General features: G+C 45.8%; 1 pseudogene; it reads left to right on the top strand.

Annotated features, from left to right (window-relative positions):
• Positions 1 to 26,791: 26,791 nt before the first annotated feature.
• On the top strand, positions 26,792 to 48,496 carry LOC147724826 (uncharacterized; annotated as a pseudogene).
• Positions 48,497 to 72,089: the final 23,593 nt, after the last annotated feature.

Below are 72,089 nucleotides of genomic sequence, written 5' to 3'. Positions count from 1 at the left end.
TCACCATCGACCAGTGATGTTGGCTCATCGCAAGAAAGTAGCAGCAATGTCCCTGAATCAACACAGGTTGTTGTAACTCATCTGACAAGTGTTGAACAACCACAGCCGCAACAACAACACCATGTGCAAGTACACGCCCAAGTACATGTGGAAGGAGAGGCAGCAAAAGGAGATGCGCAAGCAAAGGTGCATGGACGTTCACAAGTGCCCACAATAGTTGTTCCTCCCGAAGTAGGGGCACATTTGGAAATCGACAATGAAGCTGAGGTATCATTGGAAGCCACTCCTCCTGATGATCATTCATTGTCTTCCACATCCCTAGCAAGGAAAAGATCAAGGGGGGTGTCTACATCTTCTTCAAGCCCACCTCGTTCTGGTGCAAGTGATCTGTCTTGGGAACCACAACTGCGGTCTGACAGTGAGGCAGAGGCACACCATGATCTGACACCGTTACCTAAGCGTAAAAGGAAGGTCGTCCAAAAACTCAAACCTATGGAGTGTGATGAGGCTCAACAAGAAGTGACAGATACTGCTGGTGATGAAGCCTCTCACGATGACGACGAGCCAGTCATCACAAAGGTCACTGCAGCCCCACCGGGCATGCAGCAAAGAGACATTTTGACCCTATCCCGAGAAGCTGCTGAGCGTGATGATGATGTCGGCGAGGAGGCAATGGAAATGGAATCATTAGATTTGGAGTTAAGTAGTACACCAAAACCTACCGCTTCCATATTTCTTCGCAAGAAGGTACCCACCTCGTCCTCGACCTCAATTCGTGGTGGTGAAAGTGCAAAACGTACTGAAGTTCGGCAATCCACATCCTCCACTTCATCTGTCATTAGCAGCAGGACCACCACCACCAGTATCGCCGCCTCCTCCGGCCCCCGAAGACATTTCAAGTCTCCAGTTTGGGACTTCTTTAGTGTTTGCCCAAAAAAGGAAAACGTAGCCATTTGTAGCCTTTGTAAGCTTCGATTTAGTCGTGGTAAGCTTGGTTCTAACTATGGTACCGGAGGCCAGAGAGGTCATCTTGAGAGAAGGCACGCTGTCGAATGGTTTCCGCACCTAGAGGCGGTCAAGAAAGCCGGAATTGCACGTAATGAAAACGTTGATTTGTCATCTGCTGATGACGAGGAGGTAGAAGAAGACGATTCAAACACTTCACTTACACCCAGTTCCCATGTCAGCAGCACACCCCATGGGAGCCACACTAAGAGTGTGGGAGAGAGTGAGACATCAATGCGGAAAAGTTCATCAGCGAGCGTAACTGGGTCGAAGAGATCATCATCATCCCGTAAATCATTGGTCCAGGGCAACATTAAAAAGATGTTGTTTACAGAAGCGCAATATGAACGCAACCACCCAATGACCCGTCTGTATAACACTAAGCTGGCTAAAATGCTAGCTCTGGACCTTCTCCCTTTTTCTTTTGTAGAAGGGGTTGGTTTTCTAGAATTAGTGACAGCGCTCTGCCCTAAATGGAAGGTTCCTAGCCGGTTCTATTTTGCCCGAGTTGCGGTTCCAGCACTACATGAAGATGTTCTGAAGGTGATTGGGGCAGCTTTGCAGAAGAGTGCTGTTCACACTATACATCTGACAACAGACATGTGGACCAGTGGCGCAGGCGCTGATTACATGTGCATCACTGCACACTGGGTCTCTTTTTCAGGGGCTAAAGCAAAGCTAAACTCAGGTGTTGACACTAACATTGTTTTTAAAGGTGCTCGGAAACATGCAACACTAGCCATGTTTGATTTGGAGAAACGTCACACAGCAGAAAACATTTTGGATGTCTTTAACACAAAGGTCCTTAACTGTCTGTCCCCACTAAAACGCAAGGTTGGTTATGTTTCCACGGACAATGGCTCCAATATAGTTAAGGCCATGAGGGACGGTTACTATTTCAGAGTGCCGTGTTTGGCGCACTGTATAAACCTGGTTGTCCAAAAATTCTTGGGTAATAAACGCAGTGCAGCGTACAGTGTATTGGAGAACTGCCGAAAAATTTGCAAGCATTTCAGGCATTCTTTTAAGGCCCGCAAGCAGCTGAGGAGCATGCTATATCAATGTCAAATGCCAGTGAAAGCACTCATCCAGGAGGTGGTAACACGTTGGAACTCAACCTTCTACATGCTTGAGCGTCTGTATGAGCAGTATACGCAACTCGATCAATATTTCTTGAAAGAGGGTATAGAGGAGCTGAGGATGGGTGGGCCGCAATGGAACATAGTTGAAAGCCTAACACGCATGCTTCGTCCTTTTGAGGTCTTCACACGTGCAGTCAGCAAGGAGGACTCTAATTTGGGAAAAGCTATCCCATTGTTGTACATGCTGGAGGACCAACTGAAGGAGGTGTGTTCTGTGTTTCGAAAAGATGACAAAAAGAAAGACTCTTTGCTTCTGGCTGAGAAATTATTAGAGCTCCTACAAGGTGATGAACGTCTTCAAAAGATCCACTCAGAACAGCATTACATTTGTGCTACTATTCTGGATCCACGCTACAAAAAGGCGCTGGCAGGCAGAGCATTCTTTCCTTTTGCTGATGAAGATGTTACAAAGTACAAACGTTGGCTAGCCTTGTCAGCCAAGAAGTTTGAAACAGAACGGCTGGAAATTGAAGGAAATGGCAGTACATCAGCAGGCCATCCCCAGTCAAAACAATCCACTTCTGCACCTGTGGCTGTGGCACAAGTGACCTCTCAGCCGTTAAAGACACCGGCAACCGGATCATCTGCACGAAAGACAACAGAAACATTGGAGGCTGAAGAGGATTGGCTAGCTCTGCGTGGGTTTGGTTCTCAAAAGGTCAGAGGCACAGCAAGAGCTACGCAAAGTGGAGGAACCTTGGAGGAGGACCTTGAGTCGATGGTGAAGGACTATCTGAATGACTCCACAGAGGTCTATGTTAATTCTGACCCATTGGCGTATTGGCATGGGAAAAAAGAATTGTGGCCACAGCTCACCAACCTGGCTTTAAACTACTTGTCTTGCCCACTCGCAAGTGTGTCTTCTGAACGGGTTTTCAGTGCGGCTGGTGGGATTGTAACTCCCAAACGGAGCCGCCTCTCGCCCAAAAATGTGGAGAGGTTAACAATGATCAAGATGAATCAGCACCTCATACCACCAGATATAAGAGTACGAGAGAGCGTGCCGGATGAAGAGGAGGTGGCCAGCACCATAGATGAGGGAATTTCTACTCTGTCAGGTGGCACTGACCTCACCCTGGCTGAATTCGCAGAGTATGATGACGAAGCCTTATTCTTATTCCTGGACCGTGATACCGACTTCGAGCCCTGAAAATGAGACAACGAATCAATAACTTTCTTTTTCATCCTTATTCACTTTTATTCCTGTGTGTCTGTCTTTCTTTGTTGTGCACAGTTAATATAATTCAAACTTTAATCAGATAATCACAAAAACAAGCCCATCAGCAGAACTGTCTTCACTTGTTTGCTAATTTATTTGAAGGTGCCGCAGTCTGCATTCCTCAGGTTCACAAGTTCAGAAGAACATGCTCCTCTATCCTCCTCCTCCAGACTCCTATTTCCATCAAAGCAGAGGGCTGGTTTACGCCCAATGAAGAAAGACTCAGCACTTGTGGGGGTGTTGTTCTACCTCTTTGCAGGTGAGTTGACGGGTCTGGGGCCATTGCTGGGAAGCACTAAAAGTGGTTTGTGCCAAATCCGAGGCGGAATTTTTTTTGTGTTTTTGATGACTTGCTTGCCTTTGAGGTGCTCTTAGGGGGGGTTCCGTCTGTTTGTGGGTGAGTTTCGTGGTCTGAGAGCATTGCTGGGACACTCTAATCTTGATTGCATTTGCTTTTCAGGAAATCCGTCGTGCCAACCCCGACTTATGGCCTAGCTACGCAGCGCGTTTGGACCGAAGGCCCAGAAATATTGCAAGTATGAGATTTTGCTTTTGGCCTGTTTGGGGGTGTTATGCTTCTTGGCGGGTGGGTTGCCGGGTCTTGGGGCATTCCTGGGAAGGTCTAATACCGGGTAGAAGTGGTTGGGACAAAATCCAGGCCGATTTTTTTTTGGGCTATTTCTGACATTTTGCTCTATGTAGCGTTTTCGGGGGCCTGTTTGGGGGGCTTCCTGGTGTTTGCGGGTGAGTTTCGTGGTCTGGGAGCACTGCTGGGACACTCTAATCTTGATTGCATTTGCTTTTCAGGAAATCCGTCGTGCCAACCCCGACTTATGGCCTAGCTACGCAGCGCGTTTGGACCGAAGGCCCAGAAATATTGCAAGTATGAGATTTTGCTTTTGGCCTGTTTGGGGGTGTTATGCTTCTTGGCGGGTGGGTTGCCGGGTCTTGGGGCATTCCTGGGAAGGTCTAATACCGGGTAGAAGTGGTTGGGACAAAATCCAGGCCGATTTTTTTTTGGGCTATTTCTGACATTTTGCTCTATGTAGCGTTTTCGGGGGCCTGTTTGGGGGGCTTCCTGGTGTTTGCGGGTGAGTTTCGTGGTCTGGGAGCACTGCTGGGACACTCTAATCTTGATTGCATTTGCTTTTCAGGAAATCCGTCGTGCCAACCCCGACTTATGGCCTAGCTACGCAGCGCGTTTGGACCGAAGGCCCAGAAATATTGCAAGTATGAGATTTTGCTTTTGGCCTGTTTGGGGGTGTTATGCTTCTTGGCGGGTGGGTTGCCGGGTCTTGGGGCATTCCTGGGAAGGTCTAATACCGGGTAGAAGTGGTTGGGACAAAATCCAGGCCGATTTTTTTTTGGGCTATTTCTGACATTTTGCTCTATGTAGCGTTTTCGGGGGCCTGTTTGGGGGGCTTCCTGGTGTTTGTGGGTGAGTTTCGTGGTCTGGGAGCACTGCTGGGACACTGTAATCTTGATTGCATTTGCTTTTCAGGAAATCCGTTGTGCCAACCCCGACTTATGGCCTAGCTACGCAGCGCGTTTGGACCGAAGGCCCAGAAATATTGCAAGTATGAGATTTTGCTTTTGGCCTGTTTGGGGGTGTTATGCTTCTTGGCGGGTGGGTTGCCGGGTCTTGTGGCATTCCTGGGAAGGTCTAATACCGGGTAGAAGTGGTTGGGACAAAATCCAGGCCGATTTTTTTTTGGGCTATTTCAGACATTTTGCTCTATGTAGCGTTTTCGGGGGCCTGTTTGGGGGGCTTCCTGGTGTTTGCGGGTGAGTTTCGTGGTCTGGGAGCACTGCTGGGACACTCTAATCTTGATTGCATTTGCTTTTCAGGAAATCCGTCGTGCCAACCCCGACTTATGGCCTAGCTACGCAGCGCGTTTGGACCGAAGGCCCAGAAATATTGCAAGTATGAGATTTTGCTTTTGGCCTGTTTGGGGGTGTTATGCTTCTTGGCGGGTGGGTTGCCGGGTCTTGTGGCATTCCTGGGAAGGTCTAATACCGGGTAGAAGTGGTTGGGACAAAATCCAGGCCGATTTTTTTTGGGGCTATTTCAGACATTTTGCTCTATGTAGCGTTTTCGGGGGCCTGTTTGGGGGGCTTCCTGGTGTTTGCGGGTGAGTTTCGTGGTCTGGGAGCACTGCTGGGACACTCTAATCTTGATTGCATTTGCTTTTCAGGAAATCCGTCGTGCCAACCCCGACTTATGGCCTAGCTACGCAGCGCGTTTGGACCGAAGGCCCAGAAATATTGCAAGTATGAGATTTTGCTTTTGGCCTGTTTGGGGGTGTTATGCTTCTTGGCGGGTGGGTTGCCGGGTCTTGGGGCATTCCTGGGAAGGTCTAATACCGGGTAGAAGTGGTTGGGACAAAATCCAGGCCGATTTTTTTTTGGGCTATTTCTGACATTTTGCTCTATGTAGCGTTTTCGGGGGCCTGTTTGGGGGGCTTCCTGGTGTTTGTGGGTGAGTTTCGTGGTCTGGGAGCACTGCTGGGACACTCTAATCTTGATTGCATTTGCTTTTCAGGAAATCCGTCGTGCCAACCCCGACTTATGGCCTAGCTACGCAGCGCGTTTGGACCGAAGGCCCAGAAATATTGCAAGTATGAGATTTTGCTTTTGGCCTGTTTGGGGGTGTTATGCTTCTTGGCGGGTGGGTTGCCGGGTCTTGTGGCATTCCTGGGAAGGTCTAATACCGGGTAGAAGTGGTTGGGACAAAATCCAGGCCGATTTTTTTTGGGGCTATTTCTGACATTTTGCTCTATGTAGCGTTTTCGGGGGCCTGTTTGGGGGGCTTCCTGGTGTTTGTGGGTGAGTTTCGTGGTGTGGGAGCACTGCTGGCTATATATACTTTACTTTGCAAGAGGTTTGAAGCAAATCCATGGTGGCTGAGGGGACTTAGGGCCTAGCTGCAGAGCGCGCGCGGAGTGATTTGGGAAATTTGTGAAAAAGTGACTAAGTCCCCATTTTTGTACTTTTGCTCTTTGGCTGTTTGGGGGTCTTCTACTCGTTTTCTCCTGGGTTGACGGCTCTGGGGCCATTGCTGGGAAGCTCTAATACCGGATAAAAGTGTTTTGGACCAAATCCCAGGCGGAATTTTTTTTGTGTTTTTGATGACTTGCTTGCCTTTGAGGTGCTCTTAGGGGGGGTTCCGTCTGTTTGCGGGTGAGTTTCGTGGTCTGGGAGCACTGCTGGGACACTCTAATCTTGATTGCATTTGCTTTTCAGGAAATCCGTCGTGCCAACCCCGACTTATGGCCTAGCTACGCAGCGCGTTTGGACCGAAGGCCCAGAAATATTGCAAGTATGAGATTTTGCTTTTGGCCTGTTTGGGGGTGTTACGCTTCTTGGCGGGTGGGTTGCCGGGTCTTGGGGCATTCCTGGGAAGGTCTAATACCGGGTAGAAGTGGTTGGGACAAAATCCGCGCGGAAAAGCCTTTAGTTTTGGCACTTTTTGTAACTTAGGGTTCGTTAGGGTTAGCCCTAGCAGCAGGATTGCATGTGTTTCGGGGTGTTCTAGATTTTTCAAACTGAGTTCTGGGGTCTTAGAGCACTCGTGAGAATGTGTAATTTTGGTTGCAAGTCATTTGAAGAAAATCCATGGTGGGAAAGGGGGGATTTGGCATAGTTAAAGAAAGCCTTTGCCACTATTCTTAACTTAGGGTTCGTTAGGGTTAGCAGTATTTCTATTGCATGTGTTTGAGTGGGGGGGATTTCGAGTCTTGGAGCGATGCTGGCTATGGCTACTTTTGCTTGGTTGCTTGCAAGTGGTTTGAATGCAATCCACGGTGGGTAATGGGTAATTAGGGTACTTCGGCCTACTTTTACTTTCAAAGTAAGTTTTGTCACCAGTTTTCTGCTAGGCCTCGTTTTTTGAGATTTGATTGGGGGTCTTCTACATTTTTGCGACTGGCTTTAGTAAGGGTCTGGGTGGGAGCACTGCTAGGAAGATCTAATTTTGTTCTAAAACACAGTTTACAGTACACCTAGCTTGAGGGGCAAGATCCGATACATTAATTTGCCCATACTTATTTATCCTTCAAAAGGTGACTCAGAGTACGCACTTTCAAAAACATTGTACTGTCTACTAGGAAAAACAAATTGTGACTTTTTGCACTCCACAGCCTACATACCTTATATTTATTTATCAGTGGTGTTGTAATATTATATCACTTCCTGTTTTTCGTTGAATAATTACAGGCCGGGTTTCAGTCTCTGCAATGGGGAAAAAAGGATGGAGTCAGGCTTCACAGTAGCGAGCCACAATTCAGCATCAGGCAGGCAGTGGACAGGGTGTCTTCTGGTGACCAACATCGATGGACGAAGCGTCGGCTGCAATGGAGGAGTGCCGCTAATAGGAGGATTTTTTTTCTGCGGGCAACTTACTTACCACTTCCAACAGGACCACTACAACCACATAGATACAGTATCCCTTGCCTTTTTCTCTGACTGTGACTGCATTTCTTGGCTCTCTCTCTGCTTCTACATTGATCCCTTAACACATCACTTAGTCCACTCCACTATCACATCTGCACCACACATAGTCATTTGTAAGTGCTCCTACGTAATTCGCAAGTCGCAGCACGCCCCAGGCCGTAGAGGACTGGGATGGCCCCAATGATGAAGCATGTCACCAAGGGGCAACCCTGGTGAGTGAGGGGACACCTAGAAAAAAAGCAATTTCTCCTTTTCTATCTACTATACCTTCTGTCAGGTTACGCAGCCCCTAAGCGCCTACCGTACTATGAAACTACATTTCCCATGAGTAGGCGGGAGACTTGCAGACTATTTAGTGAGACTATATGAGAGTACCCTTGTATGTTAGGACAGCACTTCACTGATGCCTGTCTTGTCTTCTGTTACAGGTATCCTTTCCCTGCTGACCCTACCTTTACCCATCCCACATTTTTTATTTTAGTTTGTTATTTTTCTCCCCCGCCTAATGCCTCGAACACCCTGTGTTTACACTTCTGGGTGTTGGTGACATTTGGAGGTGGAACCATATTTGCATCGACTGGATCACGGGGAGTAAACCTGACACCTTCCAGACCAACCCCATTGAGTGTTGTTGTGAATGGATTTATAGTGACCAGCAAGGCTCTCAGGTATCTGGCTACAGAGACCTTATGTTGAATATAGTTATCAATATTTCCACCCACGCCCTGTACTGTCGCATTCTTTCTTCCACAGTTGTCGAAAGTACTAATTACTTTTAACTGACATGCATGCAGTTACAGTAGTGTATGCACTTTCAAAGATTGATGGATAGGTTTGTACCCAAAGATTTGTTTATGTTCACAATTGTTCGTCCATGCTGTGCTACTTTTTCTTGTCTCCCAAAACCTTTCCCAAAAACCCCCGTACCCATCCATTTTTCAAACCCTAACCCTCTTCCCCCGGGCTGTGTGGTTTTGATTGATGTGTGACTAAATTACAGCAATAAATCCACACACTTGCTGGGGAGGATAAGGTGATAGCAACAGGCTGGTGAAGAAATCCGAGGATATATTCTTACTCTGCTTGACAAAGACCCATGGCTAATGTCAAAGAACTTCAACCGAATTAGTTATACTTTAACATTTGTTAGGCTACAACGTGGCACTGTTCTAGTGTACTTCTGTCACCTGCTATATTCTGTATTGTACCTTTGTATTGCTCAGGAGGACAAACCAGATTTCATTTTCTTTTTTTCATAGGCAAGCAACTGCCACTGTGTCACACCACTAGTACCACCGCTATGAGGAAATTTTATCCGCCCAGGATTGCCAACCTTATTTGCTGTTTCCCGTGGAGCCAGCCCTGGGCCTAGCCCTACTTGCAAACAGAAATTACAGGTAAGATAGGCGTTTGGTTGGAGGTAGTATAATGGAGTATTAGGAGAGACGAGAGATTTGATTGACGGTAGTACTACTAAAGTCCTAGGACTATTCAGGAAAACAAACTTACTGTTATGTTAAACCCCCACCCACCAGACTCAAAAGCAGTAAAAAACAGGTATGGTCAGATAAAGTTTCAAAAAGTATATTTTTATAGCCCTAACAAAAGAATCTCCCGCAAGACCCTCCCTAACCCCAACGAATGTCCTTCAAAAGTCCCCAAAAATCACAACTCCCAATTCCCACCCCCCAAAAGTCTCTAAAAAAGGGGCAAGGGACACTATGGCAGGGTGCTGTTGGAATTAGCAGCCAGGGCATCATGCTCCTTGCGGAGGGTGGCAAGTTCGAAGCGGAGGCCCTCCACCACGTTCTTATAATTATGGACCTCCTGCTCCAGTAAGGACAGTCTGAGGGATAAGCGGCGCCGGTGTGCCTTGCAAATCCTGTGAGGGGCAGCTGCTTTCTTTGCTGCTGGGCGGTGGCGTTTGGCTTTGGTAGCCCGGCTCCGTACCGCTGGAGCACTGCGCTGGCTGGCAGCCCGCACGGAGGAGGAGGCAGCTGTCCCAGTGGACGTTGTTGTTGTTCCAGACTGCGTCTCCTCCTCCTCCAGGGCCACCAGCCGCCGATATTCAGCAACAGCGGCATCCAGCCTCCGTTGCCGGGCCATTCGAGCCTGCTCCTTCCTCCTTGATGGTGTCTTGGATTTGGAAGGAGCAACTACATGAAAAAAGAAAGACATAGTCTGTAACCAATGCTCCTTAAGATTAACACAAAATGATTGAGCAGAAAGTTGTCACAGTACAAGTAGCAAATTGAAAGCACAGTGCATAACTATTGAGGACAGTATCTATGTAACCTCCGACTTCTTCATCCTTGCTCTAACATTAGTGGGAGTTTAAGGAACAAATTCTACGAGCACTATGGACTTCTATTACAGTCGACTATGACAGTACACCACTCTTATTCTTCTTCTTCTCTCTTGTTTAGGAAAATTGGTACGTTATCTTATGCAAGCCGGCATAATGCCAGCGCAGTGAACTTGCACCCGAGAAAAACAGACGCACACCATGGTGAGTGAGACAGACTTGCGTTACTGTACCGGTCCAGTACATGCAGGTGGTGAAGCTCTTACTTTTCTATTACGGGTGGCACTGAGAATACTCTGTTAAAAGGGCTACTGCTTAATTAATTTAGCTTTCACCCTACAGTGCAAATGAGTATTAGAAAAGGAAAATGAAGAAGCTAAATTATCTGATTATCTATCACTTCACATGGGATGTATTTGATGACATATGGGATGACTTTAGGTGCTTTGCTTATTATTGAGTGAACAGTGATACCCCCACACATGAATGACGTACTACTACTAAACTAAAGTTATTAAGGGAGGTAGGGAGTGCCCACCGTAATAACTGGATATATGCTGTGCTTGCAGTTGCAATACAAACTACTGCTACTATTCATGGTAGTCTTTGGACAACGTTACAACTTCTTTTCCTTGCCTTTCCTACACTGGAACGGACGTGCGGGTGCGGTGTTACACGCTCTTCAAAGTAACACTTAGTTCATCCAGTGACCGTCTACTCTCTCTAGATTCACATATGCTATCTAAGAGTCAGATAGTACCATGAATGATCCAGGCATCCATCCATTCAAAGTATATTGCACACATACAGTTTCTGTCTCACCCACCCAGGCTGTTCTCCTTCCACCCATCCTTGCTTCATCATTCACCCAGCCATGCACCATACCATTTTCTTACCTTCCCAGCCACCTCGGGGACCAAGCAAACACATATCATTCTTCTTTGCCAGTCATCATTACATTTCTCGTGCTTCCACACTTACTTACACCCTTCTTTCGCTTTTCGTTCATCCCATCCATCAAGTTCACCTCAGATCTGATTGGGATTCTTCTCGCCAAAAACTTCACAGCTAAGTCGAAGTACATTTAGAGGAGGCTACTACCTGCTTTTTTTATAATACACCCGTGCAGAAAGCACACTCTGCAGTCTTCAATCTCAATGACTAAGGAATGTATAGCTTACCTCTGCCCGCCACCACCGTGTGAACCCTCACAGGCATGTCCTTTTCCGGCACTTGCACCGCCTCCTCCCCAGAGTTGTCCTCCTCGTCCAATGCCACCACCTCCGCGCTGGCCCCGTCTCCAGATGTTCCACCTACAAAGTACATTTAATAATGTTAGAATACACCACTCACTACTATATAATATTTGGTCTAGGAGGAAGAAAGAAATGTGAAAAAAAGTGTACAATTTAATAATTTTTGACTGTGTACTCTAGAGTAAAAATGTCCCTTTTTCCAGGGAAGGCTGTTGTCTTGCTGCACTTTTTGGCACAACTGATGAATGTTTGCTTTTTACTTTTTAACACGCACCACTTTTTCTCCTAACAGACAGAACCTTGACTTCTAAGAACACGAGCAGGATCAAGTTCAAACCAGGTGAGAGCTCGGCTCGACCACAAGAAATGTGTCCAATTAATCGTCAGCACTAAGCACTTTTCCATTTTCAGTTACACGTTCACTTTTATGACAAACTTGAATTTAATAAATGTGTTTACTTTTAATAAAGCTTTTAAACTTAAATAGACTCTGTGGTTTTTGGTCCTCCAGACTAGAGTGGATGAGCTAAAGGTTTTCGAATTTTTGCAAGCATGAGTCCGTGCCTCTGCCATCGGTGACTTTGGGAGCTAAATGACTCTGCCACACTATCTAGTCAGTAAGGAGATTGGGGGTTCAACTACAAAGTCTGTTATCACTGAGGTATGTGGAAAGTCTAACAGTTACAGCACCTATTATAATTGATAAGCTAAGCGATGCATTATTTAGTGTCCATAGTTCTGTTTGTGCAGATTTGTCCCTGCAACAGTAGTAGAATGGATTGTCCTATCCAAACCAAAAGTAAAGTAGTATCTTATTATTTCTTGGTGGTGGTCATTCACCTTTTGATTGTTGGCAATGGTCAAAGCATAAACATTTAGAATACTTGAAAAGACATTATGGACAATCCCAGAGGACTACACTCAGTGCATAGAGCTATTGCTGACTAGAATGGGAGTCCAATGGAAATGCCAAATGTGCAATCTTAGTTAGCTACACAGACAGACTAATAAGAATAATCTAGTAATACCACACGGAGTCATAGGGATAAGAATTTAGATCCTGTCTACAAGAAGATCAAAGACGATTTAGAAAAAATCGAATGAGGAACGCTAGGAAAAAATAAGTACTCTATATTAAAATTAAAACTTACTGGGGCCAGCAAAGGAGCCCTCGACTGCCCGGTCCTGGCCTGCATCGACAACAGCACCCTCCTCCTCCTCCTCCTGTGTCCTCCTCTTGCCCCTGGGGGAAGCTGATGTACAACATGAAAGAAAGAAAAACAGAAAACATGGATGATATTTATTTCTCAACCAAATCAAACATTTAAAAAAGAACTAACAAAGTAACAAAATATTTTTGCGAAATAGCAAATAGGGAACGACTCCACGGGATATATTATTGACCAATCTCATGTGGTCGACTACGTCATTACTTTAGTATTGCTTGATTTGCGGACCGTCGAATTGGAAACTACCCTATGTAACTCACTAAACAAAGTACTAAAAAGGTTTGCCTAGGATTGGCAGGCAGCAGTCCGCAGCACGCAAAGTGACAGCCAAAGTCCATCGTGATTGAAGATCAGCGACAACACTAAAGTTTCCTACTACATTCACCAGTCATTAAAATACTCAAACTATTAATCCACCACCACTATTTCTTCTTATCGCCATGTGTAGAAAGGAAGGACTGGACTTGAGTCTGTAGGGGCTGATTTATAAGGCCCTTGCGGCTCTTTTGCTCCATTGTTGCGTGACTTTTGTGACGCAGCGACAGCACAAAAGAGGCGCAATGGTGCGGCGTATATTAACAACGTGACGCATCTGGGAGATGCATCACGTTGTAAAGCCCTGCGCCAATAGGGGTGTTCCGGCGCAAGGGAGGGCGTTCCTGCGCAGGAACGCATCCTAAAAGTGGCTGAGGGAAATCTACAAGATTTCAATCAGTCACTTTGAGGACAATGATGCGTGACTCAAACCCTGCGCCTGCTTGAAGCAGACGTACGGCTTGACGCAGCATTGGGGAGATAGGGCACCCCAGAGAATTGATGGAGCTGCACCATCGTTGCGACGCAACTCCAGCAATGCGCCACCTTTACGGCACAGATGCGTAACGCTTTGGTGACGTTTTGGGCCCATGGCGCGCCGCATTGTAATACGGCGCACCATGGGTGATGGTGGCGTGACGCACAATTACTGGCGCATCCCTGCAACTTTGCAGGGATGCGCCGGTAATTAAAAATCTGAACCTTAGTGTGTAGCATTGCGCAGTTCTTTCAACTACACTCATACATAATTTCACAGGCCAATGAAATGAACACAAAATCTAAAACAAATAAGCATAGTAGCAACACTACTGAGAAGGAGAGCAGTGTACCTGAAATGCACAGAAGATTTTGAAATAAAATGTACCTACAATGTAATGAGCAGCATTATTGCTCTTGGTAAAAAACAAAAATTTGCAATATAATAACACAGCAGGAGAAAACATAGTAGTAAAGACATAGCTACTACTACTCACCAAGCCCGGGGATCTCAAGGCCAAGGAGGTCGAGCAGATCTCGCTCACGGGTCAGGACATCCGTCCAGCGGTGGGTGGCCTGGTTGTAGGTGCGCCAGACCCGAGAGTGGTGGTAAATGGCCTGGCACACCTTCTCCCACCGCTTCCGGCGCTCCCGGGCCCCGTACCCGGCACTGATCTTGCCGCCTCCCATGATGGTCCTGGGGAGGCGGCGCTGAACATAAAAAATGAGTTGGGCCACCTCCTCCGGGGTAAAGATCTCCCGTGGCATCACTAGCTCCCCCCTCAAACGCCCGCACGGGAGCCGGACACGGGGTGCGGGACCCTTCCCCTTCTCGGGATGCTTCCCGGCTCCCTTCACCATGGTCTGGGCGGAAAGGAATAAAGAAAATAGAATAGGGAAGAGAAGAAAAGAAAAGAGTTTACAAAAGTAGTTTAAAATTAACCAAAAGTAGCAGTAAACACAAAAATATAGGGCTAGAAAAATAGAGGGATAGATAATAAGTAAAATAGATAAAAAAAAACTTCAAACAAGCAAAGGATGGCAGAGATTGACAGAGGATACAAAGACCATGCCCAGAACCATAGCAATGAATGAGAAACAAGATGGCCGCGCCCGTTCACGACCGCGCGGGTAAGTTCGCGCGAGATTTTCCTTGCGAACACGCGCGAGACTGTACTGGCAAACCGCGGACTTTGCGAGATTACACTTCGCGCCCGGAAACGGAAATACGTCAGGCAAACAAGATGGCTGCGCCCTTGAACGACCGCGAGGGTAACTTCGCGTCTTGCGCTACGAGCGGCTCGCAAAAACGCACAAAACCTTGCCAACTAACACGCCGCAAAAAAAACAAATTGCATATTCGCACGAATTTGCGGCTTCCGAATCCGATCTTGCGCGTGTTCGCACCCCGCGAACCCCGCGAAATTGCAGAAAAACGAGTTTTTCAAAAGTGAAAGCACTCGGCAGGGGCAAGAGTTCAAACTCATCATTAGTAACAATTCCCGGTAGTGCTTCCTGACTGGGGCCCCTCCAGAATTCAGTTGCTAGTTGCAACAATTGTATGACCCTGCTCTGACCCTCACAGCAGGCTCATACAATAGCTACAAGTAGGCCACAAAGAAAGTCCTGGGGAAAAAAAATGCACTGCAACAGAAAGCAAAATTACAGACAAGGAAGCAGGTGCCAGACTGGAATTTTAAAACAGTGACACATTAATAAACTAACCCCAAATTAATTCATCTGAGTTGAAGCAGGGATGGTGTGCTTGCTTTTCCCCCCCATAATCTACAGTAATGATGAACCAGAGGGTGGCATTGATGTAACAGAGGGTTGCAGTGGTGAAACAGAGGGTGCTGGGAACCTGTGATGATGAACCAGACGTAGAAACAACATAATTCGCGACCGTTGCGCGACGAAATGTAAGTTCGCAATTGCGAACTGGTACGAAACCCTCGCGAACTGGCAGAAATCCTTGCGAACACAAAAAAAAAAAAATCCGCAAATTCGCAAGAATTCGCGGATTTTGCGGATTGCGAGTTCGCAAATCCGCAAATTCGCGAACGCGAGATCCGCAAAATTCGCCCATGCTTAGATTGGGTACGGCGCACAGTAACTCTGGATTCTGTGCATTGTCTGCGGTGTTATCAAATCGCTACCGATTGGGTGTCTCCATTGACTTGTGCTGTAGGTGAGGTTATGACCGTACCCTCCCCTAATGCAGCTTGGGGACGTTTTTTATAAAGGTCAAGCTAATGGACTTCCTCCACATCGGTTCTTTGATTGCCGAATTGACCTTGTGTCCGGTGCTACGTTGCCTTGTAGCCGCATTTATGCTTTATCTGGACCTGAGGAGCAACATTTAAAAGAATATTTGGATGAAATGTTGGCTAAGGGTTTTATTCGTACCTCTTCAACACCTGTGTCCTCTGCTATTTTTTTTATCCCTAAGAAAGAGGGCACGTTGCGGGCATGTGTGGACTATAGGGCCCTCAATAAAGTAACAGTGAAGAACAAGTACCCCCTGCTGTTGATACCGGTTTTGTTGGATTAACTGAGAAAGGTCACAATATTCACTAAATTGGATTTAAGAGGAGCTTACCATCTCATTCGTGTTCGTGCTGGAGACGAATGGAAGACTCTCTAATAAAAGAGAGAGGGACCCAATACCAAAGGGATAGGGTACAAACAACAGACTTTATGTCAAAATAGGATTTCCCTTTGGGCACATTAATATAAAGACATCAACCAATATAGACAAAATCAACATCAATTATACAAACATAAAGACTTGGAGCAATGCATTAAATAATAAATTTATGTTAAAACAAATGGGTTCAATATGAACATTTTATTAATACATTTAAAAATAATTAAAAATGTTATAAAACTTGGGAACACAGAGAATATAAGAAGGAACAAATCAATTATATAAATTCATCCAATACATTTCCTAAAGCAAGCAAAGGGAAGGTACAATTAAGGTATATTCAGCAACAGTCAGAATACTCCTAAATCAATATATAATGTACTTTTCCCTTAAATTCTAAGTTCGACGCGTTTCGACGGACAATTGACATATAGCCGCCTTCATCAGGAAAGTATTGACTGTCTTCCCAAGAAATCTGAAATTAAATAAAATATGCCTTAGAATCTATACTCACTATGACATAATTAAACATTACCCTGTGCATAAAAGTAAAACCAACTGAAAAAACAGAAGAAATGTCACATAACCATTGGTCCAATTTTAACACATAATAATATCCATTTCATACATTGACATAGAAACTTACACTGACATTTTCTAACATACAGACATAAAGATATATATCTATTTTTCTTTTTCTCTGTTCAAAGCTTATACAAATGTACATAACTCTATACATGTGGTCCACAGGGATAGATCCAATTCACATCGTTCATTGGAACAGGATTTTATGTATGCGCAAAACCTTTTTATACATAGTCCACAGGAATAGATCACATTCACATTTTCCCCTATGGACATTCTGCACATAAATGTGCCACTGATTGCTTGAGCGTAGTAGTCAAGTTGGTATATTAGTTGCTACACTTGGTTTGTCATACAGTCATGGCAACTTATTTGGTATAGAAGCCACCACTAGGCTTTCACGTGACTATATCTCTTCAAATTAAAGTTGTAGCTATACATTGTATCCCACATGAATCAGGATAACATGGTAAACCTTGTGATTCGATATGGTTCATCCTGGCTAGTGGTTAGAAACATAGGACACATCTTCTAGGAATCCCACTAGAGGAGCCTCGTCAGACACTAACCTGATTAAAAGGCTCGCCTTCAAAGTTGTGGAGTAATGCCACCCTCCTCGTACATTCTCAGGTACATTGATATTCTCAGGTATGACGTTGTCTTTTTAAAACCACCGCTAGATCACTGCAATATATAATAAATAATAAAAGGACAGTGATATATATCTCCTTGGTCCCCATACATGTAGGATTAAGATAAAGAGTGTGACGACTATCTACATATTTACCCAGTAGAAATTTAAATGGGAATCTAATCTTTTAGCTTTCTAGACTATGGCATAATACTTGGCTTTATGATTACCAAGCAAAAAGATAGTCCACTAGTGGTTTGTTTTAATGTCATAGATACCACTATTAATAGCATATACAAAGATGTAGTACTTACAACCTGTTCGTTTGTTGACAGCGTTCTAACGGATGGAGTGTAGTTGGCTTTTTTCAAGTAATTAAAAGAGTAAAGCCTGAAAGACAAACATATCTATGTATCTCTCTCTCTTGGCTATTGGCTTACACATTGTTGCCTTATGCCCGTAATGTTTCTCATCACTTGGCACTTAATACTCACTTAAAAGCTGTGATTTCTGATTAAAAGGGGCACGCGGTATTCCGCCGAACTCACTGATATTTGTTAAAAATCCATACAGATATTCAGATACTTGGAATGCACTAAAGAAGAATCAGAAGTAGATGGAACATTCATTAGATTTTTTGCTCTCGAGAGAGAAGCACTCCTCATGCAACTACCTATAGTAGCAGAGACTATACTTACAGATTATTCTGTATTAATGAACCCGAGGCCTGAGAGCTATGTCCAGTCTCTTCAGTCTTTACACTTTACAGCCTCTGTGAAAAGAAATTTCACCGGCTTTAATTTTAAGTAGAGGAGTAAAATAAGCACCTTTCTGGGCTTTCTTCATTTCTACCGTGTAATTGCACACATACCTTAGGTTAAAAAGCGCCTAGCGTCCTGCGTGCCGTTCTGGACGCATTCAGCAAGAAACGAGTACCGGAGCAACCGTGTGACTTATATATACCAAATTTCACGCCATCTCATTCAAACCAACTGGCGTGGTGTTTCATAAACATAAACAATGGACTGCGCTGCTTAGCATAGAAATAAAAGTCGGACCGCGAGTAGTCAAAACCCTTTAAGCGGACTACATGCGGGTCGAAATAGAAATAGGCCCACATATAAATAGAACAAACTGTCCAAATATATTAAGTGTTCATATTACAATGGCAGTGTATCGCCGATAACGTATGATGTCTCAACAAAACGATACAAATAATATAGGCTGTTCGAAATAGAGATAGGCCCGCATCTAAATAGAACGGGCTGCCCAAATATACTGAGTGCCCATATTGTAATGGCAGTGTACTGCTGATATCGTAGGATGTCTCAGCAAACCGATACGAATATTCTAGGCTGTTCCATACAAATTTTTACCCAAATGGGAACATATAAATCTGTGTTTATACTTACGGATAATTTTCTTACTTTTGTCAAATTTCTTAGGTCAAACGCCCACAAATACAGGCATACTTCGTTTTTTCAGACCTATGTTTGGGGAATACTAATAATGTACAAAGCTCACAGATATTATCCCGATATAACCGCCATATCTATTTCATTATTAGATCGTGGGTAAAGTCAGTTCAAACTGAGATCACAACAGTTCTCAAAGGATTACTCTACAATACCCTACATCTATCACATAATCTCATCATAGATATATCTTACGCTACTAGATCATATACAGTGAGATATTGTCAACAGAACGTGTGGTATGAGATCTCTCTCAAGGAAAGATCTACTTACCACCAATTATTCGTTCCCATTCTTCTCTGGAATTAAGTCCATGTCTCACCGTATTGAGGTAAGAAATGTACCACTGCTCTCTAAATTTGCGGACATTGACAATATTGCCACCCCTTTTACCTATCTTTACCCTCTCCAGTATGAACCATTTAAAATCACTTTCACCATTTTGTTTTTCTAAAAAATGTGAAACAATTGGAGCGGTGATCTTTTTAGTTTTAATTGCTGATCTATGTTCCTGGAACCTTACCCTCGCTTCTCTTCCAGTTTCTCCAACATAACAGAGTCCGCAGGGACATTCCAGGAGATAGATCACATGTTTGCTCCTACAATTATTATGAGTCTTACATTTAACAGTTTTATCATTTCACGTGATTTCAGGTGCTACTATACATTGTTCGCAAATATTGCACATTCCACACTTAGAGGTACCCACTACTCTCTTGTTATCTAGTGTTCTTTGATTGTCTCCTGATTCATCTTTGTAGGTGTGCACCAATAAATCTCGCAGGTTTTTGTTCTTTTTAAACGCAAAGAGCGGTTTCTCCAAAGCATTTTCCTCGTCATGGTTCAAAATATGCCAGTGTTTGTTGACCACATTCTTGATTTGATTACTTATATGGCAGAATTTGCTCACAAATACCACTTTGTTCAGGGGACCCTTTTCTGTTTTTGTTTTTTGGATCAGAGCATCACGATCATAAAATCTTGCTCTCTTCATTGAATGGGACAATAATTTCTTGGGGTATCCCCTCTCCTTGAATTTCTTTTTGAGTACGTCAGCATGTTTATAATAGTCGTTAGTATCAGAGCAATTCCTCCGCAACCGGAGGAATTGGCTGAAAGGGATGCTCTCTCTCTCTGTGATTTCGGGTGAAAGCTGGAGAAATGAAGAAGGGTGTTTTTTGCCATAGGTTTGGTGAAACGTTCCACCGATAACACCCCTTCCGAATTCCTGATTGAAATATCTAGAAAGTCCACTTTTGTGGTACTATATGTGGAAGTAAATCTGAGATTCGGATCGCCCAAATTAATCCAACTCAGAAACTCCTCTAACAATTCTGTGGACCCCTCCCAAATAAAAAAGATATCATCAATGTAGCGGTACCAGCCCGCTACATTCTCAAAGAAAGGGGCCATCTTGTTGTCAATGTGTTTAGTCTCGAAGTTCCCTACATAGAGACAGGCCAGACTGGGGGCACATGTGGCCCCCATACTGGTCCCTTTCAGTTATCTGAAGTATTCCTTTTTAAATAGAAAGACATTGTTAGTCAAAATGAGTCGTACACAGTCCACAATGAAGTCTTTGTTAGCACCTCCCAAATCCTGCTTAGATAAGAGATCATCAATTGCCTCCACTGTATCTGCCTGAGGAATGTTGGTGTGAGAGACTCAATGTCTAATGTGACTAGACACTGAGTCTCTTCACAGAACGGCAGCCCTTCAACAAGTGAAATAATATGAGCAGAATCCCTTACATATGACTTGAGGTTGTTCACCAAAGGCCTCAGGAAGTGGTCAACGTATTTGCTCATCGGCTCAAGCAAGGAGCCAATGCTGCTTACGATGGGTCTCATTGGGGGTCTTGCCTGTGTTTATGGACTTTTGGAAGTCTATAAATGGCTGGGGTTTTAGGTTCTGTATTGTTGAGGAATTTAAACTCATCCTCACAGATGTAGCCATCGTCTCTTGCATTGGTTAGAAGAGTCAGGCATTCACGTGAAATCCTTGTAAGGCTGCTAGCATTAGTGCGAGCAAAATGTTCCTTAACCTCCAACATCCTAAGCATCCTCTCTTCATAATTTGTAGTATCAAAGACTACTACTCCTCCCCCCTTATCTGCAGGTTTAACTGTAAGGGAGTTGTCATTCTTGAGTTTCTCTAATGCTTCTCTCTCAGCTTTAGATATATTGAAAGAGAGAGGTTTCTTATTATTATCTATAAGTTTATGTATTCCACTCTCAACTGCCATCTCAAAAGCCTCGATGTTTTTACTCACCATGCCCAGTGTGGGTGTAAAGGTAGATTTGGGTTTTAGTCCAGAAATGTTTTCACGGACCCTACTCTCTCTATTTTCAAAGAAGCGTTTGTATGATATGATCTAGTAGCGTAAGATATATCTATGATGAGATTATGTGATAGATGTAGGGTATTGTAGGGTAATCCTTTGAGAACTGTTGTGATCTCAGTTTGAACTGACTTTACCCACGATCTAATAATGAAATAGATATGGCGGATATATCGGGATAATATCTGTGAGCTTTGTACATTATTAGTATTCCCCAAACATAGGTCTGAAAAAACGAAGTATGACTGTATTTGTGGGCGTTTGACCTAAGAAATTTGACAAAAGTAAGAAAATTATCCGTAAGTATAAACACATATTTATATGTTCCCATTTGGGTAAAAATTTGAATGGAACAGCCTAGAATATTCGTATCGGTTTGCTGAGACATCATACGATATCGACGGTACACTGCCATTACAATATGGGCACTCAGTATATTTGGGCAGCCCGTTCTATTTAGATGCAGGCCTATCTCTATTTCGAACAGCCTATATTATTTGTATCGTTTTGTTGAGACATCATACGTTATCGGCGATACACTGCCATTGTAATATGAACACTTAATATATTTGGACAGTTCGTTCTATTTATATGTGGGCCTATTTCTATTTCGACCCGCATTGTAGTCCGCTTAAAGGGTTTTGACTACTCGCGGTCCTACTTTTATTTCTATGCTAAGCAGCGCGGTCCATCGTTTATGTTTATGAAACACCACGCCAGTTGGTTTGAATGAGATGGCGTGAAATTTGGTATATATAAGTCACACGGTTGCTCCGGTACTCGTTTCTTGCTGAATACGTCTAGAACGGCACGCGGGACGCTAGGCGCTTTTTAACCTAAGGTATGTGTGCAATTACACGGTAGAAATGAAGAAAGCCCAGAAATGTGCTTATCTTACTCCTCTACTTAAAATTAAAGCCTGTGAATTTTTGTTTCACAGAGGCTGTAAAGTGTAAAGACTGAAGAGACTGGACATAGCTCTCAGGCCTCGGGTTCATTAATACAGAATAATCTGTAAGTATAGTCTCTGCTACTATAGGTAGTTGCATGAGGAGTGCTTCTCTCTCGAGAGCAAAAAATCTAATGAATGTTCCATCTACTTCTGATTCTTCTTTAGTGCATTCCAAGTATCTGAATATCTGTATGGACTCTTAACAAATATCAGTGAGTTCGGCGGAATACCGCGTGCCCCTTTTAATCAGAAATCAAGGCTTTTAAGTGAGTATTAAGTGCCAAGTGATGAGAAACATTACGGGCATAATGCAACAATGTGTAAGCCAATAGCCAAGAGAGAGAGATACATAGATATGTTTGTCTTTCAGGCTTTACTCTTTTAATTACTTGAATAGAGCCAACTACACTCCATACGTTAGAACGCTGTCAACAAACGAACAGGGTGTAAGTACTACATCTTTGTACATGCTATTAATAGTGGTATCTATGACATTAAAACAAACCACTAGTGGACTATCTTTTTGCTTGGTAATCATAAAGCCAAGTATTATGCCATAGAAAGCTAAAAGATTAGATTCCCATTTAAATTTCTACTGGGTAAATATGTAGATAGTCGTCACACTCTTTATCTTAATCCTACATGTATGGGGACCAAGGAGATATATATCACTGTCCTTTTATTATTTATTATATATTACAGTGATCTAGCGGTGGTTTTAAAAAGACATCGTAATACTTGAGAATATCAATTCCATGTACGAGGAGGGTGGCATTACTCCACAACTTTGAAGGCGAGCCTTTTAATCAGGTTAGTGTCTGACGAGGCTCCTCTAGTCGGATTCCTAGAAGATGTGTCCTATGTTTCTAACCACTAGCCAAGATGAACCATATCGAATCACAAGGTTTACCATGTTATCCTCAATCGTGTGGGATACAATGTATAGCTACAACTTTAATTTGAAGAGATATAGTCACGTGAAAGCCCAGTGGTGGCTTCTATACCAAATAAGTTGCCATGACTGTATGACAAACCAAGTGTAGCAACTAATATACCAACTTGACTACTACGCTCAAGCAATCAGTGGCACATTTATGTGCAGTATGTCCATAGGGGAAAATGTGAATGTGATCTATTCCTGTGGACTATGTATAAAAAGGTTTTGCGCATACATAAAATCCTGTTCCAATGAACGATGTGAATTGGATCTATCCCTGTGGACCACATGTATAGAGTTATGTACATTTGTATAAGCTTCGAACAGAGAAAAATAAAATATATATATATATCTTTATGTCTGTATGTTAGAAAATGTCAGTGTAAGTTTCTATATCAATGTATGAAATGGACATTATTATGTGTTAAATTGGACCAATGGTTATGTGACATTTATTCAGTTTTTTCAGTTGGTTTTACTTTTATGCACAGGGTAAAGTTTAATTATGTCATAGTGAGTATAGATTCTAAGGCATATTTTATTTAATTTCAGATTTCTTGGGAAGACAGTCAATACTTTCCTGATGAAGGCGGCTATATGTCAATTGTCCGTCGAAACGCGTCGAACTTAGAATTTAAGGGAAAAGTACATTATATATTGATTTAGGAGTATTCTGACTGTTGCTGAATATACCTTAATTGTACCTTCCCTTTGTTTCCTTTAGGAAATGGATTGGATGAATTTATATAATTGATTTGTTCCTTCTTATATTCTCTGTGTTCCAAAGTTTTATATAATTTTTAATTATTTTTAAATGTATTAATAAAATGTGCATATTGAACCCATTTGCTTTAACATAAATTTGTTCTTCAATGCATTGCTCCAAGTCTTTATGTTTGTATAATTGATGTTGATTTTGTCTATATTAGTTGATGTCTTTATATTAATGTGCCCAAAGGGAAATCCGATTTTGACATAAAGACGAATGGAAGACTGCTTTTAAAACTAAGTTTGGTTTGTTTGAGTATCGTGTTATGCCTTATGGTTTATGTAATGCTCCGGCAGCCTTTCAGTTTTTCATTAACGGGGTTTTGAGAGAGTTTTTGGATTTAAGTGTCATAGTTTATATCGATGACATTTTGATTTTCTCTGAGACCAGTATGGAGCATGATTCACATGTCACCCAGGTTTTGCAGAAATTAAACACCAGCTATATGTGAAGCTAGAGAAGTGTAAATTTCATTCCTCAAGCGTGGAGTTTTTGGGCTTCATTGTTTCTGCAGAAGGGATTCAGATGAATCCATGTAAAATTGAATCCATTGTTACTTGGCCGATGCCATCAAGCGTCAAGGATATACAGGTCCTCTTAGATTTCGCCAATTTCTATAGGCGGTTCAAAATACGACGGATCAAGATAAGGATGAGTCTTCCTCGCAGGGGCCTGCAGCAGACATTGATTTTGGGGCACTAATGATGGAGGTCAGATCGAGCCTGAAAAGCATAGACACCAAATTGGATGCCATGTCCTCACAGCTGGCATCTGTTAAAACCAAGGTGGACGCTCACGAAACTAGATTGGACTGCCTGGAGAATAGAAACACTGAGTGCTGTGAGTTTCAACAACACACCAAACAGCATATCACCAACATTGAGAGGGAACTAGAGTCCCTGCGTGCCAAGGCAGATGATTTGGAGGCACGCTCCCGAAGATCGAACATTCGCATCACAGGAATTCCGGAAACGGCGAACACTGGCAAAATGGAGGTATATGTGACAGACCTCCTGCACAAACTCTTTGATCCGGACCTTTCCCAGGTTTTCACGGTCGAAAGGGCGCATAGAGCACTTGGTAAGAAGCCGCCGTTGGGCACATCTTCACGTCCTATCCTCGCCAAGCTTCTGAATTTCCAGGACAAGGACCTCATTCTGCGACTCGCCAGGGAGAAGGGTAAGATCACCCACAAAGGCAATCATATCTCCTTTTACCCTGACTTTACCCCCCTGGTTCAGGCTGCCAGGAAAGAATTCATGCCGGCCAAGAAACTGTTACTACAGGCCGGGGTCCAATACTCGCTCCTGTATCCGGCGAAACTTAAGGTAATGCATGAGAGCACCGCGCATTTTTTTGCGGATGCGCAATCGGCACTGAAATTCGCTAAGCACGTTTGCGGTCCTGGGGCGAGACGAAAGTCGCCGAGATTGGGGGATGATTCTGGTCAACTCAGTGATAATGATTGAGCATGTTTTGGTTACGAACTCTGAGGTGCCATCTGGTCGGAACTCTCTCATCTGGCTCACATGATCTGCTTCCCCCTGCGCTTCCACATGTATTGCCTACCCTGATTTGAACTGGACTTGGATACTGAGGGGAGGCACTCGTTTGTAGACGAGGCTGCTGATTCATGTTACCAACCCTATGCTCTGCTGGGACGCCTGTGTCCGCCCCTGGGGCGGGACACCCTTTGAGTTGTGGAAGTTCACATTCATGTGCAGCCACCCTGTGCAAACAGGGGTGTATGCTGGGAGCACCACGCCCCCATGGGGTATCTCCCACTGTTTCTGTTTCTAGTTTGCCAACGCACTATGCGTGACTTTGGGAGGGATTTATCACAACCTGATTGGGGGGTTGGTGAGGGCGGGGGGTGGTGGGGAGTGTTGGGACGTTTACTAGTTGCTGCTAATTGGTGCGTAAGAGGATACCATATGACAACTGCTATGTACGGGGCATTTCTGTGCTTACTCCGGGTGGGAATGCTGGGGGACGCTGTGGCAGGCACTGGACTGGACCTTGTGGATTTGGAGGAATCTGGCAATGGGGGATGTTAAATTTTGGACATGGAACATTCGGGTTCTTGGGGACTACAAAAAAGCTAGGCTGATGCATGGGATGCTTGCTAGACATAATGTGGACATTTGTTTCATACAGGAGACGCACATCAACTCCACTCCTTCGCCAAGGTTGAAGCACTCTAGGTGGTCGCAAGTGTATTCTGCTATCTACTCTAATTATGCTAGGGGTGTGGCGATACTTATCCGTAGGGGTTTGGACTGGAGGGAACATGCAAGTATACTGGATAAGGAGGGGAGATATGTCATTGTGCACGGCTCATTGCAGGGCAGGCCGCTGGTGCTAGCAGCCATTTACGGCCCGAATGTAGATGACCCGGACTTTTTTCGAAGTGTTTGGGCTCAGATAGTATTGCTGGATTGCTCACAGGTTGTTTTGGGGTGCGATTTCAATGTGGTACTTAATGATGAGCTGGACCGCAGAGGAGCGGGGAGACCCACGCATGCTAGAGCGCGCCAGGCGATTCTTGATGTGATGGATGAGGGTTTGCTGTCTGATGTGTGGAGATCTAGTCATCCTGAGGAAATGGTGGGGACATGCATTACGAACCATCATGCAGCCTGGTCCCGCCTGGACTACTGGCTTGTGTCTCCGGATGTGGCGTCCTGGGCGGTGGTGGTGGATATACAGGCCAGATCACTCTCAGACCACGCCCCCTGCCTGCTGGAGTTGAGGGTACCCGATGCTCCTAAGAGAGCGTTTTCATGGCGCCTGACCCCCCATGCACTCACAGATTCTGCCTTCACTGAAGAAAGTAGGACAGATATTATAAAATATTTTGAGGAGAATGAGGGCTCGGCATCATCAGAAGCTATAGTGTGGGACGTATTCAAGGCGGTGATTCGAGGCTAATGTATCGCTAGACAGGCAGGGGTGCTGCGGGCTATCCGTCATACATTGGCCCAGCTTGAACGAGAGTTAAAAGAGCTGGACCTAGCCTTCTGCCGGGACCCCTCACCGGAGTTAGCAGGCCAGATGAAATCCAAACTGATAGCCTTTAATGAGGAAGCTCAACGAGAGGTTAAATTCCTGGGGAAGCAGGCGGAGGCCCGCAGATATGGGGAAGAGGACAGGCCGAGCAGGACACTGGCACGACTGATTGCCCCTTGCTCACAAGCACATTACATACACGCCATCAAGAATAATGCAGGGACACTTATCGTTGGTCAGGAGGCGGTGTTAGACACATTTGCCGAGTTTTACAAATCCCTATACACTACTAGACAGCCCACGGTCCCAGCTTCCCTAGAAAGCTTCCTAGATTCCATGGCTATTGTCTGGTTTAATGACCTCCACCGCCGTTATATGGATGTCCCTGTCACTGTCCAGGATATAGCCCAGGTGATTAAGAGCATGCCTGCGAATAAAGCCCCGGGCCCGGATGGTCTGACGACAGCCTTTTATAAGGCGTACGCCGAAGAACTTCATTCTGTGTTTGCTGAAGCCCTGGAGTTGGAGTCCCTACCGGACTCGATGCGCGAAGCCTTAATCATAACATTGCTGAAACCAGACAAGGACTGCCAGGTCCTCGACTCATATCGCCCTCTCTCCCTAATAAACGTTGATGTTAAGATTTATGCCAAGATCATTGCGGACAGACTTCAGCCCCTGTTACCGATGGTGGCACTACCGGATCAGTCTGGGTTTGTCCCTGGTCGAGCTACCTCACATAATCTCAGGACGATCTTTTCCATTTTGCATTACCTACATCCCTCTATACAGGCAGCAGTGATTTTCCTAGATGCCACTAAAGCGTTTGATTCGCTCGAATGGCCCTATTTGTTCAGGATTCTGGCCAGGATGGGATTTAGCCACAACTTCGTAACTCTGATTAAGTTGTTATACGACGCACCCAGAGCACGGGTCAGCGTGAATGGGCTCATCTCTCAGCCTTTTGCCATATCTCGAGGCACCAGGCAGGGTTGTCCCTTATCCCCACTGCTCTTTGCCATAGCAATGGAGCCCCTTGTGGCCAGAGTCCGACAACATCATACTGCAAGAGGGATAGGCTTCAGTTCCCGAAGTCTGCTGATCTCCCTGTATGCAGACGACGTCACGCTATACGTTATCAACCCTGCTGAGAACTTGAACCCCCTGCTGCGAGAATTTGTCCGTTTTGAGGGCTTAGCTGGTGTGTCCATTAACTGGTCCAAATCTGTCGTGTTTCCATTAACTGATACCACCAGGGAATCACCATCTGACTATCCCCTGCGCTGGGAGACGGACGCAGTTAAGTACCTAGGGATTTGGATCAGCCGTGACATCCAGGAGTTGTGGACCCTGAATTTTGGCAGAGCAGTAGACTGGCTGGAAGGGAAGGTGGAAATCTGGAGTAAACTCCCCCTGTCTCTGGTCGCGAGAATAGCACTGGCAAAGATGGTGGTCCTCCCCAAATGTTTATATTTATTTGTAAATATTCTGATACCCTTGACAGCGCACTTCCATGCGCGTGTGCGGTCGCTGCTGCTGACGCTTGTATAGGCTGGTGGCCAAGCGAGAACATCTTGGGCGTTACTCACGCTCCCGCTGCGCCAAGGCGGCCTGGGGGCTCCTGACATGAAATTGTACTCGTTGTGTGCGCAAGCACAATTCCTGCACTTTTGGGCCTTTCCAACCCCCTACCAACCGCATGTTGCGGTGGAGCTGGCTGTGGCGGCCCCATCGCCACTGAGCGTGGCACTATATGGCAAGATCTCCCGCCCGTCGAAAGACGTGGACACTGTGGACATGCTCCGCTGGTCATGGCGCGAGCTGCGCAACAGGGCGAAGCTCCCCCTGCTATACGCACCGGCCATTCCGCTACGTGGTAACCCAATGATGCCATGTTTGCATGATGGGGGCGGCGTCCTCACACTTCGAGGGCAGAGCCTGCACACTTTTGCTGACCTGTACCCAAACGGGACCTTCAGGGACCTGGGCTTGTGCACGGAAGGTCAACCCGAGTCATTCTCGGACTTATTCCTGTATCATTCCCTCAAGGAATCCTGCAAGGCATTGTGGCCCCACTTCCCAGAGGCGCCGCCGCAGCTCCTTGCCCTTCGAAACTTACTTTCGAGACCCTCTCCTAAAAAGCTTGTCTCTCGATTATACAACTGCATGCAAGAGCAATTCCCGGTCACTGTGCCTTCTTCTATGCAGGCCTGGAGCGCTGACCTGGAGACACCCCTAACGGAAGAGCAATGGGAATACTGCTGCAGACAACTTACTGCATTATCGCCCAATTACAGATTGAGATTGGTGCACTTCAAATTTCTACACAGGTACTATCGCACGCCGTTGTCACTGCACCGCATGGGCATCAGAGATTACGCTACATGCTGGAAGTGTGGCTGCGCAGATGCATCCTTCTTGCATGTGGCATGGAGCTGCCCTAAACTTGAGGAGTATTGGTCCAGCACTTTCACTGCCATTAATCAAATCCTGCACAGAACTGATGAGCCATCCCCGCTTCTGGGACTGCTGGGATATGTTCAGGACACCTTACCCAAACATAGGAAGTTACATGCGTTATTGTTCCTTTATGCCAAGAGACAGGTGGCGGTGCACTGGGGTCGTAAGGTGCTGCCTACATTTGCCTCGTGGGTACGGGATGTCACATATGGCAACGCTCAGCTTGAGCATTATTGGGAGACGATGCCCACCGCTTCTCGGCCTAAGGACATATGGGAGCCCTTCGTGCAGTGGTCGCGAGAGCGTGCAGATTCCCCCACTTCTGGGCACTCGCCTGCAGTAGAGATCTCTGATGATATGAGTTGACATCTCTGGTACTGTAATTAAGACCTCCTGTGAGGGTGACGTAAATAATTAATTTACTCTCTTAATTTCTATGCAGGTAAGTACTTAATCAATAATAACTCAGATCGGAAAGAAAAAAACCAGAGTCCGTGGTGTTAGAGTTCTTAGGGGTTTTATTCCTTAAAAAGGAATGGTCATGACCAGGATATCGGATTCTGACCACCACAGGGGTGTCAGAAGGGATAGAGCGCTCCATTTTATTAACAATACATAGCTTATATACTTAATTCATATCATAAGCAACAGTGCAAGAGGCGTAACAGCTGAGAGAAGACAAGATAACAGTATACACGTGGTACTAGTACGTAATCAAGAGGCGTGAACTAGGCGTGAACTGGAGGTGGGTGCTAGAAACGTCACAAAATAGGTGTCACAAAGGGGTGGCACTAACAGAATTGTTGCAATGTCAGCAGAAATCGGAAGCTTGGATGCGTGCGCAGCTGCATGACGTGTGATTGGAGGGGTGCAGGGGACTTGACATTTACACTGACGGAAAGAGACAGAAGTCTGGCATGTCAGATCAACTTGTACTTCTATCATATCTGATATCTGATGTTTAGGAACCATATTATCTGGGCGGAAAGGTCTCTAGGGCAGAAGCTATTCTATGCTAACTGTAGATGCGTGTATAAGCGCCTAAGTGTCTGCATGAGAAGCGTGGGGGCACGGGGCCTTCCATGGAAGCATGGTAACAGAGGCTATGAATTACTTGCATTGGGACGGGTCGGCCCTTTGGCTCTGCAGCTGGAGAGGATGTTTACTGAAGCTAGTAGGCAGGAATGCATTTTCGAGGAGCGGAACAGATAACTCGAAGGTTATAGTCAGTCTCGGCAGAAAGCAGGCTGAGCTGAGCGCGAGGGGCCGCGCTAGAAGTAAGTCAGAGTTCACGGGTACAGAGGTAGCCTGGGCAGAGGCTGTCAGAGTCAAAAAGCCAGAGAAGAGGCTCGATGGCAGAAATTCAGGGCCTACTCTGCCAGAGGAGAAAAACATGTAAAGTACACTACAAAAAGACGGTGGCATAGCATACTTAGGAACGGACTATATAATCCATTCAGGGTGGATCTGAAAGAGGACAAGTTAACGTTGGACGCAAATGTATTTGCGTCTTCATAGCTGACACAGGAGGGAAGTTACATGCACTTTAAGCTGGTACATGGAGTCGGTGGGGTACGCGCTAGGGAACATAACATGACCAAAAAATTTATATTTCCTCATTCCCTCCTTGTTCCCTACGGACCCTTCATGATATATCGATCCTCATGAATCGATCAGTTTGTTCTTGTAACATCATTTGTTCTTCTTTCTTTCGTTTACGTTTTGAGAGAAAACTGGAATGTTCAATACAAGAGGTGGCACATAGTCCACAAATCGCTGGCCCACACTGCAGGCACAGGCAGCAACTGAATAGTAGGACTAGGCCAATGCCTAGGAAGGATAGGATCTTCCATCCCCAAGCTGTTAACGTTGTCCAGAACCAACCGGACCAAGTCCAGGTGCCTGGATTCTGATGTATCTGATTTGCAATTTTATGGAGACGTGTGATAGCTTGATATACTGATGGTGCGTTTTGTGGTATGAAAACACAGCAACTTGACCCGATGACCTTACAAGCTCCACCTCTATCTGCCAAGATGACGTCAATAACAAGACGATTCTGAAGGACAACAACCCGCATGGCGGACTGCTCTTCTGTTAAGTTACCTAAGGCGGAGGCAGTTTCATTCACTACTGCTTCAAGTGTTCTAGTTAATCTACGTATTAATTTACTATTCTGAACAGGTCCTAAAAAGAAAAAGAATCCTTTATTAAAATCGGTGTACTGTTCCCATGCCGTTTCTGTGTAGTCGACAAGTGGGATATCTCTTCTGGGTCTATTCTTTACTAGATTGGAATTTCTATGGTAATCAGGGGGAGCTAGGAAAACAGGTGGCAGAAGGAATGCAATGTAACAGGTACCATCCCAATCTGGAGGTAGACGTATGTATGCGGTATGACCACAAACAAAGTAAGAATGACGAATAGCTTTAAAGGACGATTTTCCATGATCACTGAATTCGATCACAGTAGTGCATTTACTATGACCTAAGTGTACTGAACCTTTCTTCCTGATACATAATTCACCAGTGACTGGCAATACTGACATAATGGGTAGAACTGGTGCGGCTTCGGATTCAACAGTAAGAATCATAAGGCTAATTGTATAATTACCTAATCCATATACTTCATTTTCTAGATCAGTTCCTATTCTAGTGGGTAGTCCCTCCTTATCAGGGTAACAGACGTCGAGCAGGACCAAGTTCAGGTTTCCCCAAACCCAGCCCCCATCGAAAACAGCAATATCAGGATCTAAGGAATTTATTATTTTAAACCATGCTCCGCAAGAGCCATTGTGAGTGAATGGGTACGGAAAGAGGGGCAGAGCTCCCTTGTAATTCTGGTAGGGAGGGAGTCGGCCACATATCCAGCAATCTGTAGCATTGTTAGTTTGATGAGAATGGTGTAGCATACTAATAAAAGTGTTGTTGCGCAGCGCAAGTCTGTAGGAAAGTTCGTGTGGAGGTAACTCACTAAAAGCGTGTTCAGCAGATATATTGTAAACAGATTGTTCACGCTTGAAAATAGGACAATAGATAGGTAAAAGGATGCTAGCAACAATAATTAAAATACTCAGAATAAACATGATTAATAGTGTCACTATACAGTGACTACGAAGTGATTTACAGTATGTACGTTTCTTGGCTTCTCTCTCTCTCTCTATCTCGATCTAGGGGATACATGTCAGAAACTATTTAACCGATTCACCTAGGGGAGGACTTAAACAATTAAACTGTCTGACTTGCTAGATCGGAGTTTCATACGGTACTTTTCTTGGGGAGTTTTTTCTCGTTCAGATTCTGTAAAGTCTTTTGGCTCGACACAGTCTTTGGTGGGGGTGGACGAGTCTCGATCAGGTTTCAGTCCAAAATTTTTTTTCACATGACTCGTGTGAACCCACCCCTTTCTCCCTTCGATCTTCACGGCGGTCCTCGTGGTGAGAAGGACGGTCTTCGGCGATTTCCAGCGGGGCTCCAACGGACTCTTTCTATCAAAATTTCGCACTAATACGATGTCCCCAGGACGGACGTCGTGTGGCTTTACATCAGTGTTGTCAGGGAAGGCTGCGGCAACCTGTGAACGACATGATTGGAGTGCAGACATCAAGGAGGCAAGGTAATCTGTCAACATGTTACAATCAACATCAGTAATCTTTTTCGGAATGGGCGTCCCCCACATATTCGGTGGTCTGCCAAAGACCACCTCGTACGGGGATAGCCCTGATCTCGAATGGGCAACCATTCTCATGTAGAATAGTGCCACTGGCAGGGCGACTATCCAGTCGACCCCTTTCTCCTGACATATTTTTGCAAGGCGTATCTTTAGTGTCTGGTTATGCCTTTCTACCAGGCCTGCGGCTTCAGGATGTCGGACACAATGGAATTTCCACTGGTATCCCAGTAATAAAGAAACTTCTTTCATTAATGCAGATGAGAATGGCTGACCGTTATCTGAGTACACGACACGAGGCAAGCCGTATCGTGGGAAGAATTCACGAACCAGCTGTTTGGCAGTGGTCGGAGCAGTGTAATCTGGGACTGGATATGCTTCGGTCCAGCGGGACAGAGCACAAACAACTACGAGGACATATTTAAATCCTCGACAACGGTCCATCTGGATATAATCCATCTGGAGGACTTCAAAAGGGTGATCGGGAGGATGAAATCCACCTTGCTCTACAGGGACGCTTTTACCTGGATTGAACTGACAACAGATCATGCAAGTACGCACTTTCTGTTTCGCTGCTGCTCGTAAGTGTTTATTGTTCCAAAGATTTTGTAAACTGTCTAACATCACTTTCTCTCCTAGGTGTGCTGGACTATGTGCTGTATTTATCATGACTTGAACCATAGAGTCAGGGAGAAACCATGTAGATTTTCCCTTCGTCACCCAACCTTGATCTGTTTGGATCCCTCCTTGTTCAATCCATTTCTGTATTTCTTCTGGAGTAGCATGTGTCTGAATGTCGATAACATCTAGTGTGGGATCCCTGACTGTCATACAGTGTGTTGGTCCTGTCGTCTTTGTTATATCAGTTGTCTGAGTGTGAGTCAGTGCTGTATGTTTTGCTGTCTGGTCTGCCAGGTCGTTACCCTGGGAAACAGAATCTGTGACTTTAGTATGTGCTTTACACTTCATGACGGATATGCCTGATGGCAGATGTATTGCTTCTAACAGTGCTTGAATGAGGGGGCCATGTTGGATCTTGGCACCATGAGAGGTCAGGAAACCTCGTTCTTGCCATAACATGCCGAAGTCGTGTACAACTCCGAACGCATAACGGGAATCAGTGTATATGTTGACATTTCTGTTCTTGGCTAGAATACAGGCTCGGGTCAGAGCGATGAGCTCTGCCGCTTGAGCGGACAGTGTATCAATACGATGTGTTTCTTTAACTTCAGTTTCAGTGGTCACGGCATACGCGGCCACTAATTCTCCTGTACTTGTTCTCATACATGAACCATCCACATAAAGTGTCAGGTCAGGATTTGTCAATGGAACATCTGTTAAGTCTCGTCGGGGCTTTGTTACTGCATTAATGATCTCTATGCAATCATGCGGGGCTGGATCTGTCATAATGGTAGGTAACAGTGTTGCTGGGTTCAGGATGCTGCAGCGTCTGATTTCTATGTGTGGCTGGAATAGTGTTAATTCGTAACCTGTCAGTCGTGCTATAGTCAAGTGCTGAGTTTGGGTTCTGTTTAAAAGAACCTCTACAGAGTGTGGCACTTGAACTGTTAACTGATGTCCTAAAACAATTGAATCGCTTTGTCTTATTGCTAACGCTGTTGCTGCTACTGACTTTAAGCATGCAGGGAGTGCCTGTGCTACGGAATCCAATGTACTTGAAAAATAAGCGCAAGGCTTATGTGAACCTGCCTGATCTTGAGTGAGGACAGACAATGCTGTACCGTCACGTTCTGTAACAAAAAGTGTAAACGGTTTGCTGTAACATGGTGTCGCTAAAACTGGTGCTTGGCATAATGCTTTCTTTAATTCCTCAAAGGCTTGTGTGTGTTCCTGAGTCCAAGGGAGGGCAATCGAAGTTGCTGCCTCCTGCGTCGTTAACTGGATGAGTGGTTTAGCTAGAAATGCATATTGAGGAATCCATTGTCTGCAGTACGAGGTGAGGCCTATAAAGGCCCGCACTTCCTTTTGTGTCTGGGGTCGTGGCATGTTTACAATTAACTGAATACGATCGGGAGTGAGCTGTCTCCCCACTTTGGACAGCAAGTGACCCAAGTATACAACTTGCTGAACACAGAATTGTAGCTTCGAAGGAGACACCTTGTGTCCCTTGTCGGCCAGGAAATGTAAAACTGTCAGTGATGCTTGTTCACATTCGGGTTCACTTCGTGCGGTGATCAGTAGATCATCGACGTATTGCAGTAAAGCGGTGTTAGCTGGCATTTGAACACAATCCAGTTGTCTTTTCAGTGCTTGACTATAGATGCTGGGGCTTTCTGTGAATCCTTGAGGTGCGCGGGAAAATTTGAAGCTTCGTCCATTTAAACTGAATCCGAAGAGATATTGGCTCTCCGGATCAATAGGTACACTGAAGAAAGCGTTCTTGAGATCAATTACAGTAAAGAACGTTGCTTCTGAATCAATGGCAGTCAATAGGGAAGAGATATCGGGGACCACAGGGTACTGTGGTACAATACATTTATTCAGTTCTCGAAGATCAATCACCAGCCGATATGCTGGCGGTGCATTGGGGTCTGTACGTTTAAGAATTGGAATGATGGGTGAATTACAGATATTGGAGTCGGTCTCTACGACCACTCCCTGGGCAATGAGCTCTTCAATGATTTTCAGTAAAGCCACTACAGCATCGGGTGGTAACTTGTATTGTCTGATTCTGGGTAGAACAACTCCTGTCTTGAGTGTAACACGGTATGGGGTGATATGCATACAACCTACGTCAGCTGGGCCTTTTGCCCATAGGTGATCTGGTACATTTTTCAATCTGACATCAAATTCTCGTAAAACATAATGACCCTTGAAATCCCGTAGAAAGAGTCTAACTCCCTCCGGGGAACAACATATTATAGCTCCTAGAGCCTTCAGAGTTTTAATTCCTAGCAAGTTCTCTGGGCATGAGTTCGTAAGTAATAAATCTGTAACTCGTGACAATGGACCCACAGCCAAGGGTACTGGTTCCGATACTTCATTTACAATAGGCTGTCCTGAAAATCCAAGGGAAACATTCTGTGAGCCTGAGAGGGGTGCCCCTGGGACTTCATTATGACTGATTGTGGTGCGGCTTGCCCCTGTGTCAATTAAAAACTTTCTGTCTTTTCCCAATACGTGACTGTGTACATAAGGACCTTCTTGATCTACAGGAATTTCAATAAGAGGCAAACCACCTTCCCTCTCTAGGCTGTTTCATGTATATCGGGGGTAATCTGGATATGCAGATTGGGCATACTGGTACATCTGTTGTGAAACTTGCTGAGTCGCGGCAATGGGCTGTGGTCCTGCTACTGTCTGTGCTGTATGAGATGGAGCATGCATAGGCTGTGTATTCTGCATTGGCTGTACATTTTGTGAGGTCTGTTGCTGGACCTGATCTTGTCTAGGCGGATGCGGTCTTTCTTTAGTTTTACCTGTGAAATGTTATGTTTCAGGACTGGGCATTCATGTACGTAATGACCTGGCTGTTTACAATAATTACATGTCCCTTTAACGGGAGCTGTAGTGTGACTTGTCTGGGTCCCACCTTTTCTCTGGCCGTCGGCTGGGACCGTCTGAGCTACTAACATTTTCATCTTGGTGTCTTTCATACGTTTCTGTTCCTGATCTTGTTCTTCTCTAATTCTGTTCTGATGATATTGTAACATTTGTAACATCTGGGATGGCGTATTTGCCTGCCAAGTACTTTCAACTTTGTACACTCTGTTTTTAACTAATGGTAGGGAGTTCTCGACTAGTTTTGATACAAAAAGGTGTGGATATGACTCGCTGCTTGGTTGTAGGCCACTATTTATAATGAAACATTTCTCAAATCGGGAATAGAAGTCACTAGTATCTTCATCATGTTTCTGTTTACAGGACGAGATGGCGTCCCAATCTTCCTTTCTAGTTGTCAATAATCTTGGCAGAACCTGTACTATTAATCCGGGTAATGCTTTAGTCCTGTCCCCAAGGCCTACCCCTGGGACCCGTTTGCTTTCTTCGTCTTCTATTTCTGCCCATGCAATCTTTGTGTCCCCCACCTCCCATTCTTTTTCCTTTAATTTCTCGTAAATGCCCGTGGGCAACAGCACCTTCAACATTTTCATGATATCATCATACGTGTAATCCCCCATTAGTAACATGTCTTTAAGCTCTCTGTGAAAACCTGCAGGGTCTTTATCATGACACGGAACTAGTTTCTTCATTTCTAACAGTTCTAACTTAGTCAGTGGCGTGTGCACATATACACGTTTCAAGGTGTGATCCGTACCCATAACTGGGTGTACTTCTCGTAAGGGGTTCTGACTTTCAATGCCACTACCGCATTGCATGTGGTACGTTTTCCTTTCTAGAGGTGGGGCGGGAACATATTCAGAGCTTATGAAGGTGTTATATTTATGTCGTTGTTCTAGAATTATTTGTATTAACTTGGTACTGAAACCTCTCCATCTATCCATGAGTAGTGCTTCTAATGTTTCGTGTAAGGGACCTGGATCGGAATTTTTATTTCTATATTTCGTGAGGAGGTGCTGAATCATGTATACACCTGCTAATTTCTGTTCGTCTGGGGAAAGGTTTAGAAACGTCTGTGCTAAGGTATCATCATTATATATGTCTGGATTTTCGGCCCATAAGATGGCTGACCGGGCTAGTTCTTGTTCATCCATCGAATTGAGTACATGGTACCCCATTCTTTCTCGTAGTCTTTTATCGGTCTCCTGGAACTGGTGTTCAGAAGAATTCGGGTTTGTTAAAGCAGAGAGAAAAACTCTCTTGTTTTCCGGACGGATGCCTTTCCTAAGGTAAGCTCCCTTACCTACATACGCTATAGTATCTGTAGTTCTTTCTGGTTCTTCAAGTTCTTCTTCCTCCTCGGAGGAAGCTTTGTCATTCCCTTTCTGGTGTACCGTTATCACTGCTTTTCTAATTTTCTTGTACATACTGGCTATGCAAGCCCCCCTGTCATGTTTTCCATCGGCTATATTTTGACCCCACTTGTTCAGTGCATCTAATTCACTTTGATCTGTTCCGGGCCTGTCTCGTTCTCTTATTAAACAATTTATGAAAAATCGTAGTATCTGTGCTTGAATGTCAACCTTCTGTTTCTCCATTGCATCCTTGATACTGTCAGGGTCTTTCCCTGTCTGAACAAACTCATATATTCTATCTAGACGGTCCTTCATTCCTACATAGCATAACAAGATATCAGTGGCAGATCTTAACCGTAGTGATGCCAATATCATTAGATCGTTTTTACCGGGTACTGGATCATATCTACAAACGGAAATGTTTTCTCTGAGTGCGTCAAGACGGGGTGACTTGAACGTGAGAGGACTCTGCATGTCCCTGAGATTGAATCTGGGTGTTAATGGCGGGGTCCGAAGACCCGCGGTCGCACCTCCTGAAGCGGATGCTTGGGCATTATCTCCCTGCGGAGTCTGGATCTGAACTTGAATTTGTCGTTTAGTAGGATCAGGTAGGCCTTGCTTCGGTAGGTCAATTTTGGGTGCGGGAAGTGGCGGGGCTGGCGGAGCGGGGGAGGTCTGTCGCGGTACCGGCGGAACATGATCTGGGGGCGGAGTGCCACCCCCGTCCCTGTCAGGAGGCAGGGCACGAACAGGCAGATTGGTGTAACCTGGTGCTACATCCTCTAGATAAGAATTTAGGAATATGTCTTTAGTAGTCTTATGCATTACTTTAGTTGGAACTAATGGTGGCGGTAAGCTTTTCGGTATTTCTGATAGGGCCTCAGGTGAACCCTCAGCCGCAAGATACATACCGTTTACGAGATTGTTTCGGGCACGGTCTATTTGTTCTGTTTTTACTCGGATCCCTTCAATAACTAATTCGTTTTCTTGGGCTTTTCCTGATTCTTTAAGTCTGTCTTCTCTACGGAGTGCTTTCTCAGCACGCTTATGGGATTCTTTACGCCAAAATTCTATGGCGTCTTTCTGAGATTGTCTAGCTTTCTTTTTCCATAATGCTTCTTCTACCTTCATGATGCACTCGGCATCCCATGTTCCGGTAGTGGGCCATCTGTGTCTTTCGTCTAGATGCTTGGTATAGTCGGCCCATAAGTCTAGATACAATATGGCATCTATGCCATGTTTATGATACATAAAATTACCTGGAGTGTCCCTAGGGGGGATAGGAATTTCTTCCTCCAGTATCCCTTTCCTAGTTCCTATCTGCTTTAACTTGTTGAAAAACGGCATTTTTGCTTACTTATTACTGAATACTCAATCCTTACTCCTTAATACTGGTTACAGCTAGTTTATACGAGAAACACAATAATGCACATTAAACGGTCACATTCATACCACGACATTAATCACATAAGAAGACATTTGAGACATAGATGACTACCCCCTATACTGGATGTACTGCTCAACAGTACAGATACACTGGTGTAACAGTGCAGAAATTCAGAATACTGGATATACTGCTAAACAGTACAGATACACTGCCTAAAAACAGTGCAGACCGGACTTGTGTACCCAAACCCGTCTAGATACGTCCCAGCAATGGTACTCACCGGGAAGCACGGAAACAGAAGGCCTCGGAAAACTCGACTGGACTGGACTCAACTCGACACTTCGGAAAACTTCGGAAAATTTCGGAAAACTTCGGAAACCTGGTGGGCCTCTTGACACCTCGGACCTTGCTTCTTTCGGCTAGGCTCTGGTCGGGATCCTCCGCACTCCTCACCGCCTCGTCTGGGCACTGATCGCAGTCTTCGTCACCTCCGTGGGCCAGAGGGAGATGCAGGAAATCCTGCCGGTACGCGTAGGTTCCGTCTAACTGATGGCAGGGGACAGAGCTTGCAATGCGCCAACCGGCGCGTGAGGTGGGGGAGGGGTCCCTATTCGGGCGCCAAAATGACGTAAATAATTAATTTACTCTCTTAATTTCTATGCAGGTAAGTACTTAATCAATAATAACTCAGATCGGAAAGAAAAAAACCAGAGTCCGTGGTGTTAGAGTTCTTAGGGGTTTTATTCCTTAAAAAGGAATGGTCATGACCAGGATATCGGATTCTGACCACCACAGGGGTGTCAGAAGGGATAGAGCGCTCCATTTTATTAACAATACATAGCTTATATACTTAATTCATATCATAAGCAACAGTGCAAGAGGCGTAACAGCTGAGAGAAGACAAGATAACAGTATACACGTGGTACTAGTACGTAATCAAGAGGCGTGAACTAGGCGTGAACTGGAGGTGGGTGCTAGAAACGTCACAAAATAGGTGTCACAAAGGGGTGGCACTAACAGAATTGTTGCAATGTCAGCAGAAATCGGAAGCTTGGATGCGCGCGCAGCTGCATGACGTGTGATTGGAGGGGTGCAGGGGACTTGACATTTACACTGACGGAAAGAGACAGAAGTCTGGCATGTCAGATCAACTTGTACTTCTATCATATCTGATATCTGATGTTTAGGAACCATATTATCTGGGCGGAAAGGTCTCTAGGGCAGAAGCTATTCTATGCTAACTGTAGATGCGTGTATAAGCGCCTAAGTGTCTGCATGAGAAGCGTGGGGGCACGGGGCCTTCCATGGAAGCATGGTAACAGAGGCTATGAATTACTTGCATTGGGACGGGTGGGCCCTTTGGCTCTGCAGCTGGAGAGGATGTTTACTGAAGCTAGTAGGCAGGAATGCATTTTCGAGGAGCGGAACAGATAACTCGAAGGTTATAGTCAGTCTTGGCAGAAAGCAGGCTGAGCTGAGCGCGAGGGGCCGCGCTAGAAGTAAGTCAGAGTTCACGGGTACAGAGGTAGCCTGGGCAGAGGCTGTCAGAGTCAAAAAGCCAGAAAAGAGGCTCGATGGCAGAAATTCAGGGCCTACTCTGCCAGAGGAGAAAAACATGTAAAGTACACTACAAAAAGACGGTGGCATAGCATACTTAGGAACGGACTATATAATCCATTCAGGGTGGATCTGAAAGAGGACACGTTAACGTTGGACGCAAATGTATTTGCGTCTTCATAGCTGACACAGGAGGGAAGTTACATGCACTTTAAGCTGGTACATGGAGTCGGTGGGGTACGCGCTAGGGAACATAACATGACCAAAAAATTTATATTTCCTCAAGGGTGCGACCTGCGTATGACTGCACCCCACTGGGGCGAGTTGTGATTGACGTTGCTCTGTCTGGGCCTTCATGCTGATGTATCTCCGTGTTTTGCTGTATCCCTCCCCTGGCCAGGTGTCCCCATGTGTGAGTCTGCTCCCCCCATCATTCCCCACACAGTTGTGTATTGCCTGCCCGATGTATTCCCTGCTGCTGACTGCACATCCGCATTGGGACGTCTTGCCCGGATGCACAGATCCTTCCACACTAGCCCTGGTATGCCCGTTCGATATTCCTCCTCTGCACCTGAGTTGGTTTTGTTGTTGTTTTTTGGGGGGGGGAGAAAAGGATCTACAGATATTGCCTGATCCGCACTGGTGGCTTCCCACATCGTAATGCCTGTACACATGTACTGTTACCTTGCCACTACCTCTCCTTAGATGGCACACTGTATGTCTATAGACCCCAAATATGTAAGATAAATTGCTTTGCTACTGTTACACATACTTACGTCACGCTGATCTATGCCATATATAATGCTGCATTGTACATTGAACGTTACGTCACTTTGCTCAAGATACACCTCATTCTAATAGCGGCCAGCCTCCGGGTTGTTGGCGTGACGCTGTGTAACCTTATCGATCTCTAATAAAAGTCTTACACAAAAAAAAAAAATTCTATAGGCGGTTCATTTCACATTTTTCAGATGTGGCGGTTCCGATGACGTCATTGTTGAAAAAGGGAGTTGCTTTTGTCTGGTCATCTGAGGCACAATCCGCTTTTCAGCAACTGATTGATAAATTTACTTCTGCACCCGTGTTGGTGCATCCTGATCCTGCCCTGCCATTTTACGTTGAGACAGACACTTCCTTATGTGCGGTAGGAGAGGTCCTTTCACAGAGGGACGCTGAGACCGGATTTATGCATCCAATTGCGTTCTTCTCGAAGACATTGTTACCTGCTGAACGCAATTACACGGTGGCTGAAAGGGAGTTGCTCGCTATCAAGCTATCATTTGAGGAATGGAGACATTATTTATGGGGGGCTCGGCATTCGGTAACAACATACACGGACCATAAAAATCCAGAGTTTTTTCGCTCTGCTAGAGCTTTGACCCCGAGACAGATGCGCTGGGTTCTGTTTTTTAACGGATATGATTTTGTTATTACTTACAGACCTGCAGCCCAGCAAGTAAAATCAGACGCTCTGTCTCGTATTCATGTGGGTCAGATGGAAATGGGATATGAGAAAGAAATAAGACCTATGATTGCAAGTGAGAAGATTGTAGGGGTCGCTTCTGCAGATGACTTTATGGCCTCTGTGAAGAGTAGGTTGAGCAATATAGATCTTGTTCCCTGGTTATCACAATCATTATTTGTAATTCAGGATGGGTTATTATACCGCGAAGGTCGGTTGTTTATCCCTCCTGAACTAAGGGAGTCAGTCCTTCAGTGGTGCCATTCTTCTGCTTTGGTGGCACATCCTGGAATTCACAAGACCAAGGAGTTATGTCTGCGATGGTTTTGATGGGATACCTTGGCACGTGACGTTCAGGGGTTTGTCATCTCTTGCCCTGTCTGTGCGACTAGTAAACCCTCACATTCCAAGCCTTATGGGTTGTTGCAGCCCTTGGCAGTTCCGCCGGCCCCGTGGCATACCATAAGCATGGATTTTGTTTCAGATCTTCCTCCTATGTCTGGGTATACGGCTATTTTGGTAGTAGTGGATTTATTCACTAAAATGGCACATTTCATTCCATTACCTAAGATCCCTACAGCTAAGGAGATGGCAACTGTGTTTATGGGTTCAGTGGAAGGATACACAGGTTGCCGTCAGCCATAGTAACAGATAGAGGCGCTCAATTTGTGTCACACTTTTGGACAGAACTGTGTTCATTGTTACATATGGAGATACAGATGTCATCTGCGTATCATCCGCAGTCTGATGGACAGACGGAATGCACAAACCAAACAATGGAACAGTACCTTAGATGTCTTGTGACATCTTTGTCCTGTGATTGGGTTACTGCTCTTCCTTTAGCGGAATTTGCGTATAACAACAGCACGCATTCTGCTTTAGGGATGACTCCTTTCTATTGTTCTATGGGATACCATCTTAAAGCTATTTCCCTTTAGCCTACAGGACACGTACCGGCTATAGATGCTATGAGTAAGTCATTGAGTCACATTTGGACAACAGCCCATGAACAGTTACAGAAAGCTAAGGACACAATGAAAACACAGGCTGATAAGCATAGAGTGCCAGCTCCCTCCTATGTAGTGGGAGATCAGGTGTGGTTGGCCACCAAGAACCTTAGGATTCAGGGATCCAGGAAGTTACAATCTCGTTGCATGGGTCCCTTTCCTATTGCTAAGGTGATAAATCCATTGGCAGTGAAACTTGAGTTGCCCGAGGATTATAAGGTACATCCTGTGTTTCATACTTCTCTGTTAAAACCATACGTTAGATCCACACAGAAGCTGCCACCGCCACCCCCCCTCATGGTTGAAGGTCAGGAGGAGTTTGAAGTAAATTCCATTTTAGACTCACGGCCAGTGGCGGTTTCTCCATATGGGCGTCGGGGCTCCGCCCCCGTTACAATCAACAAAAGAAGTGCTCAATGAATGCTCATATTTTTTTAAATAAAAAAGTACCCGATTTTAGTAGTCTTCTAAATTATACTCTGCCAGTAGTGAACACAGGGCACTGTCTGCCCCACTCATCGATAAAGCTGCGGTGACGGTGGCTGTTTTGAAGTCTGGATCACGTGACAGTCTCCTTGCATGCTCCCTGGGTGGGCCTAAAGAAGCCTAAGTGTTTGCTGGCTGACAACCTCACAGCCCTGAAGGCTGTGATGTCATCAGCTCGGCAAAGACCTAGCTTCATGGTCCAGTCTCCACCCCCTAATGGCGTGGAGGTAAAGTTAGCCACAGGCGTTTTAATACCAAGCCCGATATCGCTAACCCTCCACGTCAATCAGGGAGTGGAGAGTTTGTCACCACACCCCTTTCCCAACTCATTACAGGGCGTGCTGGGACTCACCCTGTAACGAGTTGGTAAAGGGGTGTGGCAGGCGGGAAGCTAAGGAATCGAGTCTGTGCAGACTCGTCCTCAGACTGCTTTGGGCACGTGAGTCTACACTGTCCACTGTGGCGGAACTCACTGGAAGCCATTTTTAACTGTGTTAAGAGCCATAGTTTGACTCCAGCAAGACGGACACGGACTGCATTTAGAACTTACTCCGTCTCCGAGAGTCCCGAGACAGTCCAGCATTACTGCAGTGCACCCCTGGCAGCAGCTAGTCCCAATGTTTGCTGCTTGCTGCTGCCACAGCACTGATTGGACTGCGGGTGTCGGGACAAAAGTGAACTCAGGAGTCAGCAGTTCACCAGCGCAGGTAAGGCCCAGGCGGGCTTTTTTTTAAGTTATATTATTTTGGCTTTTTTTTGGTTTGTCCTGCTCCGGGAATTTGCTCTTAGTTTTAAACATTTTAGGCCTCTCTCTATCCACCATCTACAGCCCTCCAATTGGGTCCATCAATGGGCTACGTGGCGTGTGCTGACTTTGAGCTTTATTAATGTATTTTGTATCCCAAAGGTCAAGCTATTAAGATGCACAGATTATGACGCCGTTGCCTGGCTCGCTCCGCTTCGAAACCAGCTTTAAGGCAGACAAAGGAGGCGGGGGGGGAGCTCTTTTCTGCTTCCAGGGGTCACGGACACACGACAGTCTGCCAGGTGCCCTCTAAGTTAACGTTCTACATGAATATGAGTGCAATTCGAAGAAAAGTGCCATGAGGAGAAAAGCATCGGATCACATAAAACTGGGTCAAATTAACCCGAATTGTGGCAAGTAAGGGGGAAACAACATTATCACGACTAAAGACAAATAGATGAGCATGAAATATTGTTTGTGTGTGTTTCGGTTAGTGTGGAAATACTTGAGTCTGTTGTGTACCTGTGTATGTGAAGTAGTGTGCATATTGTGTATTTAGTTGGTATTGATGCACAAAGTGTTTGTGTGGTTGCGATAGATGTGTGCGTGTGTGGTGTATTGATGCCTATTCCTCTATTGTTTATTTTGCTCTTTATTTCTCCCATCACTCTCTCCTATAGATGCATGGCACTCTTACAAACAAGCTGTTTGCTGGTGTAGGTAGTGCTGCTACAGCCTGTGTTGAGAAACGTTGGGTAGGAGAGGGGCTAAGGGGGGTTGTGGTGATTTTGTTGAGCAGCTCCTGTCAGAAGGAAGGGGGGGGGGGGTTTAATGACATGATTGCTGCTCCCCCGCACACATGCCAACAATAGGGGTTGCGTTACCTGCAATGAGCAGGCTCCAAGCCTAGAACTCCATCATCGTGTTGTTCACCTTCTGACTTAGGAGCTAAGCATCTTTCCCGGGTATCCCAGGGTATCTGCACTGTCACACCATCCTTGTGTGGATAGCTGTCTTGACACTGCACGAGAATGGCATATTAATGATAGCACTAAGGTGACACTAAACATTGCTTAAACTACACTATAGTGATACATTGGGAGGGATAGACTATGTGATGGTGACAACAGGTTGGTACATTGCACGATGGTGACACTGCACAGTAGTGACAGAACAGGGATAGCACTACATGTTGGTGACACTGCATGGTAGTGACAGCAGAGTGGACAACATTGCACCAGGGTAAAATTTGCTTGAAAATGCAACATTTGCACACTGTTATAAAAAAAAGTTCTCCCCCCCCTCCTGAATATCCATCCCTTATGACGGGCGGGCTCGCCACAGTGCACTCACCACAACTTATACGCCTCACCACTTTCAAATGTCACCAGCCGCCACCGCTCACGGCGTAGGAGAGGGAGGCTGTATTACTTAGTGGATTGGAAGGGATATAACCCTGAAGAACGGACCTGGGAACCAGCTAGTGGTGTGCATGCCCCTAGGTTGGTGCGTTTGTTGCGCCGTCCTACGAAACCTCGCCCGGTGGGAAGGCCTTTGGTGGGGGTGGGGGGGATACTGTTAAGAAATAGGCTGAGTCTCTGTCCGCTTTCTGTGGCTTTCTGTGGCCATGCATGACTGGTCACATGACTGACTTCGTTCCGGAGCTGTTTAAAGGCGGGCTCTATTCTATGTCAGGAAGCGGAGGCGAGGATTTTGCTAGTCCTTTCTCCATTTTATTGGACAGCACGTTTAAAGATATAAGAAATAACATAACATGAAGCTACCCTAACCAACATGGCAGCGGTAGTCATGGAAACATATAGCCAATCACAGTCCACACAACAGCATATAGGGATCCCACGTCGGTAGTCCTTCCTCTTTTTTCATTGCTACTGCGTCAAGATATGTCCAGTTTTCCTTATTCTTGTGGCGTGGCATTATTAGGGAGTTATTGTGACAGCGCTTATATTTATACGCTACTTGTTTTAGACCTTGCCTTGCTTTATAGGCTTTAATTCTTCTGTTGGTCTGACGCAGTAGGCTTTCAGCCCGAGCGTCTTAATTGCGCGTGTGCGCAGGTCTGAGGTGTCGGCTTTGACGCCGACCGGCTTTTTCTCCACAGCGCTTTTCGCGCTTGTGGCGGACACGCGCTGAGGCACAGCGCTTCAGTTTTTAGTCATTTGCGTCTCTTCCCCACACCGACGCCATTAGTTACGGCAAGATTACATTTTGTGACTAAAATTCTTTTATCACAAAAAATATTGTTTTTCTTTTACTGTCGACTTCTGTGGGTGCCTGTGTTGGGGAAAAACCCCTATTATCTAGTTTGGGGTGTACTTCTGGTGGCCCATCCCTCTGCACAAATGCAAACTCGTCAAGACCATGATTATTTGGCAGAAGATTCTGACCAGCCTAATCAGCCCCTATTGCACCCTCCTGCAGAGGTGGACAGACTCCTGTCTTCGGCAATTGCCCAGGCGCTGGCCTCTCTGCAGGACAGTGTCAATAAGCTGTCTGCACATGTATTCAAAGGTACTAACTTTTTAGGCGACAGCCGGGCTGGGCCCAGTGGTGTGCCTTCCCAGCCATCACACACGGCCAGAAAGCGTAGCGCGGGGCACCTGGAAGGCTTCAGCAGACTTGCAGAAGTTTTTCATAAGAGTGCGCGCACGCTGAGAAGCGCACCCTACTGGGGGGACGACTCACCCGGAAATATTGGTGATGAGACCACCCAGGACCTCATCATCTTCTCCCTAGAGGGAGAAGATGATGAGGAGGGTTTCAATGATGATGACGAGGATGAGTCCTCTGAAGACATGGCAGATGTTGGTAGGTCTTGGCGCCCTAAATCCAATATCTCAGAGTATGGTGATAGTGAACTGGTTTCACCTGACATGTTTGATCCCACCACTATTTATAGACCCCGTTCTTCGGAATGGATTCCAGAAAGGTCTACTGCTGATTATGTTGCCGCCAAACTACGTCAACCTCTTTCCCAAGATGTGCGCTTACGTCTACGCTCTGAGTGTCCACGGCCTAATCTTCCAAATAGAGTGGCGGCTACACCCGAGATAGACCCTAAGCTTTGCACTTTTTTCGCCAAGTACATTAAGGAACCCAAAAAGGGCATAGACTAATCCTGGAAGGCTTGCCAGGACAAGTTACTGGACGTTGTTGGACCTTTAACTAAAATAATAGAGCTTGCACATCGTTCTAAGGAGACAGGTATGCCTCTTCCTGTAGAGGATGTAGCGGGTTAGGCTCAAAGAGCGATTTGCCTTCTTGGCAATGCCAATTGTGCTCTTTCCGCGGAACGTCGCCGTTCCCTTTTGCTAAAAATTTACCCCAAGTTGGGAAGAGTTATCTTCTCTGAAGCGGGTGCAGTGGCGCAAGGTGCCTTATTTGGAGATCCCTTTGTCAAAGAACTGGGGAAATTTGTAGCAACCTTCTTGGCATTAGACAAGGCTCAAGCCTCAATGAAGAAAATGTTCCCGAAGAAGGTTTTTGGCGGGGCCGGCAGAGGCAGGGGTCGCTCTTCCGGCCGCCAGTTCCAGCAAGGCTCTAACAGAGGCCAACCAAGAAGGAACAACGGATGGAATGATGGACGACAGGGTTCCTTCTACCCCTCCCGAGATGGCAGGGGCCAAGGCAGAGGACGTGGTGGCAACCAGTCCAATTCCAAAGGATTTAACAGTAAGCTTTACCATCATTTCTCCAGTTCGTCTGGGGGGGAGAATTACCTTGTTTCTTCAGGCCTGGTCAGATCTAACATCGGACTCTTGGATTCTAGAAACAGTTCAAGGATTTCACATAGAGTTTTACGGTTCCCCCGTCCAAGAGTCTCGTCCTCGTCCACTGACTTTTTCTCATGCAGAACAGGAACTCATAGATCTAGAGGTTCAGGCTATGCTGATGAAGGGCGCAATAATTCCCGCGTCTCTCCATCCGCACGGTTTTCTCAGCAACATTTTTTTAGTCGAGAAAAAAGGCAAAGGTTTCAGACCAGTCATCAACCTACGTTCCTTCAACGAATGGTTGATTTACAGACACTTCAAGATGGAGGGTATCCATCTACTAAGAGACCTCTGACTTCAGAATGACTGGTTGGTTCGTTTGGACCTGAAGGATGCGTATCTTTCGGTTCCAATCTTCCCTCCGCATTGTTGTTTCCTCCAGTTTCTATGGAAGAATCAAGTCTACGAATTTCGTACCCTTTGCTTTGGTCTGTCATCAGCACCATGGTGCTTTACCAAACTCCTTCGACCGGTTGTCGAACACCTCCAAACCATGGGGTTCCATCTAATAATTTACTTGGACGACATTCTCTTAATGAATCAGTCCAAGGAGCTCCTTCTGCGACATCTTCAGGTGACCATATCTCTTCTTCAGTCTCTGGGGTTTATCATCAATTCCCAGAAGTCGGACTTGGTCCCCCATCAGGAATTGACTTTCCTAGGATTTCTGATAAAAAGACGGACGCAACGCTACATCTTCCTTCTCAGAAGATTTCCAAAATCAAGAAGGAGATTCGCAAGGTCCTCCGTCGGGACCCCATTTCCCTCCGTCAATTGGCCAGGATTGTGGGCTTACTGTCTTCATCGATTCAGGCCATTTTTCCAGGCCCGCTTCATTACAGGGCTCTCCAGAGACTAAAAGCATTCCATCTTCGCAATGGCCTCACGTACTCGGAACTCATTTCCTTGTCCACGGAGGCCAGGTCGGAACTCGCATGGTGGTTGGACTACATGGATGCTTGGAACGGGAAAGCGATATTCGGCTCCCGTCCGGATCTGGTGATCGAATCGGATGCCAGTCGCCAAGGTTGGGGAGCCCGGTGCGGCTCCCTCTCGGTGGGAGGCAGATGGACGGAGGAGGAACTTCATCTCCACATAAATTGCTTGGAACTCCTTGCGGGTTCGTTCGCCATCCGCTCATTCACCACGAACAAAGTCTCTTGTGTTCTTCTACGGATGGACAATACGACTGCGGTTCGTTACATCAATCGAATGGGGGGCACTCACTCCAAAGTCCTAGCGGATCTCGCGAAGGATTTTTGGAGCTATTGCCTTCTACGTCAGATTTCTGTCATGGCGGAGTATCTCCCCGGAGATCTGAACATTGTGGCGGATTGGCACTCCAGGAACTTCCGGGATGTCAGCGATTGGAAGCTGGATCATTCGGTGTTTCAAATGATTTCGGATCTTTGGGGTCTTCCAGTGATGGATTTGTTTGCGTCCAGGTGGAACGCCCAACTTCCCCGATTTTACAGCTGGAAACCGGACCCGGTGCGGAAGCAGTAGATGCCTTCCTGCAGGATTGTTCCCGGTTTCCAGCGTATGCATTTCCCCCGTTTCTGTTCATTCAGAGAGTTGCAGCCCAGGTCCGCAGACAGCGGGCCTCTCTGATCTTGATCACTCCGATCTGGAAGGCTCAATGTTGGTTTCCGTCCTTTCTGGAGTTATCCTGGGACAAACCTCTACGCTTACCGTTTTTTCACAACATTCTGACGGATCCATTGGGTCATCCGCATACCCTGGTTCTCCAAGGCCATCTACGTCTCATGGCCTGGAGGATTTCAGGGGACGTTGGTCAAACGACACTCTTTCGAGAGATGCTGAACTCCTCATTCAGCGAGCCTGGGCGTCCTAGTACCACTAAACGATACAGATCAGCCTGGAACAGATGGGCTCGTTGGTGTGTGGCAAAACACCTGGATCCCGTGGGCTCCTCTGTTACAGAGGTGATTAATTTTCTGGCCGAACTTTACAACAAGAAACTTGCATACTGTACCATCAATTCTTTCCGTTCAGCTATTTCTGCTGGTCATGCCTTTGTGGATGGTTCTCCGGTGGGAGAGCACCCTTGGATTTGCAAACTCCTCAAGGGTATTCGTCTTTCACGTCCCCCAGAACCTCGTTATTCTGGTTTATGGGATGTTAATGTGGTGTTACGTTTCCTACGTTCCTGGCAGGATAATGAATATCTTTCACGGGAGGAGCTTTCAGCTAAATTAGCTATCCTCCTCTGTCTAATATCTTGCAAAAGGGCTTCTGATGTTCGTGCCCTTGATATTTCAACAAGTCTTTACTCCCGATGGAGTTTCTTTTACCGTATCCAGAAGAACTAAATGCAATACCAGGTCAGTATCTTATCCAGCCTTTCCAGATTCACCTAAACTATGTGTGGTTCGCTGCCTTAAGACGTATGAGGATGTAACTTTGGAAGTGCGCCCTCTGGGCGAAAGACAACTGCTGATTGCAATTAAGAAACGTTTCAAGGCGGTTTCTTCTCCAACCATTGCCAGATGGGTCAGGTGGATTATGTCTGAGGCTGGTATTAACATCTCGAACTTTGACGCTCACTCCACTAGAGGCGCAATGGCATCCAAGGCTATTCAGATTGGTGGCAGATTGGAGGACATTATGAACGCAGCGAATTGGTCTTCAGATTCAACTTTCAAAAAGTTTTATTTTAAGCCAATCCATGAGGCTGCTTCTTTGGTGGTGAGTAAGCTTTAAACAAGCAAAATCCTCGCCTCCGCTTCCTGACATAGAATGAGAAATTTCCTAGTTCACACAAAGGAAAGTTTCAATTCTATTAAGGACGCGGAGGCGAGGATTTTCCCACCCTGGCTTATCTAGCCTTCCCTCCCTGAATTGTGGATTCCAGTATTTATTTCTTGATTTGAGAGAAGTAATTTTTTTCCTGTATCTTGATATTTACATTGAATGATATGTATTTACATGATATTCTTTGCCTTTTACTGCAATTATATTTGTTTTTTCCCATTGCAATGTGTTTTGATTGATTTCAACATTGTACTAGAATGGCTATTATTACTGTTTCTCTTCCCTAGGCTCCGATCAGAAGACGGACTAGTGGATAAGAGGACTTCTTTCCAGCAGCAGCAACGAAAAGAGGAAGGACTACCGACGTGGGATCCCTATATGCTGTTGTGTGGACTGTGATTGGCTATATGTTTCCATGACTACCGCTGCCATGTTGGTTAGGGTAGCTTCATGTTATGTTTTTTCTTATATCTTTAAACGTGCTGTCCAATAAAATGGAGAAAGGACTAGCAAAATCCTCGCCTCCGCGTCCTTAATAGAATTGGAACTTTCCTTTGTGTGAACTAGGAAATTTCTCATTCGTCCTACCTTTGCTTGGTTTCTTACCTTGTTGGCGTTTATCCTTGCAGTGGAGTGTTCCTTGTTGGCTGGCCTTTGCTTCTTTCTGCCATGCTTGCAGGATCGCGGGAGATACAGGAGCCTTGCCGGTGCTGTTGAATTCCCTTGTGGCATTTGTTGGCTCTTTGGGACATTGTTGGGTCTGTTTTCTTGGCTCGAGTGCTGGGGGCATTCCGCTTTGGAGGTATTGTGAACCTCTGCCTTTGTGCTGTGTCCCCGACTTTCAATATGCGGCTGCGTGTTGAATTGAAGCCACTTCCTGGATATTGTGTACGTTTTCCACATCGTTGTGTGTATTGAGTGCATTTACGAACGCTGTGTTGTCTCGGCGTTTTTGTGGTTCCCATCACCGTTTTTGGGCACTTTAATACCATATTATTGGGTATACCCTAATTATATTTTGTTTAGGGGGGTTTTTAATGTCATCCTATGACTTTTTCCCCCTTATGACACATTCTAGTTGGGAGAGGATTTTTAGTTATTTCCTAAATCGTATTTTTTGCACCAAGACGGCTTGAGGACAGAAGAAAGCAACTTTGGAGTACGGCTGTTGGAGAATCGGCGCTGTTGCTGGATTGGTGTCCATAGAACAAACGAAAGCTCCTGCTACCCCCTTGTGTCATTCTTTTTTTTTTGAAGAATAAAAAAAATACAGATGTACATGTCACATAGCCTGCAATCCGCAGGAACAGCTGCTGAGTGAAGATAATAAAGAACATTCAAGAAAGCCATTGCTAAGTTAACACAGCCATTTAGCCGGCAACCCTGGGGTCCAGCAGCGCAGTTCAAGAAAAGAAAGAAAAACATGGATGTAACATTAAACATGCTGTATAATGACAATCTGGCCTGTGGTTTTTGTGTGTTTTTTTATGTTCCTCATCTTAAACATATCGTCGCATTATTAATAGCTGCATCATAGAAGCTGTAAGGTAAGTCCACATTACAATTCAATCAAAAGGTGGCAATAGTTCCCAGGTAAGGTGTGGACTCAGAATAGAGACCCTAAGGTTTTTGTGTTTGTGATGCCATCATGTCGTCGGCAGGTGTGCAATGGTATAGCTCACTAATGCAAGGTAGTAGGCGCTTGTGGTCGACGACACTAGGTTGCGGCTGCCTCAGCGGGGTCCCAGGCAACTGTTGGCCCAGTATGGGCTGAGCCCTCCAGCGTTTACAGTCCATATATGGATGCTAGAGGTGGGGGTTCGTATGAGGGTGTGTTCACCCGGCGCTGCATGGCAGTCATTCCGAGCATGGTCCGCATCATTCGTGTGTGGTGCGCTGCGGCCTGTTGTGGCAACATAGAAATAGTGTGTCTAAAGGTATATAGCATTCTGCGACTTGTCACGGCTTGTAGGCCGACTCTGTTAGTAACAATATCGGACGTGGTCAAAGAAACGTGACCGGTAAATAAACAATAACAAGCATCAACGCGATAGTGAAAGAAATAGGGAAGGGAGGGGAAAGAGTTTGCACGTCCAATGGCATGTTAGAATAGGGGTGTTAGCAGTTCCGACGAAGGGTCATCAACCCTGGGGCGGGGCATGGCGGGACGATATCTTATGCGTGGGGGAGGTCCGGGTGGAGGCGTACATGTTATATCCCCTGATTATAGCTATCTGAGGGATTTTTTTCTCTAAAAAGACATGGTCCGGAACGTTCATGTGGGAGATATCATGCGGTATGTCAGATATGGTAAACAGTCAAAATATCGAGTTTTTAATTTCGACCTACACTTATATCGAGTTGCTAATATCAATGGGACAGAATATCGATGTCCAGAATATCGATGGCCAGAATATCGACCCTAAGGTAAGTAATATCGAAATTACTAATATCGATAGCATATATATCGATGTAAGTAATTTCGATTTACTAATATGTGTTAGAAATATAAGTTAAGTATTTAAATAAATTGTTATAATATGTGTTTAATATGTTTTTATAATTTAAAAATATATAAGAGTAAATAATATGTTTTACTACCACAGCGGGTTGTGGGTTTATAGGGGAATAGGGTGGGAAGTAATTTATTTGTAATTAAATAATTAATTTTTCAATGATTAATTTATTTTGCAATTAAATATTAATTGGCAATTATTTATTTAAATTGATTAATTGATTAATTAATTGATAATTTATGTATATTTTTAACTAAATTATGTTTTACTACCACAGCGGGTTGTGGGTTTATAGGGGAATAGGGTGGGAAGTAATTTATTTGTAATTAAATAATTATTTTTCAATTATTAATTTATTTTGCAATTAAATATTAATTGGCAATGATTTATTTTAATTGATTAATTGATTAATTAATTGATAATTTATGTGTATTTTTAACTAAATTATATGTTTTACTACTGGAGCGGGTTGTGGGTTTATAGGGGAATAGGGTGGGAAGTAATTTATTTGTAATATTAATTAATTTTGGGTAAAGGGGTATTTTTAGGGTTCAGGGTCAGTTTTCAGTTTTTGGGTAAAGGGGTATTTTTAGGTTTCAGGGTCAGTTTTCAGTTTTTGGGTAAAGGGGAATTTTTAGGGTTCAGGGTCAGTTTTCAGTTTTTGGGTAAAGGGGTATTTTTAGGGTTCAGGGTCAGTTTTCAGTTCTTTGGTAAAGGGGTATTTTTAGGGTTCAGGGTCAGTTTTCAGTTTTTGGGTAAAGGGGTATTTTTAGGGTTCAGGGTCAGTTTTCAGTTTTTGGGTAAAGGGGTATTTTTAGGGTTCAGGGTCAGTTTTCAGTTTTTGGGTAAAGGGGTATTTTTAGGGTTCAGGGTCAGTTTTCAGTTTTTGGGTAAAGGGGTATTTTTAGGGTTCAGGGTCAGTTTTCAGTTTTTGGGTAAAGGGGTATTTTTTGGGTTCAGGGTCAGTTTTCAGTTCTTTGGTAAAGGGGTATTTTTTGGGTTCAGGGTCAGTTTTCAGTTCTTTGGTAAAGGGGTATTTTTAGGGTTCAGGGTCAGTTTTCAGTTTATGGGTAAAGGGGTATTTTTAGGGTTCAGGGTCAGTTTTAGGTTTTTGGGTAAAGGGGTATTTTTAGTGTTCAGGGTCAGTTTTCCCTACTGTTGCACCCACTGGAGTGGGAATAGTAATTATTGTTAAGTAATTATATATTATATATGATTTTTTTTTTTTTTATTAAATATGTATTATTATTTTTTTTAAACAATTATTACATATATTTAAATATGTTTAAGTAATTATTATGTATTATTTACAGTTTTTTTTAAGTTATTTTAAATAAATAAAAAATCGATATATTTAACAACGATATTTTTTACATCGATATTAAATTTTCGATATTTTGGTACTTACCATGTTGTACATAGGGCGTCGATATTTTTGCTATCGATATAATTACGCCGATATTTGTGTAGGTCGAAATTCTGTCTGTCGAAATTCTGTCATAGATCCGTCAGATATGTCCGTTTGTCGACTGCAGCGGGGCATGTGCCGCGAACGGGTGGGAACGTGTGCGTGAAAGCAGTTTGGTGTTGCATAGGCTTGTTCAGGTTATTCCTTGTTCTTGACAGGCTTGTTGGAAGGATGCAAGGAGGTCGCTCCAGAGCTGCGCGATTGGGAATTTTCGAAGTCCAGCTGTTTCCTCCCGGAGGAGCACTGTGCCCTCCGCCCACGCCCAATAAATAAAGGATGTATGCCAATTTCGGGTGTGGGGTGGGGCGCTGGCCTTCCAATGTTTGGTGAATAAGCGTTTAGCTGTGATGAGGCCCATGTCCCAGAATCTTGTTTGTACCTTGTTGTGCTTCGTGCGCTTGTAAAGTCCCAAAATACAGGCTTCCCATGTCTTCGGTACTTGTTCATCAGTGCACTGTGTGAGTAGTGTCGTGACCTCATCCCAGTATGTCTGTATGACAGGGCAGCGCCAGAGCATATGCAGGAGATCCGCCCCTATCAGAGAGCATCTTTGGCAGTGTCAGTGGCAGCAAAGTATCTGTTTATCTTGTCGGGTGTGAGGTAGGCCCGGTGTAAAATGTAGAATTGGATAAGTTTGAAACGGGGGTTGCGTGGGATATTAGTAGGCCCAGCTAGTATCATCGCCCTCTCCTTGTCAGTCCAATCCCTCCCTGTCAGTCGCCCATTTTTCTCTGAGTGGTAGTGTGGGAGGCTGCGTGTGCAATAGTAGGGCCTGCGCTAGCCAATGTATAATGTGTGAACCGTTGCCCATGACATGTAAGTACTGCACAAAATGGTGCATCGGCAGTTCCTCCGACACATCGCCCCAGGAGGCAGTCAGTGCGTGGGTAAGGGATGCGTATAGTAGAAACTGCCCAGCAGGAAGATCCGTGCTGGCGGCGAGATCCGCAAAAGAGAGCAGCGCCCCATCCGCATAGAGATCGCCCAGCGTTTCCACCCCTGCGCATGTCCAGCTAGTCAAATGGGCCTCCGTCAGTGTTCCTGCCGTTCCAGGGGTGCCTAAGAGCGGGAGTATCGGGGCATATGGCTTCGTGGCACGGGTAATCCGCAGGCAACGCAAAAAACATTTTCGTGCCACCGCCAGATGTATTTGTGAAGGACAGAGGGTACGGGCCATAGAGTGAAAGAGTGTGCATATTTGTGTCTGGGTGCAGATAGTCGTGTCCGAGGCAGTGTCCCCCAGGTTATTGTCGCAGAGCCATCCCGATACCCATTGCAGCTGTGCTGCTAAGTAATATAGTTCCATGTTGGGGACCGCTAGGCCTCCCGACTCAGTGGTCATGTACAGCTTCGTCAGTGCCACTCGGGGTCGGCCTTTATTCCAGATTAGGTCACGAATCAGGACCTCTAGTTCCCGAAATATTTTGGTAGGCACATATGTCGGGATGTTGGCGAAGTAATATAGGAGTCTCGGCAGGACAATCATCTTGGTCAGCGCCACCCGGCTAGGCACATTCAGGGGTAGGGTCTTCCAGAAACCAATTTGGGCGCGGATGGAGGCTATCGCTCTTAGCAAGTTTCCCTCTAGGATGTCTGCCGGTAAATATGAATTCCCAGATACCGAAACGTGGTGGAGTACCACTGTAGCCTCTCCCCGCCGATGTGGATGTCACTTTCAGGCGTATCTGGACTAAAAGAATAGGCTCCCGATTTGGAACAATTGACCCGCAATCCCGACATGTTTTCGAAGGTCTGGAAGATTTCCGTAAGGGATTCCGGTACGTTAGTCAGGTCTTTGACATATAATCGCAGGTCGTCGTATTCCATCAGCCATCGGGATTCCCCATTCCTGTCCCCTGTCCCTGAGGATCATGGCCAGGGGTTCCATGGCTAATGAAAACAGCAGGGGTTACAGGGGTTACAGGGGGCAACCCTGTCTGGTGCCCCTCCGCAAACGGATGGCGTCAGATAGTAATGGACCGGTACGGACTCGGACTGTGGGTCCGCAGTATAGCAAGTTGACCATAGTCTCGTAGCCATCGCCCAGGCGGTATTTCTCCATCACAGCCGTCAGATACGGCCACTCAACCGAGTCGAATGCCTTCTCAAGGTCTAGTACCAGGCACCCCGCTCGTGGCCAGCGTTGGACAGCATATTCCTGCATCCGAAACAGCTGACGGATGTTGTACGAGGTGTGGCGCGCTGGTACAAAGCCATTCTGGTTATGGTGCACCAGGTGGGGAACCAGAGGGGCCAGCCTCCAAGCCAGAGTGGAGGCCAGTATTTTATAATCTGTATTCAGAAGGACTAGGGGGCGAGAAGAGCCCACTCGTGTGGCATCTCTGCCGGGTTTAGGGATGAAGATCATATTGGCTTTGTTTAGAGTGGGAGGGAGAGAGGAGTCTTCTGTAGCCGCAGTGTAAATTTTTAGAAGTTCCGGAATGAGGATGTCCGAACCAGCCTTGTAAAATTCGGCCGGTAGGTCATCCGGGCCAGGGGATTTACCGTTGGATAGATTGAATATGGCATCACGTAGCTCCTCCGGCGTGAGCAAGGCTCCCAGATCATCTTGTTGCGCAACGGTAAGTTGCGGCATCTGGAGGGGGGATAGGTATTCCAGTACGTCAGGGCGGGGATCGTGAAGTCGGGAGCGATAAAGAGCATCATAGTGGGATGGGAACGCTTCATGGATTTGGCGTTGTGAGTGTATCAGCCCCTTCCCATCAACATGCAACGCCGCCACCGGAGCCGCTCGGTCCTCTTGTGAAATCAACCAAGCCAATAGTTTGCCGGGCCTATCGCTTAGGTGATGCGTTCGCGCCGAGTGTGCAGCGTAGTTGAGGTTGCGCAGCCTCTCTAGGAGGCGCACATGTTCCGCACGTGCCTCCGTTAGTGGGTCGTCAGTGCCACCTACCGCCTCCCGTTCTCGATTAAGTAGATCAGTCTCCAGTCGTGTTAAGTCGCCCTCCAGTTGACGCCTCATGTGTCCCGGTGTTCCTAAGCAATGGCCCCGTAACACAACTTTAAAGGCATCCCATTCAACCTGGGGAGAGGATGCCGTGCCAGAATTCTCTTCAAACTATTGGGCAGTTTGTGCGAAAACGAGTCGCGAAAAGCCGCATCCAGTAGCAGCGCCGGTTGGAGTCGCCACGTGGGGATGGGCGGGTTAGGGCGCTCCCAGGCTATAGTTAAGAAGTGCGGGTTGTGGTCTGAGTGTGTGCGTACCATGTATCTTGTGTCCGTAACAATTGGGAGGAGTTCTGCGGACACCATAAATCTGTCCAAGCGCACGTGTAGGTTATGTGCACCCGAGTAATAAGAATACACTTGTGTTGCAGGGTTGTGCGATTGCCACGCATCATGTAGGTCCCATTGTGTAGCCCATCCGATCAGTGCTTTCATGGCGCCGTATGTTGGTGCACCCGGTGGAGGTGGGAAAGAACGGTCCAGTGATGTGTCTAATACACAATTGTAGTCGCCCCCCAGTAACCAAGGGACAGCATGCCAGGTCGCCATCGTCATCGAGAGGCGCACCAGGAAAACGCCCTGGTCATTGTTTGGTGAGTAAAGGGAGGTCAATACCACTTGTTGCCCATCTAATCGGCCCTGCGCTGCCACGAATCTACCCTCCGGGTCTATATGTGTATCTGTGGCTTTCCAGGGGGTCCCAGGGCGAACCCATATCAGTGCGCCGCGCGCATATGAGGAATAATCTGTGGCGTAAAGCTGCCCGTGCCATTTGCGATGAAGTGCTTGCACCTCTGTTCTGTTCAGGTGTGTCTCTTGAAGCAGCGCTACATACATCTTATGGCGTTTTAAATACGAGTATATCTGGTACCGCCGAGTCGGTGTGTGCATACCTCTAACATTCCAAGTACATATCTGAATTTCAGCCATAATCTTTGTCCATGAATGTCCTGCCCATGTTCACCAGGGCCCGTTCCCCAGCCCTGGTTCCCTGCCAGTTCCTCAATTCCATACCCGCCTTCAGGCTATTCGTAGCTGCTAATACATTATGCAATAATTCCCCTTGAAATAAGGTGGTGGGAAAAGAGGGGAGCTGAATAAACCAAAAAAGAGTAACAAGGTCGGCTGCGCAACATGTCGCCGTCCAAACACTCAAGTGAGCTATAGTAAACTATACAGTTCTATGGGGAGATAAGTGGCTTATGCAACAAGAGTCTGTGTGTCAGTCTTATTGATGAAAAGAGGTATCACCTCTCCCGGGCGGCAGGGAGCAGCCGTGTGTGGCTGGCAGGCCCGCCAGTCCGCCCGCCCTATGCAGTCTAGGTGCTGCCCTCCGGTGTCAAAGAATGAGGAGAAGAGTTCTCACAGGATCCCTGCTGCTGGTAAGTCCAGCACAGGGGCTACTGGTAGGTCTATGGTAACAGTCTAAGGGTCGAATCCAGCAGTGTGGCAGACAGCTTCATGTGTGTATAAGAAAAGGTTACTCACTGCGTCTTGATAGGTCTTGACTCCTCAGGCCAGGGGGACCCCCGCACCAAACAGTTCTGCAGTTCGCTCACCTGGGGGTAAGTCCGGGGACAGTTGCGTAAGCATATCCGCCCCGTATCACAAAGGAGCAAATTTTTCAGGGCCCCGTCAGCCAAGAAGATCCACTGTTTGCGGTGTGACATCAGGGATGTCTGCAGAGCGCTCATCATCACTCGGGAGAGTGGTCGGGCTGGTATTCAGAACGGAGGATGGGGTCCAAGAGCTGCTGATCTCTGTGACCCTGCGGAGCGCATTTTGTTGTTCCTGTAGGATCAGATTCGCGGGCAGGGAGCGGTGCGGCGTGTCCTGGGCGCGGGTGGGCGTGGGTGTTCTGCGCCTGCGGCGTCTCCTCGGCCCACGCATGCGAGAGGACGTCGTGGTTCCATGTGCTTTTCTAGGTGTCTCAGATACTCCTCCATCCAGCCAGGCCTCCACTTCTTCAGAGCTGGTGAAAAAATGTGTTTTGTCCTGCGCCACCACCCTCGATTTTGCGGGGAAGAGTAATGAGTATTTAAGATTCGCCTGCCGCAGCCTCTTCTTCACTGCCAGGAAGGAATGGCGTTGTCTCTGCACCTGTATAGTGTAATGCGGGAAGAACATCACTGTGGCGTTGTCTATTTGGATGTCACAAGCTTCCTGGCTTCTCGCAGGATCGTGTCGCGGTCTCTGTAGTTCAGGACTCGGAAGATGAGAGGTCTGGGGCTAGAGCCAGGGGCAAGGGGCCTTGTTGGCACCCGGGGAGCACGTTCCACCACAAAGTGAGGCGACAGTGCGTCTTCAGGCAGCAGTTGGCGTAACCACTCTTCCACTCGCCTAGTAGGGTCCATCCCTTCCCATTTCTCCGGTATACCCACGAGTCGAATGTTGTTCCTTCGTGCCCTCCCTTCTGCATCCTCCGCATGTTCTTCTAAAAATTCCACTCTATTAAGCAGATCTCGGATGTGTTTGTCCGCTTGGGTCACTGTGGGTTCCAGCATCGCCACCGCCCCCTCCAATGCCGTAGTGCGATCTTGAAGTTTTTTGTGGTCGGCTTTGATATGTGTCAGGTCGATCGCTACGCTGTCTATCTTTGTCTCAAGGGAGGTGCGAGTCTGTTGCATTGATTCCTCTAGGCGTTCCATGACAGCTAGCACATGATCGAGCTTGGAGGTCACCAGTTCCGCATCTATCTTGGACGTCGTTTTGGAGAGCTTCCCTTTCGGTATCGTGCCTCCGGTTGCGTTCCGTGTCTTCACCCCTCCAGACATGGGCCAGGTGTGGCAACTATGTTCGGCTTGCACGCCAGCGGGATTGCCCCAAGTCTCTCTTCGTTTGGTATTTGTGCAGTTTACCTGGAAGTCAGCGGTTCTCTACAGTCCCGGCTGGGAGGGGGGGCAACTGTAATAGTACCACTAAGCCTGTGTAGTGTCGCGGCAGCGTAGTCCTCCCAGGCCTCAGCAGGCACCCGTAGACGGGCTGGTGAGCGGGGTCGGCGGTGAGGGTGCCCCGGTGTGGCCACAAGAGGGTCCAGGCAGCAGGTCCAATAGCAGCCGATAGCAATAGGGCGCACAGTCAGGCAGGGCAGTCGTTGAGGGGCACCCCCTGGCACGGGCAGTGGTAGGCGGGTGTTCCAGAGAGTGGCAGCCGTTTCGTCGCAGCAACTCGCAGGGCTGCAGCCTGCGTTAGGGCCTCAGATCGCAGAGCAGTGCCCACCCTCCGGAGGGGGGGGTCCACATGCCGCCTCCCAATGTTCCCACCAGTCCACCGCTACATCTGCTCCTCCGGGCACCTCTCGGCGCAATGCTTTCGCAAGGGTGGGGCAGCAAGGGCGTCAGTTCCTCACAACGCTATCTTGTGATTGCAGAATTTGGGCAGGAAACTCCTGCATGGCCTCGGTTCTCCTCGTGCCCCAGGTCACCGTAGCAAGTGCTGCCTGCTTTGGCTTGTTTCTAGTGGTGAAGATAGGGACACGCCGCAGCCCCCCGCAGAGATTGCCTGGTGCGGGTAGCCCCCCGATGTCGGGGCACACTGGATGTCGCTGTTGGTGCCTCGTGGTGGTCGTAGTTAAGGCCCAGCACCCTCACAGCGTCTCAGGAGGGAAGTGCCACAGCAGGCGTGATTCAGCAGAGGTGGAGGGGGGTATCTCACACAGTCCCGGCCCCCAAGTCGTATGGGCCCGGCTAGGATGCACGTGGCCGTGTCTCTAGGCGTCCTAAGCAGCTGCTCCCAGGTGGCAGTATTTGCGTGGGGATCGCGCCCCTTCTCTGTCACTTACCGGCAAAGTCTCGGTGTTGCCCCGGTGCAGCCAGGCACTATCCCCAGGGGGCCGCCAATGTGGCCGTGTCGCTCTTCGTCCGATGTAGCGCCTCCGCGCTCAGTTCCCCAGGCCGCGGTCTCTTCCGGGCCCCCAGTCTCCTCCGGTCCCCCCCCTCAGCTGCCGGTGGGGGTGCAGGCAGGGAGGGCTCAGCGGTGCGATGGTGCTCAGGCAGCGGCGCAGGTGTTCTCACTACCGCCACTCGAGGGTTCCGTCAGGTCCGGCCAGGCCGCACACAGGCCGCAAGGCCAGGCCTATCTCCGGCGCCCGAGCCCCGGCCTCGCGTAGTTAGGGATCCCAGGTGGGCGCCGCATCAGCGCCGGCTACCGCTGCTCTGTGTGCCCCGCTGCGGGCCCCGGCATCCGATCCACTCTGCAGCCAGTTCGTGGGTGGGTGGGGGTCTTGTACGGGTCCGCCAGCAGTCTGCAGCCGGTAGGGATAATTTTACCGGAGAAGCGGTCCGGGAGTGGGGAGCGCAAGCAGGAGCTCTACCCGTGCACGTCCTCTCTCATCGCGCTTCAAGCCACACCCCCCCTGGTGTCATGCTTGGAGGCATTTTCCTTGTTTTTATTTTCTCCCACCCTCTCCCTGTGCCCACGCGATTTGTGCACTGTGTATAGTATAGTGTACGTTACTTGGGTGTGGGTAGGGGATTGGGAACATCCTCGTTCCTGCAGTGTTGGGCGAAGTGAGGTGGTGAAAGCTAACAGATGCCACCCAAATACTAAATTTAGGGTTGTTAAAGGGAGTTACAGGTAGTAGCCAAAGTGCTACCTACCTTTAGGGTGTCTACACAGTCGAAGTGACCACTTCCTGGGGGAAGGGGTACTACCCTAGCCCCGATAGGTTTAATTCCTGCCATCCCAAGATGGAGGAATTGGAAAAGTCATGTCTGCATCACCTGCCCCACCTTAGGGGTGGTTGTGGCTGAATATGGGTACACCTCCTCATCTAACACATTTTCCTGCCTGTCCTCCCACCAAATGTGGAGCAGGAAGGGGGCTTGGCACTCTCCAGTATCTGAGGATGCCTGGGTCGCCTTTGAAGCTACCCCCTCGGGAAGGCCACCCGGGCCTGGGAGAGGTGTGAAGCACCTCCACCCAGAGCAGGCTTTGTTCCTGGCATCTGAAAGTGCTGACCTTCACCCCATGAGGTCAGACACATGTCTGGTGGTGGCAGGCTGGCTAAGAGTAGTCAGAGACCACACCAGTGCTCCAAAGGGTCTCCTGTGTGCATTTCTTAATAAATCCAACACTGGTATCAGTAAGGATTTATTAGGACAAGATGTTTGGTAACAAACATCTTAGGGTACAGTGAAGCCATCATGGAGCTAGGAAACCTATAATGACACATATCCAGCCCATGCACTCTATGGATTTCTTGTGCACTTACAATATCCAAGAATGGACTTGAATAGGGTCACATCTACTCAGGCAGATATGTCCACACATGCGTTATAGCGCACGCTGCCTTAGGGCTATAAGGTCTGCAGTAGGGGTGACTTACCTATATCTCATTTTGTGTTTGTGGGCATGGCACACAGGGCTGTATCCCATGTCAACTCTATGGGTTTCTCTGCACCAAGACACACAGCCTGCAATGGCAGTTTGCATGGACTTGGTGAGGTGTCTCTGAGGTGGCCCCAAGTTGTACTGCAGCCTTAGAGGGCACTCTTGAATACAAAGGACCTAGGTACCAATGGTACCATCTACTAGGGACTTACAGGAATTACTGAAGTTGTGCCAATCATGGTATGGTTTAAGGAAAGAGATCTGGCACTGGGAACCTGGTCAGCAGGGACCCAGTGCACATTCAATTCAAAATCACATTGTACACCAGACAAAAAGTAGGGGCTAACCATGTCAAAAGAGGCGCTTTCCTGCAAAGTGCAAGAGTTTACATTCTCTTCTCAGGAGGGGTTCTATAGTATAAATGGGACTGTAAAAACTCGGCAAATATGCCATACATCGAATGGGACAAAGCCGTGGCTTCTCAGCATTGCAGCTATAACTTAATTCAGGCAGTGCAGACACTTCTTAACAGTACTGCTATTGAAGATGACAGGATACAAGTAAGTAATAGTTTATTAGCATAGTTAATTAAAACCATTGCAGTTCATCCTTAAAAACATTAGTATGAGCAAAATACATTTTTCATCACTTGAATAAAATTATATTCACATAAAATATGTAGTCTAAATTATAATTCCTTTTAAAAATTCATGAGATTTAATATATGTTAGTGAGAGTTAAAATAGTAATCATGTAGTTCTAGATGTCCTCTGTAAGTTAAGGCAAGGGGAGGAAATCCAGTATTCTCTTTTCTTCCACCTTCCCTAATTTAATACTTTATAGACTTCCAGTAAGGGATTCTGATTTGCTTAATAACCTCTAAAAACATGACGGAGGGTCAATTTTCTGCATCTTTGTTTCTACCTCCTTTAAGTAGTTCACCAGGCTGCAGTTCAATTGCGGGTCACTGGGTGCCAAGCAGGCAAGAACTGCCTGTCTTCGTGAGCGTATTCCACGCTGGTTAAAATGGTATTTCAATAACCGTTTCCTTTCCACCAACAACTTCTCACAGGAGCACAGCAAATGTTCCATATCTTCCGGCGCCATGCCGCATAAACGACAGAGGGTACCCCCATTAACCCTCAGCCACTGCCGGAAATGGCGTATGCAAAGTACATGCCCAGTCTGTATTTAAGGAACTTCAGTTTTATATAGCGGGAGTACCCGAGGTCAAAATAACTCTGTAGGCCTTGTTTAGAATAGGAATTTAAGACAATCCACCCATGTGACCTCATTGCAACACACGCTTTATCTTCAGTCCATAAGAGGTGTTTTATTGTTTTCTTTACTAATCTTTTGATCATAGTATGATTTGTAGGGTGTTCCACAGCTCCTGTAACCCTAGATGCACTAGGCTGTTTTTCAAATATCTGGCAGCTGGCGATGCCGGATTCCGTTCTAGTTCTGACCATAAATATCTATTTAAGGTTGCTTTGTTTTCCTTACGGACTTTGTCTCAAGTAATTATGTGTGCACCTTGTCTTGCCAGAGACTGCTTCTGGCCTCCAAATTCCAGCCTAAGTTGGGCCGGAGAGGTTTGTTTTGGCAAGCTGAATATGGTTATATATGCCACTGCCACAGTTCTGTCTAGAGTCGCTGCATCGCTTCCTCGTTGTACTTCACTCCCATAGGTAATTGTGGGCAGCAGTTTAGCTCTTATAACTTGTGCCAGGGGAAGATGTGATGGACCAGTGAGTTTACCATTTAGTTTTTTTTAGTGAAATAGATATCGCAATGCCTTTTTCCCTAATACTTTCTTTCTGGATGGTAAACTGGCCACTGTTCTCGATTTTAACTCCCAGGTACTTGTACACTGTTGTGTTTTCAATACGATTGTTGTTCCAAAACCAGCCATAATTAGCTTTCCCTTTTTTGTTAATTGACATAGTTTGTGTCTTCTGTAGATTTACCGTCAGTTGATTACCATCCAAATACAAGCGAGTTGCATCCACAAGATTTTGCAGCCCTATTTTTGTTTGACTAATTTGGACTATGTCATCCCCATATAGTAATGATGGTAGTATTTGGCCTCCTAGTTTCGGTGCATGGGAATTACAGTTGTTTAGAATTGGAATTAGATCTCCTAAGAACAAATTAAAAAGGGTTGGGGCCAAGACACATCCCTGTTTTAGGCCCTTGTCATTTGGGATACGTCTGGACAGATGGGATCCATCACCCAACTTCACCTGTTACCACATGTCACTATGCAGGTTAATCAGTAGGTCTAGGCTAAAGGAGTACCTCTGTTCAGACCTATATTGCTTTTTCAATGAAATTCTTCACAATAAATTTGAGAGAGGATGCTATATGCAAGCACAAGACATATGATTTATTCAAACGTTATTTTTATTATTTTTCTTAGTACCTTGCGGTTTATATATTTTTAGGCCGTACGCATCGAAGACCCCCATATGTACAATTAATTTGGCATATGTACAGAGATATAAGCAACCTTTTGTAAATAATGTTCAGACTAAAATGTGATTAGCTTTTAAGATGTATCTCCCATAATAACTCATAGGGGTCTCCTTAAAACAATTTGTGTCAGTTCAGTGTATTTTTTGTGTATTGTGTTTAATTTGTTCTTTTAGATTTGGGTAGTGAATGTAGTGGTATGCATGATGGAATGAATGAAAATAGGACAAAGTGGTAAGCTTGGGGTTCTTTTGCTAAAATTGAATCATGTTTTGCATAGTTGTATTTATAAAATGTGTTACTAAAAATATACATTTTTGTAAGCCAATAAATCATTTTGTATTTATGTTTAAAAATATATAAACCGCAAGGTACTAAGAAAAATAATAAAAATTATGTTTGAATAAATCATATGTCTTGTGCTTGCATATAGCATCCTCTCTCAAATTTATTGTGAAGAATTTCATTGAAAAAGCAATATAGGTCTGAACAGAGGTACTCCTTTAGCCTTGTTTTTCCTCCCTCCTCTGGGCCTAAAACTATACTGGGAGAACTCTTCTTTTGTAATTCCCTAATCAGTAGGTCTAGCAAGGGCTTCGGGATCCCCCACTTATTCAATTTGGACCACAGGAGATTCCGATTAATATGGTCGAAGGCTGCCTTATAGTCGATGTAGCACAGGTGGATTGGCATTTTGGTGGTTTTGGCTTTATCAATTAACAGGCCCATTGTCACGATGTTCTTTGTTGTCCCAACAGTTTTGGCAAAACCGGTTTGGTTTGCAGGGATTACGAAATTTTCTGTAGCCCAGGCCTGCAATTCTTCCAAGAGGATCCCAGCAAAATACTTGGCCTCATTATCCAGGAGGGCGATCAGTCTGTAGTTACTTGGTCGTGATTTGTCCCCTGATTTGAATATGGGAGAGATAATCGAGCCCTTCCAGGAGGCAGGTAATATATTAAACTGTATTATTTCCTTGAATAGTGGCCCTAGTGCTCCAGCTCATTCCCTTTCCTTCTGTTTGTAAAGAATGGCAGGAATACCGTTCGGGCCTGGCGCCCCTTCCATTCTTCCCTTCCTAATTTGGCGTGTGATTATCTTTTGTAGGGTTGTCACTCCTGTATTCATGAATGTATTACCACCTTCTTGTTGATGAAGAGTTTCACACAGTGTTATGAATTTGTTGTCCTTATTTCCAATCACAAAATCGGAGGCCCTTAGTTGTGTGAAATGATCTTTAAGATACTTTGCCCATGCTGCTTCGCTAATGTTAGAGGATACTCCATCATACATAGGATTTAAAAAGGAATTGATTGATTTCCAGAATCTTACCCCATTGTTCTGTTTTATGTCAGCGTGAAGTTTTGCCCATAAACTGTCCTCCATTTCTTTATTTGCTTCCCACTTTGTCTTTTTGAAAGAAGCCTTCAGTTTCCGTCAACGGTCATGTTTCACCGCATCTCTTGGAGAGTACCTAAGTTGGCGCATTACTTGGTAGATACATTTCTTTGTACGTTTTATCTTCACTTGATGTTCCTTTGTAAGCGAGGTCATATTTTTATCAGACCGTCCTGTTTGAAGTTTGCCATTGTGTGAAGTAGTGTGGCTCACTGGTTAGAGGCGGCAGACCCGAGAGCAGAGGACGGCCCGGGACCAGGGTTCGATTCCCGGCGCGGCAGGTTTCTGGACCAGGGTCAGCGGACTCGATAATTCTCTCGCCTCGGTGCCCACTCTGATCAGCGATCACACTCGGCAACTCTGGGGGCATTAGCTTGCCTCATCTTCACTAACGGCCCCACCAGACCGCCGGGGATGCCTGGTCTCACCCTGGAGATACCCATTAAGGGACCATCTCTCAGGGAAGCCAGGAAGGGTTTTGCAGCGGTCGAAGCGCCTTGGGACCCTATGGGTAAGTAGTGCGCTATATAAATGCCTTTACATTTACATTTACATTTACATTGTTGTAAAACACTCCCATTTCTCAACTTCACTTGCTCCGATTCTTCCCTCAAAATACAGTTTCGCCATTTCATGCAAGCTTCCCTCATTTGCTGCCGAATATTTAATCCTTTTATAGTTGACAGTATAAACTGAGTCAGTAGGAAGCAGAGACTGCTCAAATTTAGGCTTGCAGACGTTCAATGTAATTTCCTGGGGGCAATGATCGTTGTCGGTTGTTTCCCCTATTTGAAAAGAGGTGACATGATGAAAGAGAGATAGTGACATAAGCGTATAATCCACGATTTTGCTAAACCTTGATGAGTGAAGCGTTCATGCTGGTGGAGTGTCTCCAACGAGTCTTCCATTTAGTACTCTAATGTTATAGGACTCAAGGTTCTCTAATGCCTTCTTGTCTAATTTGGTATATTTTGATGTTTCTGAAGATACTTGGTATGGTATATTCCAGGCTATATTTTGAAGATGATTCTCGTCATCTGTTGTGTTCCCCATCAAATTAAGATTAAAGTCGCCAGTGAGCACGACATCCACAGTCGAAGTTTTGATTATAGTTTCCTCTAGTTACATAGTTCTTTTATTACCTTTACTTTCTTTTTTGGATGAACGTAAACGTTGATTAGGATTAAGTTTGCGCCCCTCTTGCCTTGTTCCGAGGTAAGAAGATTTAGTGTCAGGAAGTTGGGAGTGGGTGGTCAAAGTTCCTTGATCTCGTGGGCACTTGCCGCCGAGACATACGTCACAAGGCCCCCTTGAAGGTGACCATATTTTGCAGCTCTCACCGCGCTTGTAAACAAAACATAGAAAGCCAAGCAGATGCGGTGGTTCTTCTTGCCAGGTCTCCTGAAAGGTGATAATATCAAAGGATCTTATGTAACTGACAAATTCTTGATTGTTCATTTTGGAGGCGAGGCCATTGACATTCCATGAGCATATTCTGTAGTTTTTATATCCACTCGATATAGGCAGATTTGTTGTTGGTCATTTTGCTTGATTGTTAATTGTTCAGGCGATCCATCTCAGGTCAGGTGTACCTGTTGAAGCGCCATCTGAGGCGTGTCCCCTGGCTTCCAGATCTTCCGTAATTCTTGCTCCAAAGTTCCCTATTGCGCCTCGGAGTACTGACATTCTAGATCTATTGCCGCAGTTGGGTGCTCCTTCTCTTCCTGAGGGGAGTAATAGATCGGGGTATTTTGGTTTTATATAAGGGGCAATTGAGATTCCCCAGATGACAGGATACAGTATAGACCCCTGGAGTACTCCAAAAGTGATAGGTATCTTTTGTAACCTGGAAGTGTTCATGTTAACAAACTGGTTTTGGTTGGAAAGGGAGGAGGAGAACCTTTTAAGGACATTGCTGGTGAATCCCATTTGTCCGTATGGGAGGGGGGGTGGTTGACTGTGTCGATGGGAGCGGAGAGGTCCAGAAATATCAGGAGGCAGGGGTCTTCTTAATCTGTGGTCAAGAAGGCATAGGCTATGGTGTGTAAGATAAGCGTCTCTGTGCTGCACCAAGATCTGAATACAGACTAGTAGTTGTGCAGAAGATGGTTAGCATTGATGCAGCCTTGGAGTTGAACACAGGCTGTCATTTCAACAGTCTTGCAGGTGCATAGTAGATGAGTAATGGGCTGGTAGCTGGCGAGGTCATCAGGGTCCAGGGAAGGTTTATTAAAGGGGTGGGAGGATCTGGCTTATCTTGAGAGCTGCTATTAAGATGCCTTGAATGAGGGAGGCATTAATAATGGTAAAATGGATTATGAGAGAGGTTTAAAGAGGGACTGTGGTAAGAGATAGGGCAGATGATAGAGCTTTGAAGTCTGACCATTGCAGGATTTTATGGAAAGTGGTGGGTGTAAAAGATAAAGCAGGCTTTGCGTCATCAAAGTGTTGTTGGATCTTATGTATTTTTCACTGAAGAAGAGGTCGATGCCATTGCACTTTTCTGTGAAGTTAGAAATGGGTGAGTCCAGCACATGGTTGACGCAATGCTTTATTGTCATGTAATGCGTTCTTGAGTCTGTTGGTGACTTCATTGAAGTGTTGGTGTAGTACTTTGCTTTGGCTGATGTGATGAGTCAGTGGATGGATCCTTTATTGTCAACAAATTCTTTGAAGAATCAGGTAGCTGAATGCTTTTGCTTGTACTTGTGTTTTGTAATTGTGTGTGGATGTTCACATAGCTTTCCAAATAATTGTTGAAGTTGTTTAGAAGGGTGTTGGCATTGGACGTGGAGCTGATAGTGTGAGAGATGAGTTCAAGCATTAGGTCGTCGATGAGAAAGTCTTTGAAGGATCTGAAGATTTGATCTTCTCCTTTCTGTTAACCACGAGTTTAAGGGAGGAGAAGACAATGTTAGCAAGAGACCTCTTCTGCTAGTACCATCTTCAGTATCCGGCCTCTGTGGTGTAGTGCAGGGTGTCCCATGTGCCAGCTGGAGGTCATAATAGGTTTTAGAGATTCTCCCAAAAATGTGTAATGTGTTCAGTGCATCAACCTATTCTGGTGAGGATTTGAAAATCTGCTTTATTTCTTATGAGAGTGCTTGGTGAATGGTGCTTGAGATGGTGGCTGGGGATTCGTCATTCTTGGTGACATCATCTATGACATAGCTTTTGATCAGTAGATGATGGCTATTCCTCATTAAGCAGCTGTCCCAAAATGCATATTTAAACCTTTTGGTGGACAAGTGCTTTAGAAGTCTTACTAACATAACATAACACCATCTTTGATTTCAGGTCAGATATTCTATGCAAAAAAATAGACAAAGCTGGCACCGATGGTCATGCCTAATCCCGACCTTTTGAGTTGTGTTTTGATCCATAGGTGTGGCACCATCACTGACCTCTCCCCCGGATCTGTCTCCAATCTCTGCTGCAAAGGGATGGTGGGCCGCTATGTGAGTGTCGTCATCCCAGGTCGAGCAGAATTTCTCTCTCTGTGTGGCGTGGCTGTTTACGGTGTTGTGCATCAGAAGCCAGATCCCAGTGCATGCTGGTAACTCAAAGATGTCTTCTATTTTTAATATTCTGTTAATTTTCCTTGCATACAGCCGCTATGCTTAACCTTCAACTTTTGTAATTCGCTTCTTGAGGCTACAGGCTCTTCTACCGTACTTACATGGGGCGCCGAAAACTTTTTAAGAAGGATGAGAAAATTGCTGGAAAAATGCTTACTGACCATAAATCCTTTCAAGACGAAGAGACATTTATACAGAGCTTAACAAAATGCCAACTAATGTTTGTTAGAAAAGAAGGACCCTCTGAACTTGGCTTGTAAGTTCTAACGCAACTGCATCCATACATTCATTCCATGGAGCGCACGAGGAGGCCGTGACTGCCCTCCCTAAGTACCAGGAAGCAGAGCCAGACATACCCGGGACACAGAGTGTGGGAAACAGAACAGCAAAATAGAAGTGTGCACAGGCAGTAGTCCAGAACGTGTCCTGCCCTGGTCTGTGTTCCTGTTCAGCATACCTGTAATATGAGTCCTACAGTTTCTTTTTGTTTTACCTGGGATCTAGTGAATAAGGGCGAAGAAACGTACTTTACCACCTTTTATACTGGTGCCGAAAAGGGAATGATTGAAAATATCTGTTGTGCCCAGAGCTGAAGAGAAAACACTCATGATTCATAATTTTAACTTTGAAAGAAGGCAAATAAGGCATAACGTGGAATCGGCATTTAAAACGCATAATTCCACATTATCCTATTTTTGCCCCATGATTCAGTGAGGTATTTTACCGTGTTTTAAATATGACTTACCATCACTAGAACTGGTAAGGAGGTAAATTAAAGCTTCTCTGAGGAGCTGTGGAACAGCAAAACATATACGTCAGACGTTATGATGTTCAGCAGGTGTACTAGTCAGGAAGTCGTGATACTGACATCCTAAGCCAGTCAGATGTCAGAAACATCTGAGGAAGGACGCTTTGAGATAAGATTAGATGTTATTTACAAAAATGCACACCCTCTCTGACTTAACAATAATGTAAAATGTATAAACCTATTCCAGTCAAGAAGATGGCAGGAAACCACCCCCCTGCACTGGTGGGTCCTATAACACATCCACAAATCCAAATTCAGTACAGATGACGGGTGGGCAGGCTCTCTCCCGTCTTACTACTTACTCTCTGTGTCTTTGGGTACATCTTTTCTTACCGTTCTTCTTCAGACATCTGAATCACAACATGAAATTCAGAAGGAGCAATCTGGTAACATTAAATTCTACTCCATTCTTGAAGATTTCACCAGTTGACAATGGTCAGTGACTTTCTTTCTTCTGGGAACAACAGACACTAAATCAACAGTCGCCACCCTTCAACTCAAGAACATAGATCCAATGACTAGAGCAATCGAGAATTTCTCAACACCAAAGGGCATAAAAGAGACATCCACAAACAGCTTCTCT

Source organism: Lissotriton vulgaris, chromosome 4_1 (assembly GCF_964263255.1).
Source record: "Lissotriton vulgaris chromosome 4_1, aLisVul1.2, whole genome shotgun sequence".
Taxonomy (NCBI): Eukaryota; Metazoa; Chordata; class Amphibia; order Caudata; family Salamandridae; genus Lissotriton; species Lissotriton vulgaris.
This window is presented reverse-complemented; position numbering and strand designations above follow the sequence as displayed.